Here is a 72,089-nt window from a genome sequence, read left to right as displayed (position 1 = left end):
ACAGATCTCACTGACCCTGCTTCACAACTTTCCCACAGGGGTCACCAAGGATCAGGTACCCTCCCCACAGCCAGCACCAACTTATTCTGCTTCCTAATTTGCTGGGAAAATAATTTCATTGTCCGGGTTTAATTTTCCAAAGAGGTTTTCACTTACGGAAGCAATGGTGCTGATCTACTCTCAAGAGGACTTCAAGATCTCAGTTAACATGTCCTAGGTCATGATCCCCTGGGGGCCGGGTGGTGGCACATCCAGTTGAGAGCACACTTTGCCAGGTGCAAGGACCTGGCTGGATTAGAGCCCCAGCTCCCCACCTACATGGGGAAAAGCTTCATGAGCTGTGAAGCAGGTCTCTAGGTGTGGATCTTTCTCCCTATTTCGTCCTTCCCTCACAATTTCTCTCTGTCCTATCTAATTAAAAATTAGAAAGAAAAAAATAAAGAGGTCAAATAGCCACTGGGAGCAGTGGGCTCATAGTGCTGGCACCAAGCCCCAGTGATAACCCTGGTGGCAGAAAGGAAAAATAATAGTAATAGTAAATAAACAAGACAAAAACAAAACAAAAAATGTCATATGCTGGAACATTTATTTGTGTTACTTTTTCATTGTGCCTACTGAGGTCATATGAATCCAAGATCTGAATGATGAGTGTGTGTGTATGTATATCCATTTATTATATGAGACAAAGAAAAATGGTTATACAACTGAAAAAATCATTTACTATTGTATCTCTCTTATTTCAATTTTCTATATATTTGTTTACTTATCATCTCTCTTAAAGATTCCCCTTGTATGAGGGATCAGGGACTTAAACCCATGACCCTTACAAATGGTCATGTGTACTCTACCAAGTGTGCCACCAACTGGCCCTTCAAGCTTCCTCCTTCCTTTTTTTCTCCCCTCACCTCCCTCCTTTCTGTCCTTTTTTCCTTCCATCTCTTGTCACCAGTGTAATCACTGGGTCCTGATAATCAGTTTTTCCCTTTCAGATAGAGGCTAAGGCACATAGAGAGATGAGGAGAGAGGTAAAAAGAGAGGAGAAACAATAGAGCAACACCCCATCACTTGTGTAGCTTTCCCTCCGCAGATGATCCCATTTAATGGTGATGGCCGGGGTCTTAAACCCAGGTCCTTGTGCATAGGGGCATGTACATTGTACTGGGTGAATCATTTCCCTATTCCCCACCTCATTTCAATGTTAACAGATTATTTCTTATATGTGTTGCATATTTTACCAATATATTCACACTTACTATTGAGTGATCACATAACCTATCTTGTAAAATTAGACTAGTTTTTCTCTTTATTATGACTTACACAATATGGGTAAATCACTGTAATAATTGTTTTACTTTTTCTATTTTATTTAATAATTATTTATTATTGGGTAGGAACAGAGAGAAATATAGAGGAGAGGGGGAGATAAATAAGGAGAGAGACAGAGAGATACCTGTAGCCCTGCTTCACCACTCCTGAAGTTTACCCCTGCAGGTGAGGACCAGGGGCTTGAACCTGTGTCCTTGCACATTGTAATGTGTGCACTTAAACAGGTGCACCATTGCCAGGTCCCACTATAATAATTTTTGCATACTGATCTGGATGCTTGTCTAGGATTGATATCACACTGTCCAATGAACATGCTCTATGTTATTATAAAATGATTACACACTTCAGGTTGTATTTCATAAGTATTTTGTGCTTTGTATATTTTGGTTTTAAAGTTAAAATTCTATAAATTTATTGTTAAAACAATATCATTTCTGGTATTATTGTTTTTCTATTAAAATTATAGATGGCATTAAAGAAAGTATAGTGATATTGCAAAGTACCAGAAATGTGTAACTTCAGTCCTCAGCAATGCAGTACTTTAAAACTCCTTGTAAAACCTTGAATAAAGTATAATTTATTCAATTTTAATGTCTTTATTTTTTAAAATATATGTCATTGGGGATTAATGGTTTACATTAAATACAGTTATTGGTACATGTGTACAACTTCTCAGTTTTCTGCAAAACACTCTCACCCCCAGCCTAGGTCCTCCTCCACCATCAGGCAACAGGACTTGTAAGCCTTCCACCCCCAGAGTCCTTTACTTTGGTGCAATACACTCAATCCAGTCCCAGCTCTATTTTGTGTTTCCCCTTCTGTTCTTATTTCTTAATTTCTTTCCATGAGTGAAATTAACCCATATTCATCTAATGCCTTTCTATATAATATTAGACTGTTCATACTTTCAGTAATCCTATAAAGCAAACCTTATTATATCAGTGTGTCACAAAAGTCATTGAAAGTGAAAAGCTGGACTAAACAGTTATTAATTTCATAATTAATATATGAGAGAATTAAGAATTTTGGAAGGCTAGTGGTTTTTCCATGGCAGTGTGCACAGCCCTGTGTAGCCCAATTTCACAGGACTCCTCAGTCATCCATGCTCTGAGTAGGGCTACAGAGATTGCATCCTTCAATCAGTAGCTACTTATTATAGACTTTTTCCTTCTAGAACTTCTCGTGCCACTATTTTTTTGTTTGCTTGGTTTTTGTGTGTGTGTGTGTGTGTGTTTGTCTTTGCTTTTTTTTTTTTTCTTCATTCCAAAGAATTACATTGAGGAAATGGGTGGTGGCACATCTGGTTAAGCACATATGTTAAAATGTACTAGGACCTGGGTTTGAGCCCCTGGTCCCCACAGTGGGAAAACTTTGTGAGTGGTAAACCAGTGCTGCAGTTGTCTCTCTGTCTCTTTACCCTCTCTCTGTGTCGTCTCAATTTCTGGCTGTCTCTATCCAGTAAATAACGACAGAACAAAAAAGAACTATATTGACTGAATTCTTAGAAAATCTGCTTACAGAATAACAGATCTATAGTCTCATAGGAAAAAGAAAAAAAACAGATATAGATACACACATGTACACTTCTAATCTCTTAAGTCTGCATTACATAAGAAAATTCAACTCCACCTAGAGCTTCGAAGCTAAGGCAAAGGTTGAAAGAGCTTCATGTTTCTTTGAGGCTAGCCATGACCTATGCTCCCACACTCTTCTATTACCAGGATAATACCAGCTACAGATGTGGATACAGCAAAGATGAGGTTATGATGTTAATTGGAATGCAGATGTTCAGAGGACAGAAAGTCTGCTGCGATGCAGAAAGTATAGGTATAAAGAAACTTCTGGCAAATTAGCTTTTCAAAAGACCATTGACAGTAACATGGGGAAGTTTATTCAGTTATTGCCCATGGTGGTTAATGAGAAGTTTACTTAAAAGGTTAATAAAATGATAGGTAGAAAGATTTATAGAGGTCTCTCAACTTCAAGCCATAACAAATCCTATAACGTTATTTCTTTCTGAAGAAATCTTTCTTAGGTACATTTATATATAGCAGGTGCAATATCACAATTTAATAGCAGTTTTTTTTAGAAACTTACACTAAGTTCTCACTTTATATGTGGCTATTCTAACTGTCATGCCATTAAATATTTAAATGCCATTGAAATTATGAATTTCTTTCTTTTTAAAATGTAGCTTTTTAATTGAAAGAAAAATGTACAAAGACACAGATATTTTATTAATGGCTATCCAATTGCATTGGAAGTTTAGAGCTTTATTTCTTATTTCTAACTTTACTCAGCTCAGGAAGATGTAGATTTTCTTGGCAATAGTTGCTGTGTAAAATATTCTGAGATAGAATTTTTTATCATAATTAATAATAGATGAAAATTTCAGTTTTTGATGTTCTAAACTCTATGCTGTTTGATTTACAGTGTCTTTATAGTTGTTTTTCTGGTAATCTCAGCCTGTTCCTGTTGGTATGAGGACTAGACATTTCCTTTTTCCTGAATGGGCTTGGTATAGTTCCCCATAACTTCATGCTTTACTTACACACATATTTAATAAAAATAGATCAATTTTATCATAATGAGATGGGATTACAGTTTTTTTTAAGTTCCATGTGATAACTTTATCACTTCAGTACCTATATAGCTACCGAAGCACTTTTTTTTTTTGCTCTGTGTATGTTGTTAAAGACTAAACACCCTTAAAGCACAAGTTTTTTTTTTCTTTACTTAATCTTTATAACTAGAGACAGAAAGAAATTGAGAGGGAAAGGGATGATAGAGAAAGAGAGAGACACTGCAGTACTGTTTTCACCACTCATGAAGCTTCCCCCCTGCAGGTGAGAACCAGTGGTTTGAACCTGGGCCCGCATTTTTTTTTTTTTTTTTTTTTTTGCCTTCAGGGTTACCACTGGGGCTCAGTGCCTACACTATGAGTCCACTGTTCCTGGAGGCTGTTTTTCTCATTTTGTTGCCCTTGTTGTGGTTGTTATTATTATTGTTATAGCTGTTGTTGTTGGATAGAATAAAGAGAAATCGAGAGAGGAAGGCAAGACAGAGAGGGGGATAGAAAGATAGACACCTGCAGACCTGCTTCACCTCTTGCAAAACAACCTCCCCTGCAGGTGGGGAGCTGTGGGGTTCAAACCGGGATCCTTAAGCTAATCCTTGAGCTTTGCACCATGTGCGCTTAACCTGCTGCTCTACCACCCAGCCCCCAAGGGTCCACACATTTTAAAACTTAGTTCCAAAGCAGGGACCTAGTTCAGTGGTAAAGAAAGTATGTGTACAGATCTATTGTTTTAAAACTTAATTTCAAAAGCTTCAAAATATTAAATCTTCATTATGAAGGGTTTAGGGCAAGTATTTGCACAATTTCATCACTGCATTATCCTTTTTAAATTTTTGCAGTGACTTGGTGCCATTTAAAATGGGATGCTGACTCTATAATTTTGTTTTTCAAGTACTCAGTACTTTGTCATTTGTGATAAAATGGATGGGACTGGAGGTGATTATGTTAAGTGAAATAGGTGACAGACATTAATGGATGGTTTCACTCATATATGAGATATAATTAATCTCAAAAGATTTATAAAAAAATAGTGACCAAAAAGTCTCTTACACTTTTATGCTTTATGAAAACCTTAGTGGCTGTGGGATAGGAGAGGCACACAGGAACTTTTGTGATTAGTACAATAAGTCATACACACACACACACACACACACACACACACACACGTAACTATACCTCTAAAATCTTAAATTGCGTAAGCCAATGTTAAATCACTATATTATTAATAAAATTACAATTATATATAAACTATAACATAGAATTAAATATGTGTGAATAAAATGGGAAGTAGTCCCTGGGTAGACAACCTCACCAGTGTATCCTGGAACCTCCCCTCTACAGAGCCCTAAGGAAAGACAGAAACAGACTGGGGGTATGGGTCTACCTGCTAACACCCATGTCTAGCAGAGAAGCAATTACAGAAGTCAGATCTCCCACCTTCTGCACCCCATAAAGAATTTTGGTCCATAACCCCAGAGAGGGAGAAATGATAGAGGAAGGATGACTAGAGGACTGTGAATTCCAACTCCATCAGGATCTAGAGAGAGAAGAGGAAAAAATGAGGGACATTCAGATGGAGTAATAAATGTAGGTGTGACTTAGAAATACAGAGAAGATGGCACCATGGGAAAAAAATGGGCAAATACATATAGATATAGACAGAGTTATAGAAATAATAGTCAACCCGTATCTGTGACCTTGGGAGAACTATGGTAGCTTACAATGGAGGGAATGAGGATACGAAACTCTGGTCGTGGGAACAGTGTGGAATTAATTATACCCCTGTGGGGCCAGGTGGTGGTGTGCCTGGGTAAGTGCAGGTATTATCATGCACAAGGACCCAAGTTCAGGGCCCTGGTCCCTACCTGCAGGGGGAAAGCTTCACAAGTGTGAAGTGTTGCTGCAGGTCTCTCTCTCTCTCTCTCTCTCTCTCTTTCTCTCCCTCTTTCCCTACCTCTCCTCCCACTCAATTTCTCTCTATTTTATCAAATAAAATAAAGTTAAATTTAAAAAGGAATTACACTCCTTTTTTTAAATAATTTTCTGGATGAATATTAAGTCACTAATACAATTTTAAAAACTAATAAAATGGGAAGTTGATGTATAGTTTGCATTCTTTTAGAAAAATCTTTCTATCAAAAGCAGTCTCACAGAACGCAATTCCTTCCATGCCTTTTTTCCCCCCTTTTGAAATAGAGACTCTTAAACAGACAGCAACAATAAAGATTTCTATCACATGCTTCCTTCCACTTTTCTTCATTGCTGGCTTCCGAAAGTCTGACTGTTAATTTGCACCTCTGCAATGGGATAACTTCGTTATTTTGATGTCTGATTATCAATTTACACCTCTAAAGACATGCAATGTGTGACACATTTGTAGTGTTGGGCTTGTGTGCATTTTGGTGGGAAGGGATAGTTTCTCTGCCTCTAGTCTGTGGCACTGCAGTGAAAGTGGAACTTGTTTTCGGCACACTGCATCTTAATTTACAACACTGCAAATGTTGTTAAATATTTTGGTTAAAAGCATCACGAATCTTAGCTAAGCATAGTTATTAGAATGAAATCCAACTTGACTGACCACATTTATTTTTCATCATTGTAACTCAATAAAATGGCACGTTTTTCTTTTGATAACCTCAGGCAAGAGCATTCTTTTGCAAATCTGGCCTTGTACAATCTACGCTTGGGTGGTCCATGATTACTGCCATAGAGCCCAGCAATTCAAAGTTTGTGATTCTTTCTGAAGAATTAGAAAAATGTTTAGTGAGAAAATAGCTTCTTTGCAAACTGCTGCATATCTGAGTGTTTTACTAGAAAATACAAAAAATAAAGTATGCTCACTGTAAATGGAGGCTTTTCCATTCTCAAAATGTGATGATTGTTTTCCTCCAAGCCTGAATTGGCAAAGTACTAACTGTACTTCCTGATATATGACTGTACTTCTTTGTGATTGTTGCCTGTCCTAAGAACAGTCATTTTCACATCAGTATTTTTTTCTAACTGAGCAAGTCAAAGGGAATGCTGTCAATCTTGAAAAGCAAAGCTGCATAGTTAGAGGCTATAAAGAAGTAAAATGCAATGTTCCCAATTCTTCCTAGACTAAAAAAGAAAAAAATAAGAATAAAAATAATGGAACTTTGAGAAGTAGCTTAGGGCAGGAAATATGATTAAAAAACTAAAACTAACTTTAAAGAAAGGAAGTGCCCAATACTGAGTAATAGCATTGGTTTTTCACACTGTATGTGTCTCAAGCTACCTTTCAAAAAGTACATGGTGGCCTGGGTTTATATGTGCTTAATTTGGAGGAAAAGAAACTCAGCTTATATGCCATATGAAGTCTAGTAACTTTGACAGCTTGAAGAACCCAACATTTCACTTAGGATTTACTACTAAGACATTATGAATCATTATATAGTGAGAAATATAGGCATGCAAATTATTGTATTTAAGTTTTATTTTCTATTTATTTCACTAAGTGTATTAATTTGTTTTTATACTTATCCTGTCCCTATATCCTGCCTCTTGACAACATAAGAGTTTATGAAGGAAAAAAAAAGGAGAAGAATATGTAAAAAGGATACAAACATTTTTCTTTCTTTTTCTTTTTTTATTTCTATTTATTTGACAGGACAAAGAGAAATTGAGAGGAGAAGGGAGCTAGAGAGGGACAGAAAAAGATAGACATCCTGCAGATCTGCTTCACCATTTGTGAACTGTCTCCCCCACCCCACCTGGCAGGTAGGGAGTGGGGGCTTGAACCTAGGTACTTCTGCATGCTGACGTGCACTTAACCAGGTGCTCTACCACCTGGCCCCTAAGAACATTTTTTTCCAACACAAAGCAATCCAATCCTTGTAAATGTTTGTTGTGAAGTCTCTCTAGCTGTGACAGGAAATCTGGAACAATATAATGAAAATGTGAGTTTAAGAAAATATTTAAGAGTGGTCCGGGAGGTGGCGCAGTGGCTAATGCACTAGACTCTCAGGCATGAGGTCCTGAGTTCAATCCCTGGCAGCACATGTACCAGAGTGTTGTCTGGTTCTTTCTCTCTCTTCTACTATATTTTGTATCAATAAATAAATAACATATTTTAAAAAAGAAAATTTTTAAGAGGTTATAGAAATAGCTGGGACTTCATCAAAAAGGGACAAAGCACTAGATGGTGTACGGACGTGTCCGAGCCAAGTCTGTAGCAAACAGCGGTATTGTCATCACACTTGTTTCTCTTCCGATGATATATATATTATTGGATAGAGACAAATTGAGAGGGGAGAGATAGAGAGACACAGAGACACCTGCAACCCTGCTTCAACACTAGTGAAGCTTTCCCCCTGCAGGAGGGGACAGAGGCATGAACCCAGGTCCTTGTGCAGTATAATGTGTGTGCTCAAGCCTGGCCCCTCCACCAGACTTGTTTCCACTCTGTAAGTTGGTCCTAAATTTGAATACTAACATATATTTCCAGGTTAAATTTTGTCACCTTGTTGAGTCATGAAATAGAGAGAAAAAAAGTGATCTGGTTGAGGATCAAAACTACACATAACATCCACAAGCCTTTTCAGCAGGTGAATTTCCCTCTTGTGCAGGGGAGCCCTCCTGTCATCCCTCAGACCTCATGTCTCAGGAGTTCCCATTGCCTCAGTTAAGACCAGGAGAGGTCTGTCCACCCTAAACTCCTCTGCCTCTGTGTCTGCCATGTGCCATCCCTGTACATGGTCTTTCCTTCTTAATGAAACAGCCATAGCTTCACTAACCCAGGGAAAAAGAAGGGAGGATACATGATGGAGCTGGCCACTGTTAAATGTAATATTTTTAATATTAAGTGTAATATTAAGGTTGTATAAACTGCACCTGTGGACGATCTGTTCGAAGGAGAAGAAAGAAACATTAAGTAATAGGGAAAAATTATCTGTCTTCTCTCAGTGAGTTCTGCCAGATGGAGGCTATATGGCAGGAAACCAGAATAAAGTCTGGAAAGGGACTCTCTCCAGAAGTGTCTCCTGATTACATGACAGATTCTGGCCTGAAAGAGTCCTAGAAAGGTCAGGAATCAGAAGGAAGCACCACAAACCAAGATCGGAGGAGAGAGACATCAGAGCATGACTGAGAGCTGGAGGGATTAACCCAGCTCATGGCTATTCACCATAGAGTCATCAGATCACAATGCCAGTAATTCAGTGAGACCCCTCTTTTCTTTTCTTTCTTCAAACTCTGAGTGGAGTCATGGAACAACTTGCAATTTGGTAAGGGAGAGAGTGATGAAAAACTAAGGGAAGAAACCTGCCAGATTCTTCTGCTTCTCAAGTTTTTTTTCTTGCTTGTCTTAGGCTGACAATACACAGTCACAGCGATTCTGCTTCTGGCCTCTGCATGCCATGCTCATTCTCCCACTAAGCTAGAAGACACACCTTTTATAAGCTCTTGCGTCTTCCTTCCCACAGCATCTTCCCAAATGACTGGGCATCCAGACATCAGTGTCTGCAGGGATGGAGGAACAGTACTTAGGCAGCCCACCACAGCTATACAGCTGTTCTTTATTCTAGACCTCACCACTTTTTGCCCATGAGTAAGCCCTGGTGAGTCTCTGGAAACTGAACAGTATCAAAGAGACTACACTGATGAATTTTCTACTTTAACACAGTCAACATTACAAACAGCATTTTTATAATAAAGAGTAAGGAAATATTAATGTTAACAGATAAAGTTTACTGAGTACTTGTGATTCTAGTAATCATATTGATACTGTACATATATGATCTCATTTAATCCTGATAGTCAGACAGCGCAGGTGGTATAATGTTACCACATTTCATTAATGACATCCCAATAAGTTTTGGAGACATTGTAACAGGTGCACAACCACCCGGCCCCTAGACTGGTTAGATTTTAAGTGGAATGCACATAGCAGTTCACATTGTTCAATGTTAAGAAGTGGTTGCTTTTCTGAGTTCCTTTGCAAAAAGGAACTCAGAAAAAAAAAAGATAGTCATTATTCTGAAGACTTTTACCTGAGGTTATCTTAATTGAAGGAAAAAAGACTGGGGCCAGGTGGTAACACACCTGGTTGAGCACACATGTTATAATGCTCAATGATCCAGGTTCGAGCCCCCAGTCCTCACTTGCAAGGGGAAAGCTGTGTGAGTGGTGAAGCAGATCTGCAGGTGCCTGTCTCTCTCATCCTCTCTATCACCTTCTTCCCTCTCAATTTCTGGCTGTTTATTCAATAAAAATAAAGATAGTACAAAACATTAAAAAGAAAACTTATTTCATAACAGTGAGTATTTATTGTTACTGCTAACGTCTTGAAATATATATTCTGGAGAAATAAAGTATGTCAGGAGCATGGGAAGGGACAGGAGACTTGGCAGAGAAAGGACACACAGCTCACTGGAACAGCTTTGAGGAACATGTGGGCTGGAGAGAGGGAGGTAAGTTATGGTTGTTGCTTCGTATATAAAGACAGCATGAGAGGAAGGTGACAGGAGTTGAGGTGAGACACAGCAAGTTTCAAGGAAAAAAAAACACTCAGTGCTTTATTCTGACTAAAACAGGGGCCCTCAAAGTCATGAATTCTTCATTTTCATTGTGATTAGGAAATGAGCTACAAATAGAGAGCTCAATAGAATTTGGAAATAAAAGATAGCAAATGCCATGCATTGAAACTGAGGTAAACAGGAATCAACATAAAATGGATTACTTTTGGCAGATGCAGAAGCAACTCATTTTGAATATACCGCTGATCAGAACAGGGGACTCCCGGCCCTGTCATTAAGGTCCCAGGGTATCATCCTTAACTCATCAAGGTGACATGAATAAAATGTTAAAGAATACCTCTGTCTGTCTAACAATCCAATACATTTTGGCATCAATGAGCACTGCTTTAGATGGGAAAAAATGGGTCATCTGATTAACTTTTGACACTGACAGATCCTCAGTCTTTTTTTTTTTTTTTTTTCACCAGGATTATTGCTGGGGCTTGGTGCAGGTACTACAAATCCATAACTCCTGGTCATGCCCCCCTAAATTTCTTTTAATTAGATAGTGCAGAGAGAAACAGATCGATAGAGAGAGGGAGAGAAAGATAGACACCTACACACCTGCCTCATCACTTGTGATGCAGACCCTATGTAGGTGGGGAGCAGCGGCTCGAACCCAGGTCCTTGCTCTTGGTAATATGTGTGCTTTATTGGGAGTGCCACCACCCAGGCTCCAGCCCTCATTCTTTAAGCAGAAACACTTTATTTTATTTTAATTTAATTTTATTAGTAATATAATATTGATTTACAAAATTACAAGATAACAGGGATACAACTCCATACTCTTCCCAGCACCAGAGTATGTATCTCCAATCCCTCCACTGGAAGCTACAGTTGTTCTGCTAAGGTTGCAAATATGGGTTAACTATTATTTGTATAGCTATCTGTGTATATTTGTATATGGCTGCTCATTTTTTCCATGGTCCCATCTTCTCTTCCTTTCCAAATCATACTTATACCTATGACTACTTCTGAATGTCCTCCTTTTTTCTCTTCTCTCTCTGGGCCTTGATAGAGTTGAAGTTCAGAGCCCTCTGGTTATATTCTCCCTATCATTTCTCCCCCGCTAAGAGTATGGACCAAAATTTATTTTGGGGGTACAGAAAGTGGGAGTTCTGGCTTCTGTAATTGCTTTTCCATTGGACATGGGCCTTGGAAGGTTCATTCATATCCCCAGCCAAGCAGAAAATGAGAGACTAATTCCAAAGAGGCTCCTCTTCTCTCTCCTCTAGTGACAGTTTTCTTGGTCCAGTCTTCTCTGAGCTCAGTCTTGACAGATCAGTTTCCTTTCCTAATCTGACTTGGGCTAACCTAGCCGAATTCACCTCCAAGAGTCTTTTTGTGTGTTGACAATGGGTCACATCCCTTTCCAGGGTTCATTCCATCACACCGCTTGTTTCACTTGCTTTTCTTTTTATGTTCTGATTTCTTTACTGCTCAGTCTCTAAACATAAGGATTCTCTGAGACTAGACACTTAATTTCTTTCTTCTGTATCAACTGCATCCTTTTCAGGAGCTCTTATTCAGACCCAAAGTGTCAGATACCATCTATATTCAGATAACGCTCAATATTGCAGCTTCAGTTCTAAATTAAAGATTTGTATATTAAAACAGGCTGGGGGTATTCATTGACCTGCCGATGCCCATGTCCAGTGAAGAAACAATTACAGAAACCAGAACTCCCACCTTCTGAATATGGACCATAAAGAATTTTGGTCCATACTTCCAGGGTGGAAGAAATGATAGGGGGAAGATGACCAGAGAGCTCTGAGTTCCAACCCCATCAGGACCCAGAAAGAGAAGAGGAAAAAAGAAGGAACATCTGGATGCAGTAATAGGTGTAGGTGTGACTTGGAAAGGAAGACAAGACAGGACCATGGGGGGAGGGGGGAGAGGGAAAATATATAAAAATATAGACAGACATTTGTAGAAACAATAATTAACTCATGTCAACAACCTAAAGGGAACTACTTTAACTTAATGGAGGGATTGGGGATTCAGAACTCTGGTGATGGGAATGATATGGAGTTGTACCCTTGTTATCTTGTAATTTTGTAAATCACTATTAAATTTGTAATAAAAAATTTAAAAGATTTGCATATCAAACTATTTGTCATTACACTTAGATGAGTTATATGTATTTCAATATGAACATAGGTGAAAACAAACTTTTCGCCCTAATGTGTTCTATCTCAGCAAGTAGAATCCATATATATCCAGGTCAGAAACTCAAGAATCTTGAGACTTGACTTTCATCCCTGTATCACCAGCATCATCTAATAATATTTACTTACCTGCTTACTTAGTTATTTATTATCAACAGATTTTTCAATGCAGGTTGCAGTGGCCATTTTTTAAATAAAGTGTGAATGATAGATGCAGAAAAGAAAGAGTTGAGGTGACAGAGAGGGAGAGAGAGAGAGAGAGAGAGAGAAGGATAGAGATACTTGCAGCACTTAATCTGCTCATGGGGACTCTCCCCTGCAGGTGGAGACTGGAGTTTGAACCAGGTCCTCACACAGGACAATGTATGTGTTCTACCTGGTGACGACCCCCAGACCCAGTATCCCAAAGAATCTCAACCCATCCACTTATCTCAACTCAAACAATATTACATATTGCCTAGACCAAGTTAGCTGGGTTACTGAACTGGCCTCATAATTGATCTTTACATGCATTCTTCATTTCTCTGATTTCTTTCCTGGGTTCTTTAACAGATGCCTGCTTAACTCTTGACTACCTTTCTATTGCAGTCAGAATGAAAGCCTGGGAATCAGATGATGGGTCCTCCAAAATTCCAGGACTGTCTATATGGCTTCCCACACACACGCTGGACTCCAGTCATATTTGCCTTTCCTGCTTTCAAACACACCTAGATAATAATGTTGGTGTCTGGATTTTGTATTTGCTGGCCTTCCTCCCAGAAGCAGTCTGTCCTCAGATGCTCATTTGTCCAGATACTTATGTTATTTAGATTTAATTTCCAGTGTCACTTCCTCCAATAGGTCTTCCCTGACCATCTGGATGGAAGTGTTTTTCTCCCACCTGAATCTCTCTTATCACATATTCAGGTTTTGTTGTCAGTGCAATATTTATCACAATCTAAAATAATCTTATCCATTTATCTCATTACTCATATACATATATCCCATCTTATTTCCTATATCCTATGCTCCAATAGAGTAGGCTATTTTTCTTTCTTATACATGGTTATATTTCTAACATATAGAATAGTAACTGATATATATATATAGTAAACATTCTAAACTAAGTAATTAACGATTTGGAATTTTATTTTTATTTATATTTATTTTTTTGTCTCAAGGATAGTTATTGCTAGACTTAGTGTCAACACTACAAATCCACTGTTCCTGGTGGCCATTTTTTTTTTTTTTACCATTTTATTGGCTAGAATAGAGAAATTGAGAGGGGCGGGGGAGAGAGAGAGAGACATCTGCAGACCTACTTCACTGCTGGCGAAGCTTTCCCCAGCAGGTAGGGAGCGGGGGCTTGAACCTGGATCCTTGCATGGATCCTAGGGTTTAGTACTATGTGTGCTTAACAGGGTGTGTCACTGCCTGGCCCCCACCATTTGGAAGTTTATGTTTGATATCATATGTATTAAAATATTATTGTAGTACAGTTGTATGTGATTATTACTATAATCAATATAGTGAAATACACACATAATGTCTACTATATTTATATAAGCCTAAAGAGAAGACAATTATATATATATATATATATATATATATAGTTTTTTTAAAGAGGAGGATACTAAAATCAAAGTGGCTAGGCCTTTAAAGTTTACTTGTGGTGGTCCTGGAGGTGGTGCAATGGATAAAACATTGGATTCTCAAGCATGAAGTCATGAGTTCAGTTCCCAGCAGCACATGTACCAGAGTGATAGCTGGTTCTTTCTCTCTCTCCTCCTATCTTTCTCATTAATAAATAAATAAATAAATAAATAAAATCTTTAAAAAATAAAGTTTAATTGTGCATGCATGATAAAATTTAAACTCCTGTATTTAAAAAGGTTATTATTCTATGATGTCCTCCTAGAAGGTTAAATCAACTTAAAATATTTTTACGTTAGCATAGTTTTTACTTTGTGAAAGCTTATTTATATGACTCTGCCTTTCAGAGACTGGTACTTTGGATGGCCAAAGAATTGTGCATTTCCTGGATCTGCAGAGTGGAATCTAGAGTCCAGATGCACTATCACCCCTTAGAAGACTAGCATTTTGGGAGGCCTGATTTCCACAGTTAGTTTTAACACTTCACAGATGATTCTGGTAGTCTCCTGACTTTAAAACTGAAAACGACAGGATCAGGGGTATGAGCTAATTGGGACATGGTAAAGGCTCAAATTGGACTTGCCCTAGTAAAAATAATGTAAAATACACTTATTCCCCATGGTAAACACAATGTAAAATACACTTATAGGTTCTTAAAATGATACAGCTATGAAAGTTAGATAGTACTATATACAGTGTTACTTCATCCAAAAAGTTGAAACAGAGAATAGCTATTGCTGCCATGTAAGTGGTTCTTCAAAAAATGGTGAAGCTTCAGAGGAAATATATATATCTTCCTTCCCATGTAGTTTTATTCTTCAGAAACTGTCTAACTTAGGTCAGGTCAGAAAGGAGAAAAAGGTAAGTCTAGTGCAGATTAGATTTGAGATCTTCATGTTGGAAGAAGTTAGAACGTCTATTTTAGATAGATTCCAAGGGGCCCATGACTTTACTAATTTTGCCTGAGCCTGACAGCTAACATGCAGGTGGGCTAAAAGCATTGTCTGGGAAGATGGTGTCAGAGCTGGAAATAGGACTAGAAAGCTGAATCAGGGCAGAGAGTAACTCCCTAATATGGGAAAAGTATATAAATATTGTTAACTGTAAACCCCACTGATCTGATCTAGAGGTCTAGTCATATTTATTACCTTTTGGTTCCTGATTATTAAACAATTTTCTCTGCTTTGTATCTTAATGATTTTCAGCCACCAAGCTGCAGATGCTACCATGATGCCAATCTGACTTTCATAGGCAGATAACCTCACCAATGTGTCTGAGAACCTCACCTCTCCAGAGCCCTGCCCCACTAGGGAAAAATACAGACAGGCTGAGGGTATGGATCAACAGCAGAAAAGCAATTAGAGAAGCCAGAACTCCCACCTTCTGGACCCCATAATAATCCTGGATCCATTCTTCCAGAGGGATAAAGAATAACAAGGTTTCCAATGAAGGGGAAGGGATATGGAACTCTGGTGGTGGGAATTGTATGGAATTGAACCCCTCTTATCCCACAGTTTTGTTGATGATTATTAAATCACTAATAAAAAAAAGAAAGAAAGGAGAAAAAGGAATCAGTCAGGACTCTTGTAACATAGTTCTCTGTTTATGAAGAAATATATTTGGCTGTCAGGTTGTCATGATTAACATATTATCTCACTTTTTACTTCAAGAACTGGACCAGACAAAATTATCACTGGCTCAAATGAAAGGTTGAAGGGGTGAGGAAAAGCAGTAGGAGTGAAAATTCCACAGTCAACATTATTGAATGTGAGGCTCATAAAGAGTGATGGGAATCTCCGAAATAAGGGACAAGAACAAATGGTGGCTTTTAAAGAAAAACTGTTATTACAGAGACCCAAAACCTTTAAAATGTATTAATAAACTGAAAACCGTGATTCTCAGAAACAAACTATGTGCAAACCATAGCCAAACCATACATTATTTTCAAATTGTCAAAATGACCTTGGGGCACAAATAAAGCTTTCACTGTTTTGTTGGATTTGAAAGCACTCTGTTATTGGCCTCAAAAAGCACATTTCTTCGTAAAAATAATAACAAAATTATGTAAGGTGGAAACAACCTTCTACTTAGAGTGAAGTCAATTTTCGTAATATAGCAGTGAATCCCAAAAATAATATGTACTAGAACAAACATATTCACAGATGTAAATTATATTATTAAACTATGTTATAAATGCATAAAACACAAGCAAGTACTTTAAAAGTAAAACCTTAGTATATAAGCAATGGTGTTCACACGGTATATTAATCTTCTTTACCAAGTCCAATTCAATGAGATCAACACAGATATAGAAGCACAGTAAGCACTGCTTCTTTACTTTACTGCCCACTTATTCCAGTGACTAAACTATAACACGTGTTCTTATTTCAAGCACTAAATTAGCTCTTTCAAGTCACAAAATGATGACACAGTAAAGGGGTAGGGTTGTTATGTATTTTTTTAATAACGTAAGATGGGTGAGGAGATTACAAAATGTTTCCAACAGTTGTCACCAAAAACAGACCCCCCCCCCCATATCACTAGAAAAAATCAGACTGGTTTACACTTCAGGAAAGCATAATCTGGTCATATCTCCAGTTTCAAGGAAACTGATGCATAGCCCTATCTTTCTGTAGCATTAATGTACAACTCTAGAGCTCTGAGATTAACTTAGATTGTTAATGTTATGGCCACCTGGTCAAGACCCCCTTGGCAAATGAATTACTTCCTCTTTGATTTTAAAGATTCATAGCAAGAATATAAGATCCAGGTCAGCATCTTTTGCTACTTGACAGTCTTTTGATTTCTAGTAGAATTTCCTAACACCATGACACCAGCCTGACTTCCCTGGTCCAAGGACCTAACCAATGTGTCCTAGGACCCCACCTCTCCAGAGTCCTACCTTACTAGGGAAAGATAGAAACAGGTTGGGGGTATGGATGGACCTCTCCATAAAAGAAGCAATTACAGAAGCCAGACCTCCCACTTTTGCACCTTATGGTCCTTGCTCCCATAGGGATAAACAATAGGGAACTTTCCAATGGAGGGGATGGGACACAGAACTCTGGTGGAAGGAACTGTACTGTTCTTATCTCACAATCCTGCCGATCATTATTAAATCACTAATAATTAAAAAGAAACAATACCCATGAGTTAATGGTCTGGGGAGGGTAAAGGCGCAGTGTGTGTGTGTGTGTGTGTGTGTGTGTGTGTGTAACCAAGCCCTGTTCCTCTTCAAATTCCAATGACTGGAAGAACAGATTTGGGTGAGTGAGTGTGTGTGTGTGTGTGTGTGTGTGTGTGTGTGTGTGTGTGTGTGTTTGTGTGTGTGTGTGTGTGTGTGTGTATGTGTGATGTGTGTGTGCAATCAAGTCCCTTTCCTCTTCAATATCCAGTGACAAGAACAGTAGAAGAACAGATTTAGGAAGAGAGCAGCTAATCATTCAGATGATAGGACTTGTGCAGTACCCTTCATGGGAATGATCACAGGGCAGTTAACTTTAAGGCAACTCACTTTCCTGGCTACAACAGAAGGGAGGCAGAATAAAACAAATTAGTCTAAGACTCAAAAGTGCCAAGGGCCCTATTAAATATAAAAAGCTAATAGGGTATGTGCTTATACCCACAAGTGTGTGCATGTGTCTCTAGAGAAAGAGAGAAAAAAAAGTGTGTATAAAAGGAAATTAGCAGCACACGCTGCTTTCGGCAAGACCATACAGTGTTTCCTTGATTCATAAAATCTGACTGATGAGCAAGGCTGCTGCAAAACTAAGTGGCTTTAAAAGAGAAGCTTAGATGGAAAGACAACAGGGTTACTTAAATTCAACCATTGCTTTCTCCTCTTCTTTTTCTTCTTCTTCTTCTTTTTAAATATCATTAATGCAATGAAAAGATGGTATATTTTTGGGATACAGAAAAAGCAGCCACAGAAGAAAACAAGCACTTCCTATGCATGGATATTTTAGATATGTCAGGGACAAACTTGTGGACAAGTTTATTATAGAGCGATATCAAGTGAAACTTGGTGACTATATGCAATTTTACATGCTCTACTGTTTTATTATTTTTTTATTTGAATTTTCTGTTTTGATTTTAATGATCTTTATTTATTGGATAAACACAGCCAGAAATCAAGAGTGACGGGGAGATAGAGGAGAGAGACAGAGAGATAACTGCAGCCCTGCTTCAGTACTGACAAAGCTTTCTCCCTGTAGGTAGGGACCTGGGGCTCCAACCTGGGTCCTTGTGCACTGTAACATTTGCACTCAACCAGGTGTGTCACCACTTGTCTGGCTTCTATTCTCCCTGTCACAATTTCATGAAGGCATCCACTTAATTCCATGGATACATAGCTGAAATCACTAATGGTGGCAGTTGCTGAAACTGTATTCAAAAGACAGGTTGTAAAAGGCACTGTGATATATGTACTGCAACTGTAGTAAAAGACCACAAGCCTCTGAAAGTCCCCATGTGTAAAAGGGCTAGGCCCTTGTACATATGTGTTTTATTTCTACTAAGGGATAAAATGTAAAAAGAAAAAAACTAAAATAAAAACCGATTACATATTTTCTCAGAAATAATGTTTCAACATTTTTATGAAATGAGAGATTTGGGGGATCTGTTTTAGTTAGTAGAAGAACCAGATGGCTGTAACCTAGAGAGTCCAAGATAATAGGCCAGTGTTACAAATAAAAGGTCAGTAAGAATTGATCCATGCTTTCCATGCCTTCACTATTATGAAATCATCACTCTTTCACACCCAAGCCTCAAGCCAAGACTTACTCCATGGGGACATCTACAGTGAGAATGATGTTGGTATGGGAGTTTCCTCAGAACTCCCAGGCAATTTTTCTACAGAGGAAGTCTTCTCCAATACTACAAATTGTGACTTTTCAGAGTGCTAATCTGAAACATGTTTTGGTAAAACGTATTACCAAAACATATTCCAAACTAACCATGTAAAGAACTAACTTACTTCCTTCCTTCTTTCTTTCCTTCCTTCCTTCCTTCCTTCCTTCCTTCCTTCCTTCCTTCCTTCCTTCCTTTTTGTTCTTGCTTTCCCACCCCCTCTTTTATTGACACTAGGGCTAGCGCTGGGGCTCAGTGCCAGCACTAGAAATCCACCTCTCCCTATGGCCATTTTTTTCCTTTCTTTTTTCCCCACCTTTCTATTTTATTTGACAGAACAGAGAAAAATTGGGAGAGGAGAGGTGTTGGAGAGGGAGAAAGACAAATGCCTGCAGAGCTGCTTCGCCACTTGATCTCAGGTCCTCATCTTCTCATAAGTATTTCAGTAATTTATATAAACTGTTATCCCTCACATAGACTCACCATTGCTCTATCATAAGAAATGCAGACATATCCAACATATCTCTATATTAATAATTAAAATCAAGACTCATAAAGTATTTAAAATTAAGCAGGCATCATTACATTCTTTGAGGAACCAAAAGCTGAAAGGTCAAATAACTAAGGTCACATTGTTATAATTGATACACTGATATTTGAACCCACATATATATTATTCTCTAGTACACAGTTTAAATGATGACATGAGATGAGTGATACAGTTATTAATGTGATTATAAATCATGCACATGACAACTAGAGCAAAGACATACGTATGAGGAAAAGATGGAATCAAAAAGAATCCTCTCACTAAAGGATCTATTTATCTTACTGATTCAATGCAATTGAATCTTAACTTCCTGTCAGAAACCTCGGCCCTCAACTGTCAAAAGCAGATGTCTCTTTAGCATTCATCTGATCCCTGAAAGCTTCTGAATGGATCAAGGAGAAAATGTTTGCTTACCTGTCTGGGTTTTTCTCTGCTAACAATAGCTGTGAATTTCCTTCAGTTTCTCTATAGGTGAACTCAGCTCATCTTAAGAAAACAGAAGAAAAGGAAAAGTCAGTGCTTTAGCAAGAACAACAACCACAAAAACTCAATAAACTCTGCAATGTGACACTACATAAATTTCAGATGGGTGTCATTAAAAAATCAATAATTGTGTACACTACATCAAGTCCTCCACAAAAAGGCCAGTTCTAGCCCTTTGCTCCCTCAGTCACCAAGGCTTCATTTCAATGTTCCTTCCTCGCTGTTACTCTCCTTCTGTTCTCTCTTTCAATTTGGGACATTTAGTCCCCTTTGCTCCAGGACTGGGAGGATCTCCTCTCTGCAATTATGCAATTACCAACATGATCACCTCAGGATTTAGTTTTACAGGAGCCTTAAAGACATTTTTTTAAAGAAATATGATTAAAACCTTGAGCTGAAATTCAACATTTTGATCTTGTTTCATACTGCAAGAGGTACACTTTTCTTCCAACACCATTTTTTAAAAACCTTAAAAAGCACACTGTGTACACACTTTCCATAGTTTCAACATTTAGTTGTGGTACGAGTCATTAGTTCCTCTCAAAACCATTACCACAGAACTTTCCAATCTGTGAAATTTGCTTTTAGGTATTGGTCATTGGTATATAACAGCAGAACATAGGAAGAACAATATAGCTCTTCTGGAGCATAACTTTCCACAGCCATTTCACCAAAAGCAAATCTTCTAAATGTAGAAGGTCCTTGCATGTAGACATTTACCATCCCTGACTCTGAGTATCCACAAGTATTCCCAAAGGTCTTCTAATATGTCATTATTTGTGCTTTCTGTTGAGTCATGTGTTTCAATCACAGATTTGCTTAACTCAGAACAGTCTTGCCAACCTCCTTGCATCAGCATTTCGTCATGTTTGTCCTTTTCTTCTGATTATCCCAGGGGACTATTAGCATTATTAAAGGAAAACCCAAACCTCTTAAATGGCCTTCAAGTTCCTGTATGACCCATCCCATTCCACCCCACCTAACTTTCTTACTTCACTTCAAAATAACATTTTCTCCTTTTCTGAGACCACACTGTTCTCCTCACTGAACACAGAAAGTACATCCCAGGGGGGCAGTCTGTAGCTCAGCAGTCTAAGCACACATGGTGCAAGGACACAAAGACCTGCATCAGGATCCCAGTTCAAGCTCCTGCTCCCCACCTGCAGGGGGGTCACTTCATAAGTGGTAGAGCAGGTCTTCAGGTGTCTGTCTTTCTCTCCCCCTGTCTTCCCCTCCAATCTCAATTTTTCTCTGTCCTATCCAACAACAGTGGTAGCAATAACAATAATATAACAACAATGATAAACAACAAGGACAACAAAAGGGGAAAAATAGCCTCCAAGAGCAGAGGATTCATAGTGCAGGCACAGAGCCCCAGCGATAGCCCTGGTGTCAAAAGTAATAATAATAATAATAATAATAACAACTCTCATTCTGTGAAGGGTCTTAAAAAAAAAAAGAGAAGAAAGTGCATCCCGGACTAAGGTCCTTCCCCTTAGCAGTTCCTTTGCTAGGAGTCCTCTTTGTCTCCTGAGGGAGGTTTTGTACTGTTCAGTGTATACTCTCAGTTCAAACAAGTGTCTGATCTTAACATTTCATCTCAGAGGCCTTTTTTGATCCATTGTATCAAAGAAGATGGCAGTGCCAAAGTTCCTTGCACTCCTTACTTTGCTTTATTGTTCTTCATGGTCCTAACTATTCTCTAAATTTTATATCTACTTAAATAGATTGGGCTTATTGTCTTTTTTTAATCCTTTTTAAATACATCTTTATTGATTGGATAGAGACAGCCAGAAATTAAGAGGGAAGGGGATGACAGAGAAACAGAGACACCTGTAGCCCTGCTTTACCACCCACAAAGCTTTCCCCCTGCAGGTGGGTACTGGAGGCTCAAACCCAAGTCCTTGTGCATTGTAACATGTGTGCTCAACCAGGTACGCCACCACCCAGCCACTAGGCTGATTGTCTTTATAGTTTCTCTCTCTTTCTCTTTCTCTCTCATACACACACACACACACACACACACACACACACACTCCCTTCTCACAGTGTTCTTCATGTTTCCTTCTTCTTAGCTATGAAAAGCATCCTACTTCTGACTCTCACCAAGATTCACTACATTGGTGGCCCCAAGACTCTGGAAGCCCCACAATATTCTTATAGAAAATTCCTTTCTGTATACTTTTCTTGGGTTTAGGAGCCACTTTCTTCCCTAATCCAGCTTTCTAGCCCTATTCTCAACTCTGACACCATCTTCCCAGACAATACTTTTAGTCTATCTGCATGCTTGCTATCAGTTTCAGGCAAAAATTAGTAAAGTCATGGGCCCCTTGCAACATGCCTACATTCCCACATGAAGACCACTAATTTCATCTGCTCTGTTTTTTGTCTTTGGATTCCTGCTTATTAAACAATTTGTTCTGCTTTATATCTTACTGCCTTTCAACCACCACGTTACAGACAATACCATGATGCCATCCTGACTTCCCTGGGCAGACAACCTCACCTCCCCAGAGCCCTGCCCCACTAAGGAAAGATGGAAGCAGGCTGGGGGTATAGATTCACCTATCAACTTCCATGTTCAGTGGAGAAGCAATTACAGAAGCCAGAACTCCCACCTTCTGCACCCCATAAAGAATTATGGTCATACTTCCAGAGGGATAAAAAATAGAGAAGCTTCCAGTGGAGAAGATGGGACAGAGAACCCTGGTGGTGGGAACTGTTTGGAATTGTGCCCCTGTTATCTTACAATTTTCTTAATCATTACTAAATAATTAATGCAAATTTTATAAAATAAGAATAAAACCCCTTTTTTCTTCAGTTAGTTTTAATCTAGCCACAATAGGCTTATGCTGAGAACTTTTGTTCTCTCATCCTTCAAATAGTTGAGCACCATTTACCTCCTGCAAGTCCTTATGCTCTAAGAGAGTCATTTTCATATTGGGCTTTATGGTTTTGAGAGAAAACTGCAATTTCTTTGGATGGTGAATTTAAATCATGTTCTCCATGATAAAAAAAAGTAATATTGGTTACCCCACCAAACTACAAATGACACAGTTATAGTCCTACTCAGAAGGCTTTAATTCTAAAAATTAAAGCTCCACAGATAAAGGAAGCATTGGTGGTCCCCTGGAAATCGGTGCTATAGCACCCCCCATGCCAGAGAAAGTAATTGAGTGGGACATGTGAAGTTGCGTGAGATGGTGCTGCACCCACTGCTCCCACCCAGCCAGGCCCAGTTAAAGCTATGTTTGATAATCCTCACTTCTCCTCAAGGCAGAAACATCAAAAGAGCACATCAAAGCTCCCAGTCACAGAGGAGGGGAGCCCTGCAAACCAGGGGACGCTTTTCTCCTTCAGGCTGCACAACAAAAACAAGTTTCTGGGCCTTCCCCCAAGGAGGAGAGAGTAATTTTTAAAAATTCTGGGCTGCCTTCCCTGAGGGAGGAGAGAAACACCCATCATTGTAGGCAGAGGAGAGAGCTACTTCTCTTCTACAATTCTCAGTGTACACACACACACACACACACACACACACACACACACACGTCTGACCCGTGCTTTGCTGGTGTGTGTATTTTAAAATGCAAATAACAAAAGCTGAAAATGATGAAGTGAGCATGTGCTGTCTCACTGACATGTGAGACAGGCAATTAATGAAACTCTGGGCCACAGTATCAGCTGCTTGCTGACTCCTGCAATTGAATTAAAACTATCGTAAGAATAATACAAGGACTTGCCCTTGTCCTTCTTGTCTATGTGTTTATTTAATTTTCTGTCCAACTGACTCTCAAATAAATTGGAAACAGCTGCCATCTTTTTGATTCAGTAGCTCCATTACCCCCTTGTGACATCATTCTGGGCATGAACACTAACAATAGGTCATTATGTAGCAACTACTTTATTGATTTATGGAAGTTTTTAAGCTCCATCAGGAATATGCACATTCAAAGGGAGAGAAAAAAAGATCATTTCTGTGCTCTTGTTGAGAAAACTTGAACTGCAGTGGGTGGAACAGTGTGGCTCAGATGGGACCTTCTTTACAAAGGGAAACTATGGGAACAATTCCTGTTTTGTTGGTTTTCTTTAAGTCAGAGAGAAATGAGAGAAGACTATAAAGTCTGAAGTTATAGTCCCCATAATTGAATGAAGTAACTAAGTAAATAGATGACTCAAATACTGATGTTATGTAATAGGAGGGCTTGGGTGACATAATAGAAATTGCCTAAAACAAATTAACAGTGTTCAAACTCCCATGATGAATGAGCTCTCTGAGCTTACGTATAATATTCCAAAAAAGACCACTGCATAAAACATGCCTTCTTTCTCGATTCAGTGGATATTACAAGAATTCTCATTTACACTGAATGTGTACCCTCACACCATTCAGCAGATGATAATTTTGACTGCCTATCAGTTATTAATTAGGATGTTTACTTGTGCCCACTGATATAAACAAGAATGAGTTTTCTTTCTGGTAAACAGCTGGCTTTGTTTCACACCCTTCTACTTAGGATATTCTAATTGAGACGTGGGGAGGAAATGCATAGTATGCACTCTGGATGGTAACTGAAGGGTAAGTTTTGAGACTCATGAGCTAAGCATAGACTTGCATAGACTTGTTGGATTACCAACACTGCCTCTCTCTCTCTCTCTCTCTCTCTCATAAAAACAGTCAACCTAGGGTTAATGAAGTCATACATGATTATGGAGCTGGAAAACAAAGAAAAAAGGTGGGCAGGGACTGGGCAGTGGTGCACTGGGATAAGTCCACAAAGTACAAAGCGGAAGGGTCCTGGTCTGAGTCTCTGGCACCCCAACTGTAGGGGGTTTGCAGGTGTTTCACTTTCTCCTTCACTGTATCCCCTCCTTTATCAATTTATCTCTGTCATATCCAATAACAAAAATGGCCACCAGGAGCAGTAGATTTATAGTGCAGGCACCAAGCCCCAGCAATAACCCTGGAGGAGGGAGTCGGGCAGTAGCACAGCAGGTTAAGCGCACGTGGCGCAAAGCACAAGTACCAGCCTAAGGATCCCGGTTTGAGCCCCCAGCTCCCCACCTGCAGGGGAGTAGCTTCACAGGCAGTGAAGCAGGTCTGCAGGTGTCTGTCTTTCTCTCCCCCTCTCTGTCTTCCCCTCTTCTCTCTATTTCTCTGTCCTATCCAACAATGACAACATCAACAACAATAATAACTACAACAACAATGGAGACAACAAGGACAAGAAAAAGGAAATAAATAAATAAATAAATAAATAAAACCATAGAGGCAGAGAGAGAGAGAGAGAAGAAGACGAAGAAGGAGAAGGAGGAGGAGGAGGAGGAGGAGGAGGAGGAGGAGGAGGAGGGGGAGGGGGAGGAGGAGGAGGGGGAGGGGGAGGAGGAGAAGAGGAGAGGAGAAGAGGAGAGGAGAAGAGGAGAGGAGAGGAGAGGAGAGGAGAGGAGAGAAGAAGAGAGAAGGAAGAGAGAAGGAAGAGGAGGGGAGGAAGAAGGAAAGGGAGGGAAAAAGAGGGCAAGGCAAAGGCAAGGCAAGTGAAGGGAGGATGAGGAGGGGAAATGGGAGGAAATAAGTTCACAAGTCTTCATTCACAAGTCTTGGACCTTGTGCTTTTCAATGCCAAAATGGTTTAGTAGACAGTCTTCTCTCTGTATATTCATATTCTGCATAAGTTATTGAGGGCTTTAGCTATATTGAAGCAAGATTAAGGAGAGAAGGATGTCTAGTAAATGATGACATTGATTGGTACTCGGGGTGGGGGTTCCCAGTTTCTTTTATTAAAAGAAAAAAAAGCAGATTTCCAGCCTCTGGAAGCTCCCAATGCAGCTGGACCCCTAGGTGGCAGTTTAAAAACAACATGGTTGAGCCTAGGTGAAATGAAAGAGGAAGACTTACTGGATTTTTGCATCAGGAAATTTAGGTTATGATTACAATTATTGTATTGTCATTATGAGATTGTGAATACAAGCTTACAACTTTCCTAGGACTCTATTTCTTTTAGTTGTGAGTGAAAGAATAGTGTATTAGGTGATGCATAGGTCTTTTAAGCCCTCAGGATGTCATTATAAGCCTGGCAAGTCATATCTGATCCATTTACTCCCTGACTTCATATGCCATGGTTTATGACTGCATTTCATCAAATCCCTCTAAACAATAAACAAGTCTTTAGTTTATAATCTAAAGGACAATCATATCTTACTTGGGAGAAGAGAACTTTTTTTTTAAGGTAGTGGTTTTTGTTTTTCTTGGATTTAAAAAATATTTATTTATTATTGGACAGAGACAGAAATTGAGAGAGGAGTAGAAGATAAAGAGGGAGACAGACAGAGAGGCACCTGCAGCCCTCCTTCAACACTTGTCAAGCTTTCTCCCCTCTTGCAGGTAGGGACCCTCGGCTTGGGCCTGAGTCCTTGCACACTATAGTGTGAGTACTCAACCAGATGCACCACCACCTGGCCTCTACAACAGAACTTTCAACTATCTAAATGCCACAGTTCTTGCATTCCTCAGAAAAATATCCCAAATTCATTCATATTCTTCAGGAAATTTTCACAATCATAACAAATAAATAAATAAATGTTAACATAAAACCTTGCGTGCTGATAAAACCATTTCTATTCCAAAAAGTTGTGTTTTCTTGATATTTGGTCACAAAAGTAATATTTATAGACTAAAATGTTTAGGAAGGTATATAAAATAACAAGACTATTTTATTTCGGATGAAACAATTCACTGAAATCATCCTGAAAGAAGTAAACCTGAAGGTAACTAGGCCTTAGAGAAAGTTGCAGACATGACACAGCAGAGATGAGGATGATATTGCATGGGATTATAAAAGCAATGGCAAAAGATATAGGGATAATAAGACTGTATTTCATGAAGTCCAGTGACTGTATCAGAGATACATGGGCTTTCTAATCTCATCTTCTCTGTTCCTACTATTTGGTTCTTGTTCACTAACCATTTTGTCTCACTTTATGTCTTGCCACCTTCCACACACCAAGCTGCAGACTTGACCATGATTCCACCCTGACTTCTCTGGGCAAATGACCTCACCAATGTGTCCCGGAACCTCACCTCTCCAGAGCAGTACCCCACTAGGAAAAGATACAAACAGGCTTGGGGTATGGATCCACCTGCCAACATTCTATTTCAGTGGAGAAGTAATTACAGAAGCCAGAACTCCTACCTACTGCATCCCATAAACAACTTTGATATATGTTCCCAGTGGGGGAAAAGTAATAGAGGGAAGAGGATAAGAGGACTCTGAACTCCAGCACTACCAGGTCCCAGAGAGAGGGGATGAAAAAGAGAAATATTTAGATGTAGTAACAGGGCTATGTATGACTTGGAGAGGTAGAGAAGACTAAATCTGGAAGATAAAAGGGCAAAGATGTACAAAAGTACACAGTTGTAGAGATGACAGTTACTCCATATCTGCAACCTTGGGAGAAACGTGGTGGTTTGCAATGGAGGGAACTGGGATTCAGAACTCTGGTGGTGGGAACGGTGTGGAATTATACCCCTACTGACATGTAATTTTTAAAATCAATATCAAATCACTAATAAAAAATAAAAAAATAAAAAAGAGATACATGGACTTTGTGTATACATGGGGTGCAATTAAATTGGTTTGCTTTTAACATAAACAAAAAGAACTCACTTTACACTTTGGGAGAAATGCATGAATAAAAGATGCCTCAGAAAGACTGAGTAGGTGTGTGGGGAGGGAACAGTCTTCTCTCTATTCAGATTCTGCAAAAGTTACTGAAGGCATTTATTGTAGTGAAGAAAAACTAAGAAGGATCTTTAATGAGTGCTGATGCTGACTGAGTTCTGCTCTAAAGAGTTCCCAAGGAAAGTAAAAGCTAGAGGATAGAGGAATTAAGTACATATCATACAAGCAATATATAGTTAATGCAGCCAAGAAATGAAGTTATAAAATGATTGAATACTGTAATGACTATGGAAATGGAAAAAGAAGCTCAAATCTAACACACTCAGCAAAAATAATTAATAGGATGTGAGAACTGACTTGATATGTGAAGCCAAGTAAGATTTAAAAAAGCAAATCCCCTACAGGTGGGGAGCTGGGGGCTCGAACCCAGGATACTTAAGCAATTTGTTTGGCTTTGTATGTGAACTCTCTTTTCAGCCACCAGGTTCTAGATGTTAGCAAGATGCTGACCAAACTTCCCTGGACAGACAACCCCACCAATGTGTCCTGGAGCTCCACTTCCCCAGAGACCCACCCTACTAAGGAAAGAGAGAGGCAGGCTGGGAGTATGGATCAACCTGTCAATGCCCATGTTCAGAGGAGAAGCAATTACAGAAGCCAGACCTTCCACCTTCTGCATCCCATAATGACCTTGGGTCCATACTCCAAGAGGGTTAAGGAATAGAAAAGCTATCAAGGAAGGGGATAGGATAGGGAGATTTGGTGGTGGGAATTGTGTGGAGTTGTACCCTTCTTATCCTATGCTTTTGTCAATGTTCCCTTTTTATAAATAAATAAAAAAGATTTAAAAAAAAGAAGTTGCGAAAATTAACTATCAGATGAATGTCACAGAGACTCAATCTTACACTTGGGTCATTGTGGGAGGAACACAGGATAAGAATGTTTATTTCATTGAATCCTTGGTATACATCTCCCACTAGATGTACTGTCAACTGGAAACACCTAGCTAACAGACACATAAGACTGGGAAGAGGGCAGGGTTGAAGTGTCATTCTTTCATTTCACAAAGATTTATTAAATATTCATCAAACTTCTCTTATGAGTCAGGCAACTGTTCTTGATATCAAGAAAAAATTGAGAACAAAGTGAAAAAAATACATGTTCCTTGCATTTTAGAAATTGATTCTGGTGTGGACAACAGAGCATTACTTATAGCAGCCTGTAATCAGAACTATAGAGTATATAGTTAACAACATTCACTCTTAGCTAAAAGGGAATGCCCATAGTTCAGATGACTACGTGAGTTGGGGTTGGGGTGGTTAAATCTGCAATACTGCCTAAAGCAAAGAATTTCTATTTAAGGGGTTAGTCAGGATGGAGAATAATCTAGACGTTATTACTTAAGGAAGACTGATAGTGGCATCCCAGTTTAAGCAGGGGAAAGAATACAAGAGAAGTCTACAAGCATCGCTTCCAGCAACATTATGTAAACTCCTATACTGTGCAAGTAAAATATAGAAAAGACAAAGTCTGAGCAGAAAAGCACTGTCATTATATACAGGTAATTCTGCATACCAAAAGACTTTATAGACAGGCATAAAAATTAGTAAGTGATTTTAGCAAGGTTACTATATTAACAGTACTCAGAATTAATGTGCACTTGTGCTGTAGCAATAATTGGAAAATAAAATAAAAAACATCATTTGCTATTACAATAAAATGCATCAAATACCTAGAAGTAACTGTAATAAAATATATGCAAGGCATTTGTATGGAATCTACCAACAGTGTTGAGAAAAATAAAAGACTTAAGAACTAGGGAAGGATAATATACTTTGGGTTGAAGGAGTCAACATTTTCAAAATGAAAATTCTTCCCAAATCTACTCGCACCTTGTGTATAATCAGAATCAAATCCCAGTGGGATTTGGCAGGATTTTTGTACACCTGCACACAAATTTAAAGAACAGAAAACACCACAGTAGTATTAAAGAAAAAAACCCAAATCTTAATGTAGGGTAATTGGGATAAAGTACACAATTAGAACAGCAGAACAAACTAGAAAGTCCAAGAAATAGAACCATCCATATACAAGCAATTGATACATGGCAAAGGAATCACTGCAATTAATAGGAAAAGATGAACATTTTTTGGTCATTTCAGTAAGTGGTGGTGCCTCAACTGCATAGTTATGTCTAAAAGAATGATCACTGAGAGTCAGGTGGTAGTGCAGTGGGTTAAGTGCACATGGCACAAAGTATAAGGACCAGTGTAAGGATCCCTTTTGGAGCCTCAGGCTCTCCACCTGCAGGGGAGTCACTTCACAAGCGGTGAAGCAGATCTGCAGGTGTCTTATCTTTCTCTCCCCCTCTCTGTCTTCCCCTCCTCTCTCCATTTCTCTCTGTCCTATCTAACAACAATGACATCAATAACAACAAAAATAATAGCTACAACAATAAAACAAGGGCAACAAAAGGGAATAAATATTTAAAATAAAGAATGATCATTGAAATGTCTTTATCATATACCAAAAATATTAAAATAGATCACAGATCTACATTTCAAAGGAAAAGCAAAAAGGAATTCTAAAATAAAACTTAAGGGAGGTAAAAGTCTTTTTATTTAACTAAATATTGCATTTAATTAAAATTAATAGTGATTTAATAGTGGCTTACCAGATTATAAAATTGAAAGGTTACAGTATGACACTGCTCCAGTCACCAAAGTTCTGTCTCTGCCCCATCTCTGATAACTACCAGAGTTCTCACAAAATCTTTTCTTTTCTTTTTTTAACCAGAGCACACTGCTCTTCTCATATTTACGGTGGTACAGGGGATTGAAACTGGGACTTTTAGTAACTCAGGTATGGGAGTCTTCTTGTACAATCATTATGCTATCTCCTCTGCACCTGACAAAGTCTTATAGGCAATGTGGATACTATGTCCTTTGCAAGTCCATGCATTTAAATTATCTGTGTTGTTCACATAGGATGGAAATGAAATATTTATGACATGGATTTTTTAAAGATCATTTATATGGAGCGTTAGAATAAAGGTGAAAAGTGAAAAAAAAAGGCATTCTAAAATTAACAACTTCTATATATCCCACAAAGAATTCTCTTCCAAAACATACAAAGAATGTCTGAAAATTACCAAAAAATGCAGAAAAGCAAACATGTTTAAGCAGGAAAACCCTGAATACACACCTCAGAAAGAGGCTATCTAGGGCCAGCAAGATAGCTCACTTGAGAGGGTGTCTACATTGCCATGCACACAACCAGATTGCTAGCTGGCATCACTTCACTAGGGGAGATTTCATTGTTGTGGTCTCTCTCTCCCCTTCCCTCTATTTGAAAAAAAAAAAATCAGCTCAGAGTAGTGAAGTCCAGTGGTGACAATGAATGCAAGTTAAAAACAAAATCGGATGGGGGTTGGGGTGGGTGGTTGCACATTCAGTTAAGCACACACATTATCATGCATGAGGCCCTCAATTCAAGCCTCAGCTCCCCAGTTGCAGGGGAGAAGCTTCAGGAGTAGTGAAACAGAGCAGGTCTGCAGATGCCTCTCTTTAACCCTTTCTATCTCCCTTTCCCTCTCAATTTCTTTTTTTTTAATTTTTTATTTAAGAAAGGATTAATGAACAAAATCATAAGGTAGGAGGGGTACAACTCCACACAATTCCCACCACCCAATCTCCATAACCCACCCCCTCCCCGGATAGCTTTCCCATTCTCTAGCCCTCTGGGAGCATGGACCCAGGGTCGTTGAGGATTGCAGAAGGTAGAAGGTCTGGCTTCTGTAATTGCTTCCCCACTGAACATGGGCGTTGACTGGTCAGTCCATACTCCCAGTCTGCCTCTCTCTTTCCCTAGTAAGGTGTGTCTCTGGGGAAGCTGAGTCCCAGAACACATTGGTGGGGTCTTCAATCCAGGGAAGCCTGGCCAGCATCCTGGTGGCATCTGGAACCTGGTGATTGAAAAGAGAGTTAACATACGAAGCCAAACAATTTGTTGAGCAATCATGACCCCAAAGCTTGGAATAGTGGAGAGGAAGTGTTAGGGAGGACTCACTGCAAACTCTAGTGTACTTCTGCTTTCAGGTATATATTTTGTAGTAGTTTATGGGTACGTGTGAACATAAGCTCTCTCTCACAGAAACTGGTGTATATCTAGGTTATGGGACTTTGTTAGAAAGTGAACTACCTGAGATGAAATTAGAGTGTACTATAAAAGGAAAAGTCTCACCAGAGTAATGAAGCTGAAGAGTTGTCATTCCACAAGCGAAGTCTCTGGACACAGTCTGAGGTGAAGCATGTTGAGGTGGCAATCATTGTGTTGGTTAGGTTGTGATCGGCGAATGCAATATTATTTGGTTTGGATTGGGAGATGCATACGGGAAAGTGGGCCCTATCCAAGGGTTCCCAAAATAATTCACAAATTCAGAAGGGCAAAGAATAAGGAAGAAGTGTATGACAAGATTAAAAAAAAAAGAGAGAGATAGAGACAAGAGAGAGAAAAGGGAGAAGATAAGAAAAAGAGTTGTAATTAAAGAGCAGTGCAAGGAACTTCCCAAATGTGTATCAGTGAATTAAAAAAAGCACCCTGTTTGGTGGTGTGGGGTATCCTGCTAGGAGCTGGTTCCCAGGGACTGCTTATGGGGGGGGAGGAGGTATGCTTGAAAATTAAAAGGAAGAAAAAAGAATTTTTTTCCCCTACTCTAATTCTTAACCCAAATCAAGTGATAGTCACCTTCTTGGTGTCACCGCTATGACCCCTTATTGGCTGGCCTGCTAAAGGCAGAAAATCCTACTGTTTCCAGGAGATGTGTTCGGAGCTCAGTGGCTAGCAGCTTCTCAGTCCACCATCTTCTGGGAAACCCCCCCTTTCCAGACTTTTTTAAAGGATTTCTTGAAAATGAAAACTAGCTCCAAGTCCTTTGATCCAATGAGAGCTATACTTAAGAAGTCTTTGGATCCGCCCTCAGGGTAGCAGTGGTCCCTGGAGACTCCCAAGAGAAAGCCCCCGAGCTATAGTGCTCCCTCCGTGTCCTCTGCCGGCCGCCCAGCAGTGCTCTGCAACCGGCGGAGGAGCCGCCTTCCCGGGCAGAGGACAATGCCCGGCGCACCTACCTTGCCCGCCGCCGCCTGGGAAGTCTGGTGCAGCCCACCTGCTAGTCGTGCCACCTTTACTCTAATTCTTAACCCAGATTAAATTATAGTCACCTCTTTGGTGTCACCACTAGGACCCCTTATTGACTGGCCTGCTAAAGGCAGAAAATCATATCGTTTCCAGAAGATGTGATCAGAGCACACGCTGCTAGCAGCTTCTCAGTCCGCCATCTTCCTGGAACCCCCTCCCTCTCAATTTCTAACTGCCCTATTAAATTAAAGAGGAAGGAGGAGGAGGAGAAGGGGGAGGAAGAGGAAAGAAGGACTTAAAAAAAGGAAAAATGACCACCAGGAACCATGGATTAATCATGCAGGCACCTACCCACATTAACAATACTGGAGGCAATAATAAAAAAAATCAGATGAAACTACATAACCTCTAGAGTCACTAACATAAATATTAAGACTGTGGAAAATAACTATACCCAACTTAAAAACATTTTGCACTATCTACTAACACTAAACATTTTCATGCTCTATGGTCCAGATATTTTACTCTTAGAGTGATAGTATTTATCCAGCTACCAGTATTGTTTAGATCACAGGGAAAAGAATGTCCACAGAAGCTCTATTCATATGAATAAGAAATTGAAAACAAATAAAGATACTCATCAACAACAGAATAGAGACAATCATGAACAGAATGCATGGTTGTATACTCAGGCACTAAAACTCTATAGAAATCAATGGGAAAAAATAAGGAGCTGGGGAGGTGACTCAGTAGGAAGGTACATTCTTTGTCTTCAAGAGGGCCTGAGATTGATTCTTGGCTCTGCATAAAATGGTAAAGTGGTACTCTGATATCTCTCACTCTCTCCCTCTCTCTCTCTTTCTTTCTCTCTTCTCCTCTGTCTCCCAATAGCAAAAAGTGATCTTTTTAAAGGGGGGAATAGAATAAACTGTTGGTAAATATCAAAGACATACTTTTGACCAAAGAAAATCAAATTCAATACAAAACAGGTAATATTTCACTTTTATGAAATTTTAAATTAACAAAACTTGTGTTCAAAAAATGTGCAAGCTTCAGAATCAGGGGAACAAAAAAAACCAGTATAGCCACAAGACCTTTGGAATATAAGTAAAATATGCCTACTAGCTATCTACAAAATGGAGGACCTCCCAACTCATTATCTTCACTATTCCAGCCTTTAGGTTCATGACTGTTTAACAATTTGATTGGCTTTGTATGTGAACTCTCTTTTCAGCCACCAGGTTCCAGATGCTAGCAAGATGCGACCAGACTTCCCTGGACAGACAACCCCACCAATATGTCCTGGAGTTCTGCTTCCCCAGAGCCCCACCCCACTAGGGAAAGAGAGAGGCAGGCTGGGAGTATGGATCAACCTGTCAATGCCCATGTTCAGCGGGGAAGCAATTACAGAAGCCAGACCTTCCACCTTCTGCAACCCATAATGACCCAGGGTACATACTCCCAAAGCAATAAAGAATAGGAAAGCTATCAAGGGAGGGGATGGGATACAGAGTTCTGGTTGTGGGAATTGTGTGGGGCTGTACCCCTCTTATCCCCTTCAGGTGGGGAGCCGGGGCTCGAACCAGGATCCTTACGCCGGTCCCTGCACTCTGCACCACATGCGCTTAACCCGCTGCGCCACCGCCCGACTCCCATGATTTTATTTTTAAATGCCTTATTTTGGCAGAACGAATAACCAAAAAGATTTCTTAATTTCTTAATGTGATAATGAGCTCGACGGGCATTACAAGGTAAACACATCACCCCAGACCTTAGTCGTGTTAAAAAAAAGGGGGGGGGGGTTCATCAAACTTTTCTTCAAAAGCCAACAAGTAAACATCTTCATGTTGGTGGATTAGGTAGTCTCTGGCCATTGGGGTGTAACAGAAGTCATAGACAGCACCTACACAAATGGGCATGGCTGTGCTAGTGTAAAAGAAACTAGCAGCTGGCTCATGGTCATAGTTTGTCAGCTCATTCTTAAAAATAATAATAATAATAAGCATCGACTATTGTTCACAGGTCCAGTGGTAAGAGGGTGGATCTACTGAACTGAGCCAGGGTTAGCTGATCTCAGCTTGGCTCATTCATGCACCTTTCAGCAGCTGGCACAGGAGCCAAGGGGCTGGCTGGTCCATGATGGATGGTCCAGTTGGCATTTTGCTGGCTGCCAGTTGGAGAGATAGGGGTGATGGGGCCACATGTCTCTTATCATCTGTCAGGGAAGTTGAGGCTTATTCACATGGTGGTGAGAAGAGTTCCAAGAAAATAAGGGAAAAAAAAAAAACTACACAGGCCTTTCAAGAACTAGACTCAGAGTTGACTCCTTCCCCCCTCCCTCCCTCCCTTCTTTCCTTCCTTCCTTCCTTCCTTCCTTCCTTCCTTCCTTCCTTCCTTCCTTCCTTCCTTCCTTCCTCCCTTCCCTCCGTGTTACTTTACTGGTTAAAGTAAATTGCAAGGTCAACCACACTGAAGGGAGGGGAGAACAGATTTAACCTTTTGACCAGAAGAGCTACAAAGCCACAATGCAAATGTCAGGAGTGCACTAGGTGTGCAGCCCTTTTTGCAAATCATAAGAATATGAATATATGACTCTAACAACTAAGATTCTAAATGGAATTTGTTCCAATTTAATTAATTAATTAATTAATTAATTAATTAATTTTAGAAGGGCTATGTGGAGGCCAGGTGGTGAAGCACCTGGTTTAATTCACATGTTACAGAGCACAAAGATTTGGGCTCAAACCCCAGACCTAACATCTTCACAAGCAGTTTAACAGTACTGCAGGTGTCTCTTTTCCTATTTCAGCTGAATCTCTCTCCGTATCTATCCAAATCAATAAAAACAGATTTTAATAAAAGGAGTAAATAAATCTTAGGGAAAGACATTGACTTGTTTTACTGGTAGGATAAATCTGGAGTTAGAACAAGTTCTGAATTTCTTACATAACTTACTTATTATTATTTTTTTTTTCAGACTATAGAATAGACAGACAAGGTCTTCAGTGATTCCTCACACAACCATGAAAGTTTCTCATCTGTACATGGCCTCAGTCAGGTGAGCTCCACCTCACTGTCTCCAATTACAGTAAAGGTTCACCTAAGATAGGGAAACATGTTTTATCTAAGAAGATCCTGTAATCCCTTTCCCTACAAACAGAAACCCCTGCTTTACTCTGATCTTAGTATTTTAATTCCTAATTGAGTTTTTCTTCAACCTCAAGTGTCTCCAAGCATCTGTATCCCTTGGTCAGATGCCATTGCGTATGGAGTGGCATGGTAATAACAGGCCCAGGGAGAATGACTCCTACACAAACAGTGGAGCCAAAGACTTGCTGTAAACCCACTTAGAATGAGGTGGCTACAGGCTACAAATTACTCACCAGCTGCCACAGTTATAGACAACATCCCTACTGATCTGTTCATAATCTATTGGGACTTAAGAGAACGTTCCAGCTAAAGCCTCCCCTTTCACTTTCAATTGCTATACTGTTGAAGAGAAAAAAAAAACAGTAGAATTATCTTTCCCACCCTGATTTTATGGCTTTTGGTAGGGAAACAGCCCTATATTAAGTTCAATCTCCTGCTCACAGTTTCATAGCTTGTTAAAAACAATCCTGCCTTGTTTTACAGTATGGGCCAGGATGATTTAAGCCAGAACAGATATAAGAAGAATCCAAGCCCCTGAATCCAGGAACTTCTATCACAGCTTGTGCTAGAATCTGGACAACATCCAAGTTGGCTCCATTATATTAGGCTAATAAATTGTTTGGATGCTTTGTTTATGTTTTCATGGTTCAAAAGAATAACTTTGAAATTCCTTTGTGGCTTATTTGTGAAATAGTCTCATAATTATTTTTATCTCCATATTGTCTGTGTACTTTCTTTTATTTTTCCTTTATAAATTTCAGATAAAGGAAGACAGGGAATGAGATAGAGGGAGAGAGAGGAGAGACATCACAGAACTGCCTCAACTGTTCATGGAACTTGCACCTGGTACTATGAATGGTGCCACAAGGGGGATCCCGGGGGGTTTGAAACCCAGGTCCTCATGTATGGCAAAGCATGTGTTCTACTAGATGAGCTATCTCCTTGCCTCTGTATTTAAAAAAAAAAAAAAAAACAGAGACAACACAAGTGTTAGTCATGGGACTTTTGTGCATGAGAACTGTGATTTAACCCCTGGCACTGCATATGCAGGAGTGATGCTGACACACATTCTCTCTAACACATTCTCTCTCTCTCTCCTCTCTCTCTCTCTCTTTCTCTCATAAAAAATTGGAAAAGATAATATAAAATTAATTTTCATGCCATAGCAATAAACTGAAGTATAGGGCACATGTTTTTCTGAACTTGGACTTCACTAATTCATCCTTATTCATCTTCAGTTTTTTTTTTTTTTTTTTTTTTTTACCAGAGCACTGCTCAGCTCTGGCTTATGGTGGTACAGGGGATTGAACCTGGGACTTTGGAATCTCAGGCATGAAAGTCTCTTTGCATAACCATTATGTTATCTACCCCTGCCCCATCTTAACTTTTTATGCACATACAAACTGCCAACACTTACAGGTTCTGTCTTCACAGAAGCATCTTTGAAGCTGGTTTCTTTTTATTCTTTAATTTTATTTGTTTGTTTACTTTTGTCACATCTGGGGCTTCACTGATTCAGTTCAGTGCTTTCTAATGAAAGAGAGAAAAACGGGCGGAAAACCAACATATACTGTAACCTCACCTCTCCAGGGCCCTACCCCACAAAGAAAAGATAGATGGGACTTGGGTGGTAGCGCAGCCAGTTAAGCGCAGGTGGCGCAAAGCACAAGGACCTGCATTAGGATTCCGGTTTGAGCCCCTGGCTCCCCACCTGCAAGGAAGTCGTTTCACAGGTAGTGAAGCAGGTCTGCAGGTGTCTATTTTTCTCTCCTCCTCTCTGCCTTCCCCTCCTCTCTCCATTTCTCTCTGTCCTATCCAACAACAATGACATCAACAACAATAAAACAACAAGGGCAACAAAAGGGAAGAAATATTTAAAAAATTGAAAAAAAGAAAAGAAAAAATAGAGACAGGTTGGGGGTATGCATCCACCTGCCAATGCCCTGCCCAGTGGAGAAGCAATTTAAGAAGACCTTCCACCTTCTGCTTCCCAAAAATATTTTTGGTCCATACTCTTGGAGGAGAAGTGTTAAGGGAAAATGACCAGAGGGCTTTGAAATCCAACTCCATCAGGACCCTGAGAGAAAAGAGGAACAAAGGAAAGGCATGCAGAAGTAGCAATAGTTGTAGGGGTGACTTAGAAAGGAAGAGAAAGCAGGACCATAGGGGGAAAATGGGGAAAAAGATGATAGATAGATAGACAGACAGACAGACAGATAGATAGATATGACATTATAGAAGTAATAGTCGGGGATTCAACTTCCGGAGGCGGAGCTACGAGCAGCAGATCGCTTACTCTCCTCTCCTCTCCTCTCCCGGATCAACTAGGAATACCAAAGGAGACCATCCGGACCGAAACAAGACAGGACTAGAATGACCACAGAAACCCAGTAAATCACCCGTGAGTACAAACATGCGTGGCTGATGACAGAGAGGAGAGAGGGGCCTAAGGAGAGATTAAGTGACTGCTAACAGTTCGACAGTTTGTCAGTGGAGATACCACCTCCAGTCTGCTCCACCAACAAGGGGACAGCTGAAGGGAGGAAAGGACTCCCCAGAGACTCACCAAGTGCAACTCTGAGTCTCCATTACTACTACCCTCAGAATCTGGAGCAGCAACAGGGAGGGACACCAGGGTACAGAGATCTAACCGGGAAACTCAGGAGAAGACCTATACCTCGGTGGCATAGCTGAGGGGGCTGTGAAAGTCTCTTTGCATAACCACTGGATTATCTCTGCCACACCCTGCTTTATCTCTTGGTCAGGAGTCATTGATTAAGCCAAGAAGCCTATTGATAGTTTAAAAGCTCTCAGGCTACCATAGCCTACAGGGAAAAAAAAAAGGCTTTTACACCACTGAACTCCAACTCAGGGATTGAAAAAACTGTTAACTTATATAAAATGGTTAAAACAACAAGAAAAAATATTGGAGACTCGAACCAGGACAAGAGTCCAGCTAAAAGTCCTCCAGAGGGTGAAGCACAAAACAACGAGTTCAACATCCAAACATTAGCTAAGGAAATAATAACAGGAGTGAGTAAAGAATTTGAAAAAATTGTAATCAGAACTGCAGGAACAACAAATGAGAATATGGAAAAAAATTCTAATAATCTCATGGTTATTAGAGAGCTGAAAGCTGAAATCACTGAGCTAAGAAGGCAACTAGCTGAACAAGCTAAAACAGTATCAGAGTAGGGCAACAAAATCGATGAACTCCAGAAAACAGTAGAGGGCAGAGAGAATAGAATCAATGAGGCTGAAGACAGAATTATCAAGATTGAGGATGAATTAGAGACAACTAAAAAAGAAGTAAGAGATCTCAAAAAGAGATTAAGAGATGCTGAAAACAACAACAGAGTCCTATGGGATGACTTCAAAAGAAACAATATACGCATTATTGGCTTACCAGAGGAAGAAAGAGAAGGGGAGGAAGAAAGCGTTCTCCAGGCCATAATAGCTGAAAATTTCTCTAGTCTAGACAACACCAAAGACATAAAGATTCAAGAAGCCCAGAGGGTCCCAAACAGAATTAACCCAGACCTAAAGACACCAAGACATGTCATACTTAGATTGGAAAGGAATAAGGATAAAGAAAGGATCCTCAAGGCTGCAAAGGAAAAACAAAGAGTCACCTACAAAGGAAAACCCATAAGATTAGCAGCAGACTTCTCCATACAAACACTACAGGCCAGAAGAGAATGGCAAGATATCTATCGAGTGCTCAATGAGAAAGGCTTTCAGCCAAGAATACTATATCCTGCTAGATTGTCATTCAGACTAGATGGAAACATCAAAACCTTCTCAGACAAGCAACAGTTGAAGGAAGCAACCATCACCAAGCCTGCCCTGAAAGAAGTTCTGAAAGGTCTCCTATAAACAACCAGACCACCACAAATAGGATATATATCAAAACACTCTAAAACTCTACAAGAATGGCGTTAAAATATCTAAAACTCTACAAGAATGGCGTTAAAATACATGCCATACATCAGATAAGAGTTTAATAACCAACATATATAAAGAACTTGCCAGACTCAACAAGACAACAAATAACCCCATCCAAAAATGGGGGGAGGACTTGGCCAGAATATTCACCACAGAAGAGATCCAAAAGGCCGAGAAACACATGAAAAATGCTCCAAGTCTCCGATTGTCAGAGAAATGCAAATCAAGACAATAATAAGATATCACTTCACTCCTGTGAGAATGTCATACATCAGAAAAGGTAACAGCAGCAAATGCTGGAAACGGTGTGGGGTCAAAGGAACCCTCCTGCACTGCTGGTGGGAATGTCAATTGGTCCAACCGCTGTGGAGAATAGTCTGGAGAACTCTCAGAAGGCTAGAAATGGACCTACCCTATGACCCTGCAATTCCCCTCCTGGGGATATATCCTAAGGAACCCAACACATCCATCCAAAAAGATCTGTGTACACATATGTTCTTGGCAGCACAATTTGTAATAGCCAAAACCTGGAAGCAACCCAGGTGTCCAACAACAGATGAGTGGCTGAGCAAGTTGTGGTCTATATACACAATGGAATACTACTCAGCTGTAAAAAATGGTGACTTCACCGTTTTCAGCCGATCTTGGATGGACCTTGAAAAAATTATGTTGCGTGAGATAAGTCAGAAACAGAAGGATGAATATGGGATGATCTCACTCTCAGGCCGAAGTTGAAAAACAAGATTAGAAAAGAAAACACAAGTTGAACCTGAAATGGAATTGGAGTATTACACCAAAGTAAAAGACTCTGGGGTGGGTGGGGAGAATACAGGTCCATGAAAAATGATGAATGACATAGTGGGGGTTGTATTGTTAAATGGGAATCTGGGGAATGTTATGCATGTACAAGCTATTGTATTTACTGTTGAATGTAAAACATTAATTCCCCAATAAAGGAAAAAAAAAAAAAAAAGAAGTAATAGTCAATGCATATCTGAGACCTTGTTAGAACTACTGCAGTTTCCTATATAGGGAATAGCCTGGTAATGGGAATGGTGTGGAATTGTACCCCTGCTATCTTATAATTTTGTAAACCAACATAAAATCACTAAGAAAAAGTGAAATAAAAAGTGTAATGCTGGTAATATAAAAAAATAAATAAATAAAAGAGAGAAACATGTTAACTCTATTTTTAGTCACCAGGTTCCAGTTGCTAGCATGATGCCAACCAGACTTCCACCAATGTGTCCTGGAGCTTCAATTTCCCCAGAATCCCACCCCACTAGGGAAAGAGAGAGGCAGACTGAGAGTATGGATCGATCTGTCAATGCCCATGTTCAGTGGGGAAGCAATTACAGAAGCTGGACCTTCCACTTTCTGCATCCAACAATGACCTTGGATCCATACTCCCAGAGGGATAAAGAATAGGAAAGCTACCAAGGGAGGGGATGGGATACAGAGTTCTAGTGTGGAGCTGTACCCCTCTTATCCTATGGTTTTTGTCAGTGTATTCTTTTCATAAATAAAATAAAAAGAAGGGAAAACAACTCGGCACTGCAGCTTCCTCAAATGCAGTGGGGTCTGGGCTTGAACCTGGCCACACACATGGAAGAGCAAGTGCACTCCTCAAGTGAATTCTTCTATTGGCTCTTCCTGCCCCATACTTTTATGAACCTCTTATCTAGGCAAATTCTTGATGCTTTTGCTATTCTTTGTGGGAAAACAAAAACAAAAAAAAAACGTCTGTTTCTTCCTCCTAAAGTTTTGCTTGCAACACTTATATAAGTTGCAGTAATTATAAAGTTACAATAACATGTGATTTTTCCCTGGCCAAATCTGATCACTTCTATTTATAAAATCTCTATCTTGGGTCAGTGAGAAAACATATCCCACTAGAGCACCAACTTATATATCTGAGACCCCTGAGGTTCAATTCCTGGTATCACCTTCATTCTGGGGCTGATTACAGATTTGTTTTTTCATGTTCCCTTCTCTCGATCTCATAATAATGTATCTCATGAATAGATACATTTGAAAAAGATACAACTGTCTTAAATATAAAGAAAATAAAACTTACAATGTTTTAATGTCTTTATAATCAATGAAATCTATTGTCAGTTTTTGTAGAACTGTCATTTATTTATCCAGAATACCATGCCACTTTCCCTACAGGAAATGAATTCTTTTTTAATTTAATGTAGCTAATACAGACATTTCACTTTCTAAAGCAAGATGTGCAAAAGTGCCCCCTCCCCACTGAATAATCCTTTCTGTATGATATTGCAACAGTTGTACTAACCCCAGCAATAAGAGTCTCACGAGGAAGTAGAACACACATCTTTACAATCACATAGGAAGTGTAAAGGCAAAATTGTTAATAACCTCCCCAGGGCTTTTGCTCTTACTACGATGTCTTCCATGATTTCACCATGGTTTAAGAGTAATGACATATCTCTATTCAGGTTTTAAAATAAAAATAGTAAGCCTGCTTTAGTCATTTTTTCCAAGGCTTGGTTCAGTTATTAAGGCCTACAAGTTTATTGCATATGCAACCTAATTATAGGACAGCATCAAAATTCATTTCTAAGCTAGGTAGGGTCCCCATGCATCCCTTTTATAGAGTAACTCTTCACATAGAAATACCAAATGCTATATGCACATTGTTTTATACAATTTCAAAAGATTTTTTAAACAAGTTTTTTTCTTTGCACAAAGAAGTTTTGTTTTATATACATAGTTTATTTCATAAAGACAAACAGATATCGAGAGGGAAGGGGGAAGGGCCAGGCAGTGAGGCACCTGGTTAAGCACACACAGTTCTAAGCACACATGCACACACAGTACTAAGCACAAAGACCTGCACAAGAATCCACATTCCAGCCCTTGGCTCCCCACATTCAGGGGAAATGCTTCGCAAGTGGTAAAGCAGGTATGCAGGTGTCTATCTTTCTCTCTCCCTCTCTATTTATCTCTACTCTCTCAATTTCTCTCTCTCCTATCCAATAATAAATAAATAAATAAATAAATAAATAAATAAACAAATGGCTGCCAGGGACAGTGGATTCGCAGTGCCAGTACTGAGCCCCAGTGGTAATTCTGGAGGAGAGAGACAGAGAAAGGGAGAAAGAAAAAGAGAAGGAGAATACAGAAAGGGAGAGAGAGAGATATATAAAGAGACCCCTACAGCTCTACTTCACCACTTGTGAAGCTTTCCCTCTGTGAGTGGGGACTGAGGGCTTGAAGCTGGATCCTTGTCCACTGTAACATATGCATCCAAGCAGGTGCACCAACGCATGTTCATATATATAAAGTTTGTTTATTTATTATAAAAAGAAAGAATGAAAGATGAAGGAGAAAAAAGGCACCAGAGTACTGCTCAGTTCAGGCATCAGGTGGTGCTGAGAATTGAATCTGCAGTTCCTGGTGCTGATGGGGGTGCCTCTTCCTGGGTGCGTACTCTCTGGGTTGAAGAGAACGTGACCGGAGCCAGCCTAGGCTGCTACTCACTCAGCGATGTGAGGGAGATGGCTCATGAACAGAGCTTGTGGTGGTGAGGCAATTCAATTCTTTACTGATCAGGGAGCCCAGGCTTTTAAAGGTCGGACCCAGAAGTGGCAAGTCAGAAATGAAAATGGCTTGACATGGTTTGGAAAGGGGTGGAGAAAGGCAAAAGGTGCTGAGAAAGGTAGGAACTTCCTTAGCAACTGTTGTGAGGGTTTTAACAAGTAGGATTAATAATACCTTGCAGGCAGGGAGGGTCTTGAGGGTAGAAAGATGATAGATCAAAGGAATGGGTGGGGACCTTTAAGGCAAAACAATGATTATGTAGATAATAAGGAAGCAGGCCATAGTATCAGGAATGCAGGGTGCTTTGTGAGGCAGCGAGTCTGATAAGACAAGGCAAATCTTGAGGAGTCGTGTCCCACCTTGCTCAACCTCTCAGGAGAGAGAGAGAGAGAGAGACTGACAGGGTGAACTTGGCCCTCAGATTAAGCCCTGCCAAGCTCAACCACATCCTCACAATTTCCCTACATCCTGGCAAGAAGGTAGTGGCCCACCTCCCTATTTTTTTTCTTAATATGATATTAGTCTCTTTCTTTTTTGAACAACCCATTATCTTCTATAGTAAGGATGCTTTATATTTTCATCCAAATTATTACATGTGTTTTTAATGTTCAGATTCTGAACTTTCATATGTGCAAACACATGAGAATGGAGACATTAAGTAGCCACACATGTTCCTGAAGCAGATACATTAGAGTGTGTGTAATTAACTTCTATTTCTAGAATAGTAATATGTGCAAACAATTGTGCACATATCAGAACAATGACTGAAATCACACTTGTAAGTTTGCCCATGAAAATTAGCTTTGTTCAATTCCAATATTGCTCCCATGCTGTGGATTCTTATTCTGGACTAGTCACTAGGATATACTCTTTCTCTGTTTCTCTTAGAAACTAGCAGATCTGCTCTCTGTTCTGTAATTCCTCTTCCTGTGAAAGTACGAACACCATCCAACTAGCAAGTAAGAAACATACTTGTTACCAATTTCCTCTCAACCCTCATTTCCAGTTCACACACATTCTACGAATTATACCTTCTCAGTATAACTGGAATTAGTCTCTTTTGTTCACTACCACTCTCCCACTACAAACCAAAATATTCTCTAACTCAAACTACTGAGTCTGCTGATTGGTATTCTTACATATCTCCCTGTATCTCCTCTCATTTACTCTCATCCTGAGGTATGTCCAATTCTTTGCCTATTTTTAAATAGAGCAGTGTGTTAATTTCTGGGTTTTTAGGAGTTCTCTGTATGTTCTGGATATAAATGTCCTTTACAATATGCACAGCCAGTTCTTGGCAAAGAGTAAGAACTCAATGTTCCTTGTGGAATTGATGAATGAATAAACCTTTTGGAGCACAAATTACCCAAGTTTATGACTAAAGAAAGATTCTTACAGAGTAAGTTACTTGCACAAGGTGACTCAAAGAATAAATTGCAAAAAGGGAATGGGAAACCAGGCCTATCTGATTTTAAAGACTGAGCTCTTTAGAGTATCCTGAATTCTTTCTCATGTCACTGTCACAAAAACACACATTTAAAATCTTCTAAGCATGTATTTTTATTAACTGCTGGCTAGGTAAAAAGAAAAAAATGCTAAGAGAATGCAAATGAAAGGAGGTAAAGGTGCCATCAGTAACAGAAAACCTTATGAAGCTTATATTCTATTGTGATTGGGTCACTGACTATCTAGAAACAATAGCTTCTCTATAGTATATTCTAACACTTTTTTTTTTATTAAGAGGGTTAATGTTTTACAGTGCTATCACTGACATATGCATACAGTTTCATTATTTAATAGACCCCCCAAGTTTTCTTCCTATCTTCCCTCATTCTCATCCCCAGAATCCTTTGATTTGGTGTAATATACTACATCCAGTTCATGTTTCACTTTGTCTAACACATTTTTTATCTTGATAAAGTAAACTAATAATATCAAGAGTATATATCAGGAAGTTCTTTTTTTATAGTTCACTTTGGGGCAATATTTACCTTAAAAGTAATAGTACTGAAGCATTCAAATGTCAGCAAGATAGCTCACAGGGTAACATGAGTACTTTGCTAGGTTTGAATCCAGCCCAACATATTTTGGGGAAAGTTTTGGTCTATGGTATCTTTCCCTTTCTTACTCTGTCTCTTTCTGTGAAAAAGTTGCCCAGAAGACAACAACAGCAAAACATGTAGGTATTTAAGAAGATAATCTTGATGAATGAGGCTGTGTGAGGCCACACTCTTAACAAGATCCAGATGTTAAATTTTTTATCACCTAGAATATTGTTGAACACCTTTCCAAACCAGAGGTTTTCTTATTTTTCATCAAAAATTAATTTTACCCATTCTAGAACCTTGGATAAATAGAGTCATAGTATGTACTCTTTGGGGACTGACTTCTTTTTCCTAGCACTATGTCTTTGGAGTACATCACAGTTCTAAATTTCTCAGTCATGTATCCCTTTTTTTGGTAGATGAGTATTTTTCCATTACATATGCCAAGATATTTTTGCCCATCTTTCTTTTGCTGATATGGAGTTATTTCTAATTTGGAAATATTTGGATAAAACTGTTGTGAATTAGTGTGAACAAATGTTTATTGCACTTTTCATTGAATTTAGCTTAATACCTAGCAGTACAATTCTGAGTTAAAGGGTAGGTGTATGTTTAACTTTTTACGAAATTGATAGAATCTCTTCCAAAGCACCCAAATTGTTTTGTAAGCAGTGTAAGAAAATTCTGAAGACTCCATCTTATAAAAACATTTCATGTCAGTTTTTTTTTAGAATTTTACTCATTTTAGGACTGTTGAAGGCTATCTTATTTTCAGTGTGGATTTATTTCCTTGATGGTTATTGTTTCTCAAAGTCTTTTCATGTCATTATTGGCTGTTTGTATACATACCTTTGTGAAATTGCTTCCCAGGATTTTAAAAATCATTTAAATAGATTAGTTTAGGCCCAGGAGGTGGTATAATGCAATAACTGTTGGGCCCTCGAGCATGAGGTCCCTAGCTGGATCTTTGTGATTACATGTGTGAGGATGATGTTCTAGCTCTCTATCTTGTCTCCTCTTCTTTCGTAAATAAATAGACTACTTTACTTTTTACTGATCAATTAGAAGAGTTCTCCTGTCAGATGTATATTTCATGGCTTCCCTAATCTTATTTTAATGGTGACTACTAAGTAGATTTTCATTTTAAGTCAAATTTTCAACTTTTTCTTTATGATGATTACATTGTGTGTCTTACTTAAGAAATGTTTACTCATTACCAAGTCTAAAAATACTCTCAGGAGAGAAGTGAACAGGTGGAGAATAGGACCTCCAGAGGAGCTCAAATTATCTATATGATAGCATAATGTTATAAGCATGTCATTACTAAACAAATGGAGTTCAATGTTAACAAAAGAGGAAAGTAAAAATTAGAGGATAAATCAATTTGATAACAAACAACTAAATTCTCCCAATGAAGAAAATGTCATGGTGAGATGGCTTCACTGACCATTTTTACCGAATATGTAAAGAAGCACTAACACATGCCTTTCTCAAACACTTCCAACAAACATAAAAAGCACTCTAGATTCATATGGTCACTATTACCCAGGCACCAAGGTCATCAAAGTGTACTATAAAAAATAAGATGATAGGATGGGTCAAACGGTAGTGCAACGGGTTAGGCACACATGGCGTGAAGCTCAAGGACAGGCATAAGGATCCTGGTTCGAGCCCCCAGTTCCCTACCTGCAGGGTGTTGCTTCACAAGTATTGAAGCAGGTCTGCAGGTGTCTATCTCTATCTCCCCATCTCTGTATTACCCCTCCTCTCTCCATTTCTCTCTGTCCTATCCAATAACAACCATATCAATAAAAACAACAATAATAACCAAAACAACATTAAAACAATAAGGGTAAACACACACAAAATAAAATGATAGACAAACATCCTTAATAAACACAAAGGCAGAAATTCTCAAGGAAATATTCAAAGACTGAATTCAGCAGTGCACTGAAAGGATAATTTACTATGGTAAAGTGGGATCTGTCTCTAGGACAGAAGGACAGTTTAACATATGCAAATCAGTTAGTTGGTACATCTAATTCATAGAATAAAGAGACAAATCATATATAAGTAAATAAATACAGAAAAATAGGACAAAATTCAGCAGCCATTCCTAGCAATCATTAGGAAGTGTAAATCAACACAGTTAAGGTCCTAAATAATAAGCCCAAGCAAACAGCATAGCTGTGTTGATAGCTTTCCTCTATTAACAGCAATGAGGGTGCCTGTTCACATTTCTCAAACTTTGAATAGTAGAAGTAAATTTATCAACCCAGGTCTGCAGGTATCTCTTTTTCTCTCTGCTTCTCTGTCTTCCCCTCCTCTCTCAATTTTAACTGTCCTATTCAGTAAAATGTAAAAAAAAAAAAAAAAGGCCACCAGGAGCAGCGGATTCTTAGTGCTAGCACCAAGCCTCAGGGGGCCAAAAAGAAGAGAGGAAATTTAACACTATTTTTTAATGGTATAACTTTATATAGAAGGAGAAAAAAAAAACTGAACAGATGTGTTTCTATCCTCTCCTATCACAGATCAACTAGGAATACCAACTAGGAGACCACCTGGGACCAAAACAAGACAGGACTAGAATGAATTCAGGAACCCACAAAATCACTGTGTGCAAACACGTGTGGCTGGTGGACAGAGAGGAGCCTAGGGAGAAATTAAGTGGCTGGTAACAGTCCGGCAGTTTATCAGTTGAGACACCACCTCCAGTCTGTTTCACCAAGAAGGGGACAGCTGAAGGGAGGAGAGGACTCCCCTGAGACTCATCAAGTACAACTCTGAGTCTCCACTGCTACTGCCCTCAGAATCTGGAGCAGCAGCAGGGAGGCCCTGGGATGACACCAGGGGACAGGGAACTAACCAGGAAACTCAGGAGAAGACCTATACCTTGGTGGCATAGCAGTGGGGCTATGAAAGTCTCTTTGCATAACCACTGGATTATCTCTGCCCCACCCTCCTTTATCTCTTGGTCAGGAGTCAGTGATTAAGCTAAGAAGCCTACTTACAGTTTAACAGCCCTCAGGCTCCCATAGCTTATAGGGAAGAAAAAGCACCAAAGAGGCTTTTAAACCACTGAGCTCCAACTCAGGGATTAAAATACTATTGAAACAACTGTTAATTTCCACATGTGAACCCTTTAATTATCTTCCTTAGACAAAAGTCAATACAGGCAAGAGTGATCAGTAAATTGAAAAGTACTGAGAGAGGAACCTCATAACATAATATATAAAATGGTTAAACCAACAAGAAGAAAGACTGGAGAAATGAACCAGGGAAATAATCCAGCTAAAAGCCCCCCAAAGGGTGAAGCACAAAATAATGAGGTCAACATCCAAACACTAGTTAAGAAAATAATCACAGGAGTGAGTAAAGAGTTTGAAAGAATTGTCATCAGAAATACAGGAACAACAAATGAGACCCTGGAAACACTTATTGTCTCAAGGTTATTAAGAGAGCTGAAAACTGAAATAGCTGAGCTAAGAACACAACTAGACGAACAAGCTAAAACAGCATCAGAACAGGGTAACAAAACAGATGAACTCCAGAAAACAGTAGAGGGGAGAGAGAATACAATGAATGAGGTTGAAGACATAATTAGCAAGATTGAGGATGAATTAGAGACAACTTAAAAAGAAGTAAGAGATCTCAAAAAGAAACTAAGAGATACTGAATACAACAAAAGAGACATATGGGATGACACCAAAGGAAACAATATACAGATTATTGACTTACCAGAGGAAGAAAGAGAGGGAGAGGAAGAAAGCATTCTGCAGGCCATAATAGCTAAAAACTTCTCTAGTCTAGACAACATCAAAGACATAAAGGTTCAAGAAGGCCAGAGAGTCCCAAACAGAATTAACCCAGACTTAAAGACACCAAGGCACATCATATTTAAAATGGAAAGGAATAAGGATAAAGAAAGGATCCTGAAGGCTGCAAAGGAAAAACAAAGATTCACCTACAGAGGAAATCCCATAAGATTAGCAGCAGACTTTTCTACACAAACACTAAAGGCCAGAAGAGAGTGGCAAGATATCTATCGAGTACTCAATGACAAAGGGTTTCAACCAAGAATACTATATCCTTCTAGACTGTCATTCAGACTAGATGGAAGCATCAAAACCTTCTCAGACAAGCAACAGTTGAAGGAATCAACTATCACCAAGCCTGCCCTGAAAGAAGTTCTGAAAGGTCTTCTATAAATAGTCAGACCACCATAAATAGGCCATATATCAGAACACTCTAAAACTCTACAAGAATGGCATTAAAATATCTTCAATCTTTGATATCAATAAATGTCAATGGCCTGAATTCACCTATTAAAAGACACAAAGTAGGAAGATGGATCAGAAAACAAAACCCAACAATATGCTGTCTATAGGAAACCCACCTAACTCAACAAGACAAACACAGACTCAAAGTGAAAGGATGGAAAATTATCATACAGGCCAATGGCCCACAATAAAGGGCAGGAACAGCTATTCTCATATCTAACATAATAGACATTAAAATAGATAAAATTTAAAAAGATAGGAATGTACACTACTTAATGCTCAGGGGATAAGTCAACCAAGAGGACTTAACAATTATTAACATCTATGCACCATTTAAATACATCAAACATATACTGAAAGAGCTACAGCAATATATTAACATAACACAGTCATAGTAGGGGACCTCAACACTCCACTCTCTCAACTTGACAGATCATCCAGGCAGAAAATCAATAAAGACCTGAGGGAGCTAAATGAGGAGACAGATAAACTAGAACTATTGGACATTTTCAGAGTCATTCATCCCAAGAAACAGGAATACACATTCTACTCAAGTCCGCATGGGTCATTCACAAGGATAGACCATATGTTAGGTGACAAAGACAGCATCAGCAAATTCAAGAGCACTGAAATCATCCCAGGTGTCTTCTCAGACCACAGTGGAATTAAACTAACACTTAACAATCAACAGAAGATTAGTAATAGCTCCAACATGTGGAAGCTCAACAGTACACTTCTTAACAACTACTGGGTCAAAGAGGAAATAAAGGAAGAAATCAAAATGTTTTGAGAGTTCAATGAAAATGAAGACACAAGCTATCAAAATATTTGGGACACAGCTAAGGCAGTACTGAGAAGGAAGTTCATAGCCATACAAGCACACATTAGGAAACAAGAAAAAGCACAAATAAACAGCCTAATGGCACATCTTAAAGACCAGGAGAAGAAGAACAAAGGAACCCTAAAGCAACCAGAAGGACAGAAATCACTAAAGTTAGGGCAGAAATCATTAACATTAAAAATAAGAAAACCATACAAATGATTAATGACAATAAACGATGGTTCTTCTAAAGAGTGAACAAAATCGACAAACCTTTAGCCAGACTCACAAAACAAAAAGGGGAGAAGATCCAAATAAATCGGATACTAAATGAAAGAGGAGATATCTCAACGGACACCACAGAAATTCAACATATCTAGTGCAGCAGGTTAAGCACATGTGGCTGCAAAGTGCCAGGACTGGCAGAAGGATCCCGGTTCGAGCCCCCAGCTCCCCACCTTCACATGAGTCGCTTCACAGGCAGTGAAGTAGTTCTGCAGGTATCTATCTTTCTCTCCTCCTCTTTGTCTTCCCCTCCTTTTTCCATTTCTCTCTGTCTAATCCAACAATAACTACAACAATAAATCAACAAGGGCAACAAAAATGAATAAATAAATAATAATAACAATTCAGTGGGACTACATCACACTGAAAAACTTCTGCACAGTAAAAGGAACCATCACCTAAACAAAGAGACTCCTTACAGAATGGGAGAGGATCTTTACATGCCAAGCATCAGACAAAAGGCTAATGAAAATATATAAAGCACTCATCAAACTAAAAGACAACAAAAAAACAAAAACACAATAACCCCTCTGTAAGTGAGGAGAGGATATGAACCAAATATTCACCAAAGAAAAGACTCAAAAGGCCAACAGACATAAGCAAAAATGCTCCAAGACACTGTCAGAAAAATGCAAATAAAGACAACAGTGAGAGACCTGGTAAAGCACTTCACAAATAAAGACAACAGTGAGAGACCTGGTAAAGCACTTCACTATGCTCAAGGAGTCTGATTCAAGCCCCTGCTCCCCACCTACAAAGGGGAGCTTCACAAGTGGTGAAGCATGTCTGCTAGTGTCTCTCTTTTTCTCTCCCTCTCTATCTCCATCTCCCCTCTGTCCTGTTTTATCACTGTCCTGTCAAATAAAATAGAAAAAAAAATAAGCATGGGGGAGTGAAAGGGAAGAGGAGGTGGAGTTTGATAAAAAGGGGGAGAGAGAAGCAGTGGTAGAAAAGTAGAAGCAACAACAGGGTTTCAACAATCCCAAATTTCCATCTGATAACTGGTGTGACCTCTTTCATTCTTTCCTTTTTACAAAAACTCTTTTATTGAACAGATGTTGACTTACAGGTGTTGTAACAGAAGTACATGCTCATATTGCACCATGGTAATTGCCAGCACCCCTCACCCACCTCACTGCCTTCCCAGCCCCTCCACATTAGTTATATCCTTGAATCTGTTAAAAATAGACCACAGTTTATTAATATTTTTCCTCTATCTTCCTTGGCTTTGTCTCTTAATTTCTTACTATAAATGAGTTTCTCTATTTGTGTTCTTATTTTCTCCACATTTGTCCTTCTCCCCCTAGTTTATTACATTTAACATGACACCCTCCACATCCATTCAACTTGTGAAGAAAGAGGTCATATCATTTCTTACAGCTGAGCAGTATTCCATTCCATTTACAGACCACAAGTTTCTTGGCCACTTGTATCTGTCACTGGATATTTGACACTTGAGTTATGCCCAAATTTAACTATTTAAGAATACTGCTACAATAAGTATAGTTGTTTACAGGTCTCCTTGGATGGTGTGTGTGTGTGTGTATGTGTGCATGTGTGTGTGTGTGTGTGTGTGTGTGTGTGTGTGTGTGTGTGTGTGTTTGCAGTGTGTGTTTACTGTGTGTGTATTAAGATAAAACTTTCAGGGGGCTGGGCAGTAGTGCACTGGGTTAAATGCACATAGTGCAAAGTGCAAGGTCCAACTCAAGGAACCCAGTTCAAACCCCCAGCTCCCCACCTGGGGGGTGGGATTGCTTCACAAGTGGTGAAGCAGGTCTGCAGCTGTCTATCTTTCTCTCCCCCTCTCTGTATTCCCCTCCTCTCTCAATTTCTCTCTGTCCTATCCAACAACAACAACAGCAACAACAACAATGAAAAAAAGATGGCCTCCAAGAGCAGTGGATTCATAGTGCAGGTATGATAACCCTGGAGGCAAAAAATAAAAAAAAATATATCAAACTGTCTACATGAAATCATTTAGCCTTCATTCCAACCCTACAAATTCAGCTTTGGAAAACAGACTAACTGATAATTTCTTTCAGTAACTGCAACCAGACTACATTTTCCTGCTTACTGCTAGTTAAGAAATGGGTATGTAACTAGTCTTCACCAATAAGGTAGAAGACCATTTGCAGGCTTGTGCTAGTAGGCATCAGGTCATCCTTCTCTGAAGTGCCTTTTCCCTTCCTCTGCAAATCTAGAAGTGACATGGGAAGATAGTGAATTCTCAATAGGAAAGCAACCTGAATCCTTGAACCATTCTACCCAGGAATGATTATACTGGACAAGTTCATAAGGTTGTAGACATCAGCATTATCTTAATGAACAGGGTGATCAGTTAACAGATCAACTGTGTAATCTCTACTATAAAGACATGAAGACTAAGACAAAAAGAAAATATAATAGGCAGAATAAGATTAATTTCTTTTTTAAAAAAGATTTTATTTATTTATTCATGAGAAAGATAGGTGGAGAGAGAGAAAGAACCAGACATCACTCTGGTACATGTGCTGCCAGGGATTGAACTCAGGACCTCATGCTTGAGAGTCCAATGCTTTATCCACTGCATCACCTCCTGGACCAAAAGATTAATTTCTTTTTCATGCAATTAGTTTGCAATTTTCACAAGCATGTGCTTGTAATAAGAAAAATGAAAACTCTTACTCTATAATCTGACTTTCAAATAGATACAGAAGTTAATAAAATATATTGTCTTTTTCATAAATGTTTACACTTGTACCATTGAACAACCACATCTACATTTAATTGGTATGATTACTAGATCAACAATGGTGGGTATTACCTTAGGACTGATATTGAAAAATTTATTTTTACTAACTGTGAGTTCAGATGTGTGGGATAGGTCAATTCTGTTTAAATAATATCTGTGCTGGAAGCAGAATGGAGCCTAACTTCTAAGTTCTAAGCAAATAAACAAAATCCAGGTACTGATCTTCAGTTCATCGAGATAATTTTGTCCCAGAGCCAACCACTATGACTGGAACCTGTGCATGAAATCTCTTTTCTACATGTTACCTGTAGATTTTTTTCTCATTTGTTAAATAGTAAAGCTTGCAAAATCTACAATGTTAATGTTAAGGAGAAAGCAGTAAAGGACAAGCTCTAGTTTTACAATGATGCCAGGTTTTCCTGCTACAAAACGTATTTCACTTACAAATGTTAAATGGGCTAATATTGAAAAGAGGGACTTTCACTGAAAAAAAAAATAATGCAATCCAAGCCATTCTATGGCACTGTATCCATTGTGCTTTCGTTTGATTACCTGCTAGATAGATTTTCATGCATTTTAACTCTTTGCCATCCTAAAGTGTTTAATTTTTTAAAGACAGATTTTTACACACCTAAAAGCCTCACTAGTTCACTAACTCTGCCTTTCCCACTGTAGGTTCTATTTGTGCTTATTCCTATCTTAAAATAGATCAGTGTTTGCAGATGTGTTCTCACTGAGTATACTGATAGAATTTACTGGGCTCTTGATCATTTAGGATTCTTATCCCACTTTTCCTTATATGGTACTTAATATCTTTTAAGATAATGGGTGGGCAGAAAAGTCTGGAAAAGTTTGAGTGTTTCTCTGAACATTACTATTCTTTCATCATTCTTTTTTCCAGCTATTAGTATACTAACATAGTCATAAGTTTACAATCCCCACCAAGATTTCTTCAAAGTCATGTTAATCTTATTTTATTTTATTTTTTTTCTTCTCCCAAGCTTCACTGCTCCATACTGATTTTTTTTCAGGTAGAAAGAGAGAGACAGTAAGAAAAATACTACAAGGCCAAAACTTCCTCCTATGTGGCAGGCTGAAAACTATTAAAGGACACATGACAGAAGAACAACACAGGTACATAATATTGAAGTAATTCCCAGCCATGACTTCTAAGAGTTCCACAAAAAACAAAGCCACTGATATCTTAAAAAGTTAAGGAACTATGGAATCTGTACTGGTAGAGAGGCAACAGTTTCAGAAGAAAAGAAAAATTACATTTTGGGGCTGGGTGGTGGCACACCTGTTTGAGCATACATGTTATAAAGTACAAGGACCTGGGTTCAAGCCCCCTGTCCCCACCTGCAGGGGAATAGCTTTGCAAGTGGTGAAGCAATGCTGCAGGTCTCTCTCTCTGTCTCTCTGTCTCTCTCTTCCTCTCAAAAATTTATTGCCACCAGGGTTATCGCTAGGGCTCAGTACCAGCACTCCGAATCCATCATTCCTGGCATTAATTTTGTACATTTTTCCTTGTAATTTTTTATTTAGATAGGACAGAGAGAAATTGAGAGATGACAGAGAGATAGAAAGAGGGAGAGAAAGACAGACAGGCAGACCAACTTCACAGTGTTTTTTTAAAGCAATGCTACAGATAGCTCTCTGTCTCCCTCCTCTTCTTCTGGATTTCTGGCTGTCTCTATCCAATAAACAAATAAAGATAATACAAAACTTAGCAGTGGAAAAAAAGAAATAAAATTTCATTTTAATTATCTATTCAAAGAATATGGTTTTGAGTTCTTAAATGTCAAGATCTGTTCCAAGATCTGGGAAACTAGACTTGAGATTATTCCTGGTCATAAGAGATGAAAAGGCACTTTTTCTAGTTCTCACACAGAATTCTAGGTGCTAGAAGAGACATATATATATATATTCTTTCCTGAAACAGCTTATAACAGAGAGCATGAGCATTTAAACAAATAGGTAAAGTAATAAAGCTACACACTGTGATAAGTGCTATGAGGGAAATAATCTAGGTGCAAAGAGAGTTTGACAGGAACAAATGATGGCTGCTTAATCAAGGTGTCTTGTCAATTTCTGATGGAGTGATGCTCAGGCTGAGACTCAAGGATGAAATACAGTATGGAAAGAACAGAAGGGCAGGCTATGGTGGACAATCCACATAGAAGGAATAGTCTACAAATAGATCCTGAAACAAAAAAATAATAAATGCAAAGATAAAGTTGGGAAAGAAAAAAGCTTTAGGTTCTACTGGGTTAGTCCAGAAATGACACTAAAATGTGTTTTTAGCTGAGCCATAGTACAGCGTATTGACATGTCCTTATTTTATTTCTTCTACTTCGGCTCCTGTAAATTCATAGACAATTTGTCAACTCTTTACTTGGAAGCATCTGGAAGAGAACCAGTACATAGGTCCACTAATTCTGTCTTGTCTCAGGGTAGAAAGCCTGTCAACTTCTCCCAGAGGAAAAAAAAAATCAAATTCAAGCATAGAAGGGGCCACAGCTTGACAACATTGGGGAAACTCACTGCCTGGGTTAAATTGTGGGTCCAGTATTAGGAATATACTCTGCATGAGATACTGACACACAGGAAAATGATATTATCCACTAATGATATAAAGAATTGAGGAGTCTGTTGCATAGAGGCCATACGGAGGAGAATGTTGTCCTCTACCTCTAACCTATGCTCATTGGGCACTGTGATAAGGAGAGATCTAGGAGGGGAGATAGCTGAAATAAAATATCTGGAGCACAAAACTTATTTCAGGTATGAATGAGACTCACAGAAAGGTGAAAGTTCCCAGCTCTTTGCCTTTGAAGGTCACTGGAGCAAAAAAAAAATGTGTCCTGGAAACTCACCTTCCCAGACCCCTATCCCACTGGGGATAGATAGAAACAGGTTGGGGGTATGTATCCACCTCTCTAATGCCCATGTCCAATGTAGAAGCAATCATAGAAGCTGGAACTTCCACCTTCTGCACCCCATAAAGAATTTTGGTCCACAACCAGTCAACACCCATGTTCAGCGGGGAAGCAATTACAGAAGCCAGACCTTCCACCTTCTACAACCCACAATGACCTTGGGTCCATGCTCCCAGAGGGATAGAGAGTGGGGAAGCTATCAGGGGAGGGGGTGGGATATGGAGATTGGGTGGTGGGAACTGTGTGGAGTTGTACCCCTCCTACCCTATGGTTTTGTTAATTTATCCTTTCTGAAAGAAAGAAAGAAAGAAAGAAAGAAAGAAAGAAAGAAAGAAAGAAAGAAAGAAAGAGAGAAAGAAAAAAAGAATGAATGAAAGAAAGAAAGAAAGAAAGAAAGAAAGAAAGAAAGAAAGAAAGAAAGAAAGAAAGAAAGAATTTTTGTCCGTACTCCCAGAAGGATAAAGAATAGGGAAGCTTCCAATGGAGGGGATGAGACAAGGAACTCTGGTGGTGAGAATTGTATAGAATTGTACCCTTCTTATCCCACAAACTTGTCTATTATTATTAATCCACTAATCAAATAAAAACTTTAAAAAGGTATATCTCATCACAGCCACTTGGATTAAAAGCAGCTACAAATTAATGATAATGACTGAAAATTAATAAACACCCATAATATGGGAGACAGTGACCCAGTCTTTGGGTGTGAAACTAACCCAGTCCCCATATTCACAAATCAGAAGACAGCTACTGATCTGCAATTATGCCCAGGCATTAAAGCAAACTATGATAATGTCTGAGAGAATTATATGAGGTGTTAGACAGTGCTGTTAGTATGTGCTATTGGGTATACTAATAATATATTAGCATTACTTAATATCTGTGAGTCACAATTTTCTTATTGATTGAAGAAAGAAGGTACTGAAGCCAGCTGGCACGTACTTGGTCTTTGATGAGCTCAACCAATGGCACCTATAAGTGATATTTAGGAAAAATACAAGAAGTCTGAAATTATTCAGGCTGTGATTGATGCAGAGGTAATGCTCTTTGCTTCACTGTTAACTACAATCCTATTTTCACTACTAGTTGCTTTTACTAGTGGGCATACAGATTCTATAGATATTAAGAACAATGAAACTGTCTCAAATTTCCATTTATGCACCCTCACTGACTGCTGAGGGCAGAGCTGTGGGAAAGGAGTGCATGACCCCCCCCCCCAAGACTTCTGGATGACTCCTGGTTTTCCATAGTTTGCCAACGAAGCCAACTAAAATTTGACAGTGACACTAGGCTGTGTTTAGTGTCTCCATCAAATGACCTCTTGGCAAATCACATACTCACTTCCTGAAACCGCTTGTAATTACAAAACTAAGTTTACTGGAACAAGGCATTTAAACGTGTATTTAAGTCACATATTAAAGAGCTTTTAAAGAAACACAGTATGGGGTTTTTAGCACAGGCATTCCATGGGGAATGGGAAATTGTCAACACCTTTTACTCTGCCTTATGGGAGCTCCCTCAGTACCATACCATGCCCTTCACTTTCCACTAAACAAAGACCTTTATAAAAGTGCATCACTACTTTCAACAGATTCAGATTTTACTCATCTTACATTTTGCTCCAGGATTATCGATGGAGCTTGGTTCCAGCACTACATATCCACCACTCCTGGTGGCAGTTTTTCCTTTTTAATTTTATTTTACTTGATAAGACAGAGAGAATTTGAGATGGGAGAGGGAAACAGAGAAGGAGAAAGATAGATACCTGCAGATCTGGTTCACTTCTCATGAAGCATATCTATTGCACGTGGGGAGTAAAAGCTCAGACCCTTGTCCTTGAGGGGGTCCTTATACATAGTATTTGACTGGGTGTGCCACTACCTGGTTGCCCTGACCTAGCCTTAATCTTATTTTAAAATACACATTACAAGGGGGTGGATGGTAGTGTACCTGGTTGCGTGCACAATATAGTAGAACATAGTGCACAAGAACACTGGTTCAAGCCCCCAGTCCCACCTGTGGTGGGGGGGTCATGAGCAGAGAAATGGTGTTGCAGCTCTCTCTCTCTCTATTCCTTCCCTCTTAATTTATTTCTCTCCAATATAAATACACAGTTATTATATGTAACACATACTTTTTTATTCCACTGAGAGAGGGTGCTTGCTCACCTGGGAGGCTGTCTGCTTTGCAATGCATAAGAGCCAGCTTCAATCCAGAATCCTGGAGCTCAAGTGTCTCTCTCTCTCCCCGCCCCTTTCTGAAAATAAAAAAGCAGCCTGGAGTGGTAAAGTCCCAGTACACACACACACACACACACACACACACACACACACACACACACACACTATATATATATATATATATATTTCACAAAAAGTGGAACATGAGTGTAATATAGTAATCACAACACACTGAATGTGAGAACACTCTCCATTCTTAAAAATCAAATCAAAGCACAAATATTTCCACAAAACTATATACTGTGAGAATCAAGCAAGCTGACTGGCTAGTGGAGAAGAGTGTGGCCTTAACCATGAATATTCCCATACAGTGTCTAACACAGTGCCTGGCACCTGGAGGTGACCTTTATAGGGAGTTCCATTTTTTAGATATTTGTACGAATCAGTCAAACATCCACACTGACTATGCATGTGTAGATAGTGATACTGAAGTATCTGCCTGTTTACATCCTTGAATTTTCCAATGAAAACACTCTTTTTGAAATAAATATTTTTAAAGAACAAAATTTAAGGTGGTAACATACCCTGATTTTCTTAAATAGTATATAACTTGTGGCTTTCATGAACCTGCATCATTTCTATGAGTGGCATGCCATTAACTGTATAGAATTTCTTAGGAGCCACTAGAATGCTTCTTATATATGCTCTACCCAAGAATTCTAGAAATCTTCTTAGTACAAAATGCTTATTTCCTACTATATCTACTCTATTTTTATATGTAAACATGACAGTTTTGTCTTCACAACTACAGTTTTTTTTCATGTCTTTCACTTGTAAGACAACATTCATACCTATTCATATACCAAATACGGCTAAAATAAAATTGATGAAGTTTTAGGCTGTGGTGAGATGTCACATCACTAACCTCTGTTTATAACACTCAGAGGAAGGCTCTCTTCCCTTTAGTATAAGTATAAGGTACAGTATCTTCTTTCTTCCTACTTTTATTTGGTCATCACTAGTTTTATCTACTTGTGAATTTCCAATGTTACATCATCTAAAGATATTTCTTAGATAATATATCAGGCTAGGTGGTGGTTCACCTAGTTTAGAGCATGTTACCCATGCACAGGGACTTAGGTGCAAGTTCCTAGTCTCCAGCTACAAGGAGGAAACTTCATGAATAGTGTAGCTATGCTGAAAATGTCTCACCTTCTTTATCTCTCTCTGTTTCTTGTCTTCTAGTAAAAATAAAACAAAGCAGTAGTTTCCAGGAATGTTTTTGGGGTTATGAAAGGCACAGACCCCAGTGACAGCCTTGATGGAGAAAGGAAGAAAGAAGGAAGAAAGGGAAGCAAGAAGGGAAAAGGGGGGGAAAGAATGAAAAAAGAAAGTAAGAAAAAAAAGAGAAAACAGAAGGGAGAAAAGAAGAGAGGGAGGAAGGAAGGAAAGAAGGAAGAAAGGAAGGAAGAAAGGAAAACAGAAAAAGAAAGGTCCAAATTCAAGTTAACTTGAAACTGGGTGCCATGTTTGAGCCAATTAGTAAAATAAAGAGGCCAGCAAGTACCAAACTATCAGTCTACAGAATTGTTTTTACTAACTTCCTAACCTCTGAAGCCACAGACAATTTTTAGTGACATAAAAGAAAGACAGAAAAGAGGGGAACCAATGAAAAACAAAGCAAATCAAAATTTTTGCTCTCCAACAAACTGGCCTCAGGCACGTGAGTAATCTGCAGAACTACTCAGGTTTTTGTTTTCATTTGTTTTGTATTTATATCTTTAATAAATGACCCTGCGTAAATTGTGAAGGCTTTTCCTACTTCAGAAGTCTTGGGTTACCAAGGACGTCTTTCTGCACAAAACACCTGAGGGGATTTAGTCTTCACTCAACCTGAGTGACAGCAGAACTTTTTTTATAAAAGCTAAACTTTGCTGAGCATTGGCAGAAAATAATTACCAGGTTAAGCAGACCCTTTATCCTAGGTAATCAACACAAAGACCCACAGAAAGATCTTAAAATCTTTAATTTTTTCTCTACGAAGTTCTCTTGGATGCAAACTTTCTTAAAATGCTATGAGGCTCAATTTTGAAAGCCCTTCCAGATATGACACAAATGAGGCAAATTATGATACTTCAGCTTATATTTCTCTCTTAGATATTATCTCGTATCCTTGCATAAAGTCTGATTTATACAAATTGGCTCTTTTTCTGAGGATTTGCTTTCATTTTAAATACAGCTTTTCAGTCAAACTTCACTTTCAGTGGAAATGCATTTTTGATAGCTAGAGCTGAACATAAAATTCCATTATTTAAGTGGCAAAGATTTGGTAAGTTAAGTCCTCAAGGCCTATGGCAGTAACTTACTCTGTTTGTGGTTTCTACTTTGTTAGACTCTGTGGAGCCATGAATCTATCTTGTCCTTAAAAACTGAAAGAGGGGGCTTTTAAAATAAATGTAATGCTAAATTTATGTGTCCCAGGAGCAGCATATCAAGGCCTCTGGACTGATTAGACCCAGATGTCTATAACAATGTTAGTGTTATGGACCAACTGCAGGTGTGGGAATAGATCCCTTTCCCTGGGACCCTCGGCAATCAGACCAGTGGTTTCTCCTGGCTCTCAGTTTGGAGTTTTCAATTAACACTACAATGGTATTGTTGTTCTCCAGTATTAGATCACATGTCATGTAAATGAAGTTGAATATACAGTTAAACTTGACAAGGTGATTTAGGCCAAGGATACATGTGTTCAGTATTATAAACTTGATTGAGGTTAAATAATAATAATAATAAAGCCCTGACATGCTATAAAGTTTTTATTATTTGGCTTATCAGTAGATTTTCACATTATGCTTTCATAAGACAGAATGTCATTTATAGCAGGGCAAGACACTTATGAAAAGGGAGACACAAACCTACTTCTAGATGCTTGAAATGATTCATTCCAGATTGGATGCTTTTCTGTAGTCGGAGAAGCAACTGGAAGTTCTCAACATGACTTTTTGTTTGCTTGTTTCCAGTTTCCAAAGACCTGTCTCAATTCTTATATCTTCTCCTTTCATCCAAGTCATTGGTGGCCAGATACTTCTGTCCCCTGTTGGTGAGAGCAGAAGCAATATTGGGGCTGGGATCCTTCTGAAAGGTTATTGGACTTAAAGGAGAGAACTGGCTTCCTGTAGTGACCAGGATTATATTCTCTCATATGGGTGTCCTTTTGCGCTGCTTCAGAGAAGAGCCCAGGTGACTCAAGCTTATTCTGAGCTGTCATCGCTTTGCGTTAGACTGCAAGCTTCTCAAGGCTGGAATCTTATCTCTTATGTATTTAGAGGTGCCACCAACACTGATTATCCCATAAATAAATCTTGATAGGAACACCTTTGCAGGTCCATCTCATACCCCCATAACATTTACAACATTCACACCCCCATAACATTTACAACTCTCATTAATGTTGATGGAGCACGGTACAGAACTCGTCTGTTTTACTTATGCCTTTGTGTGCTACAGCAGTCTTACAGATGTAAGTCAGCTCAGTAAAATGTGATGCAGTGAGCTAGCACCTAGGTCCTGCAGATGTGTGCATTACAGATGCAAAGAAGACAAGGCTCTTATTTTTCCCCCTTTTGAGAGTACTAATAAGCTCAAAGACTAGCATCTTCAAATCTGATACTATCTCAACTCAGAAGAGATTATTCTGAAATACAAAAAGTAACTGTGAAAATGAGGTTAGTCCTGACATTCATGTGTAATCTCTCGGTTAAAAATCAGGATGTACTGATGACATTCAACTTTTTCCATTTCATAGTATTTCCTGTCTAAATATGTATAGCTTGGTTTTTTTTTTTTGCTATAGCCAGAAACAGTAATTGCTGACATAAACACAAATATTTTGCAAATTGTTTGTGAGTTTCCACTAACCTCTTTGCCAAACAATCATACATATGAGATGGAATGAATGAGGCAATCTCTGAGGAACAAGTCAGGAATTTCTAGAGGAATTGTTTTAGAATACCTCATTGTAATTTGCATACTCATTTGTTTGAAGCATTTATTCAGCAGATGTTGAGCATCTGTAATAAGCAAAATACATTGCAAGGAACTTGTATACAAAGGTGAGTAAAGGCACTCTCCTCTCTTGAACAGAACAATGTATAAGCTGATGTGCCATGAAACAATTCCATAAGTGGAATAAAAATATGTCAACAGCAAAATTAAGAAAATCAAATGCCCATGACTACACAATAAGACTTTCCTTTTTGCTTTAATACACAGTGGGCCATAAGCACTAACATTATAGAAAAATGTAATTTGAGTAACGTTGTCGGTGCAAATTACAATGAACAAATTGAAATGTACAATGTGGAAAGTGAAGGGGGTTGAGTGGTGGTGCACTGGGTTAAGCACTCATATTACCAAGCCCCGATTCCCTACCTCCAGGGGGACAACTCATGAGCTTCAGGTGAAATGGGTCTAAAGATGTCTCTCTGTATCTCTCCCTATCTCCTTCTTCCTTCTCAATTTCTCTCTTCCCTATTAAATAAAAGGAGAAGAAAATAAGAAAAAGAAAAAGGAAGAAATGGCTGCTGTGAGTAGTGGATTCGTAGAGGGGCGCCAAGCCCTAGTGAATCCTGGTGGCAATTATATATGTTACAACACTCCCCCAAAGCAAATACTTTTTATTTTTAATTTTATTATTATTTATTTATTTAGGGTAGATACAGATAAAATTTGAGAGGGGAGGGAAATTTAGAGAGTGAGAGAGAGTGGTAGAGCACCCAATTAAGCACACATAGTACGCAGCACAAGGACCTAGGTTCGAGCTCCCACTCGCCCACCTACAGCAGGGATGCTTCACAAGCAGTGAAGTAGGTCTGCAGGTGTCTATTTCTCTCTCTCTCTCTCTCTCTTTCTCTCTCTCTCTCTCTCCTTCTCTCTCTCTCTCCCCTTACAAATTTCCTCTTTATAAAGAACTAAAAGGGAAAAAAAAGACCGTCAATTGAAGGCAAGAGAGGGAGAGGGGGAGGGGGAGGGGGGAGAGAGAGAGAATCTGCAGGCCTATTTCACCACTGAAGCTTTCTCCCTGCAGGTGGAAAGCTGGGGTTTGAATTCGGGTTCTTGCATATGGTAATGTACACTCAACTGAGTGCACCATTGCCTGGTCCCTGCAAATACCCTTTACTCTTCCAGGATATCCTCTGTATATTTGTCATTAATTTCATAGTCTAATATTTTTATCTATAAGTTCTTCTTTGTCTGGGTTATCCTAGCACCTTATCAAATGTTTATAATCTTTGGAACACTGCATAGCTGTCCCCAGGTGCAATAATAAAATGCAGCCCATTGATTTTTTTCTGCCAAGTAGGTAGAAGAGTTATGAGTATGATTTTTTCTATGTTGTATGGCACCCACACCACAGTAATGCACTCTTCCCTCTCCCCAGTGGTGTCCAAAAGCACAAGGAAAATGAGAAGTAATGATGTTAGTGACTGAAATCACCAATCCAAAAATAATTCATGTGTCACTTAAATTTCCAAGGCAGTTTCTGGATGCTAATACATTTACAATATTGTGTAGAGAGGACCACAGCAAGGAAAGCTTTCAGTTGCAAAAAAAAAAAAATCAAAGGTAAACTGATTTTAAGATCCTTAGTTACAGGAGCTGGGTGATGGTGTACTTGACTGAGTGCACATGTTACAGGTCATTAGGACCCAGGTTTAAGCCCCTGGTCCCCACCTGCAGGGGGAAAGCTTTGCAGGTGCTGAAGCAGTGCTGCAGGTGTCTATCTGTCTCTCTCCCTCTCTATCTCTCCCTGTTCTGCTGATTTCTATCTCTATCCAATAAAGATAATAAAATTTTAAAAAGACCCTCAGCTACTATTTTTAAATCACTTTTTAAAACAAGCAATAGCCCATTACTTTCTCTGTAAGAAAGAGCAACATGAAACAGAATTTATTATTTGGATTTCTTGAGCAACATGGCAAACAAGCTTCCAGTAACACTCATGGTTCTGTAAGGAGAAGTGCTATCCATTCTATACTACTGACGAGAAAACAGAGATGAGAACACAGTGCAACTCACCTACCGGTGGGTGCGTCTTAAAAATAACCCAAAACAACAACAACAACAACAATAAAACACAGCACATTCAATTTTTGTAGCCCTCAGTTGCAAACTGAGAGACTCTCTGGACAAATTTCATCATGTTATGTATGCAGCAGGGCACAAAAGGTAAGATTACACCTGTATAAAACAGTTTACAAAGAAATTTCCCTGGATATTACCATATGAACAAAATTTGGGGGACTCTGGTAAGACATGGAAAGAAGAGATTTTTTTTTGTTTCCCTTAGACTTTCTGTTCTTCCTAATAAAGTTTTAGCAGATGTTATGCCCAGGAACTTAGCACATATAACCGGTACTGCCTCAAACATCTTTCTAAATGTAAGACTCTGCAGATAGGAATGGTGCTGGCCCTGAGTTGATGCTGCCCACCCATGGATAGGAGGAGATATAAGTGTCTGTTTTAGTAGTGCCAAATACTGTCTAACATTTGGGTTTATTATAATCAAGAACAGAAAATGGAGTCCATGATAGACTTCAAATACAAAATCATCTGTCGGTCCCTATATCTGAATGAAAAGGCAAGAGTGATGAAATCACATGGACAGAAGGCCTTGGCTCTTCAACCAACCAACCAAACAAAAACCAACTAGAAAACCACAAGAGTTGATATGGGTAACTGTGTACCTTAACACCAAAAAACTGAGATAAATAGTTCATGGATGTTTTTAATACCTTTCAGTCTTGAAACTAGCTGACTGGGCTCTTGGAAGATTAAGTGAGTTCATTTACATAATGAGGAAACATCTCTTAAAATAAGAAAATGGGGTCATAAAGGTAGTTTGCTTGGGTGGAATGCTTGCTTTGTCATGCACAAGAGCCAAGTTCAAACCTTGACCCCATCATTCTGAAGGCAATTTTAATGCCATGCTGTCTTTCTGTTTCCTAAACTCTCAGTCTTCATATCTGAAAAAAAAAAAATTGACCTGGAACACTGAAGCTTCATTGATTAAACAATGAATAAACAAACAAATAAAAATGTCGGTTTTAGGGATTATAATTTGGTGAGGATATGGAGAAAGAATACTGATGTACTGTTGTTGGTAATGTAATCTAGTATAGCACCTATGTGAAGACATATGAAGAATCCTTAAACAAACAAACAAATAAACAAACAAAGGGAATACTTTATGATCTTGCAATACCACTCCTAGGTATATAGCTGAAGGACATGAAAACACTCATTCAAAAATGCTCCCCCCCATGTTCATAGCTGTGCTATTATAATGGTCAAAATATGGAAGCAACTTAAATATCCAAAGTAAAATGACTGGATAAAGAAGTTATGGAATAGGGGCCATGTGGTGGTGCATTGGGTTAAGTGCACATAGTATGAAGTGCAAGGACCTGCACAAGGATCCTGGTTTGAGCCCCTGACTCTCCACCTGCAGGTGGGTCACTTCACAAGCAGTGAAGCAGGTCTGCAGATGTCTATCTTTCTCTCTCCCTCAGTATTTCCCCCTCCCCTCTCAACTTCTCTCTGTACTATCAAAAAAGAATCACATCAAATCGATGGGGTTTATAGTCAACAATATTTATACCTTTTCCCATATTAGTGAGCTACTCTCTTCCCTAATCCAGCTTTCTGGTCGTGACATCATCTTCCCAGACAATAACTTGGATCCACCAGCATATCAGATTTCAGGCTCAGAGGAAAAAAGAAAAAGGAAGAAAAAATAGTATAGCCACAGGCCCTTTGGAATATAACTAAAATATGCCTACTAGCTATCTACAAAATGGAGACCCCCTTAACTCTTCATCTGCATTATTCCAGCCCTTAGGTCCATGATTGGTCAACAATTTGTTTGGCTTTTTATGTTAATTCTTTTTAGCCACCAGGTTCTAGATGCTAGCAGGATGCCGACCAGACTTCCCTGGACAGACAACCCTACCAGTGTGTCCTGGAGCTCCACTTCCCCAGAGCCCTTCCCCACTAGGGAAAGAAAGAGACAGGCTGGGAATATGGATCGACCTATCAATGCCCATGTTCAGCAGGGAGCAATTACAGAAACCAGACCTTCATCCTTCTACATCCCACAATGACCTAGGGCCCATACTCCCAGAGGGTTAAAGAATAGGAATGCTATCAGGGGATGGGATGGGGTACAGTGTTCTGGTGGTGGGGACTGTGTGGAGTTTTATCTCTCTTATCCTATGGTTTAGTCAATGTTTCATTTTTATAAATAAAAAATTAAAAAATACTAATTATAAATGAAAAAAAGAACAAAGAAATAAAAGGCTGCAGGAGTAGTGAATTCATAGTGCAAGTACCAAGCCCCAGTGATAATTCTGGAGGCAAAAAAAGAAAAAAAAGGAAAAGAAGTTATGGAATATATATTCAATAGAATACTCTCCAAAACAGATAGAACTAGAAGTGATTCTGCTAAGTGGAATAAGTAAGGTGGTGAAGAATAACTACCGAATTGTTTTACTTATTTGTGGACTATGTCAATAGATTACTAAAGCAAATGAACTTTCTAAAAAAGAAGGTAAACAAACTCTTAGATTTTGTAAGAAAGAAGGTGACTAAGGAAGGGTAGACCATAGGACTCTGAGTGAAGGTGTGGAGACTTATACATACCATGTATGACTGTGAAATTATACCCCTGAAATAGAGTAATTTTGTTAAATTCTTGTAAATGACTAATAAAAAAAAGCCTAAAAGATTGCTTTTTCACTCTTTTGTTTTAAACTTGACTTCCATCCTCAGATTTTCTTTTTTTCTTTAATTGATTTTATTTTTTACATAAAAAGATCAGTAAAAATTGGATAAAGTAAAGTGATTTTAAGCAGTAAATCAGTCTTATCAACATGGCACAAGGCTGGCCAAAACCACAAGTCAGCCTGCTCTGGAATATTTATGATTAGAAATCAAACCTTGTAGAAGAACTTAAACCATCATTACCAAGTCTTCCTGTGACTTTAGCATGGTAGAGGCTAAAAGCAAAACAACAAACAACCAGAAAAAAAAAACAAAAAATATTTTCAATATATTCACGTATACATTAAAATATAATACAGATCGTCAGCGGAGGGGTCTTTTTCTTTCTTTTTTTTTTTTGAGAGCATAAGAAAGAGACAGAGAGAGGCAAAGCACATCACCAAAGCTTCCTTCAGTGAGGTAAAGGCCAGGTTTGAACCTAGATCTTGAGCATGATACAAAGCAACTCACTATCCCAGTGAGCTATTTCAATAGCCCCAACTTTCATTCCGTGGACATGCAAGAAAGCACTAACATCAAGAAAGCACTAACATCAAACATGCATGTGCCCCAAGCTCCAGAAAAGATAAAAAGTAAGCAAATGAAAGAAATCATCTTCAAACAGGTTTCGGTGTAAGTTATAATAAATCAAAGATATGTTGAAAATGACCTTTCAGGCCTCCAGGGTTATTGCTGGGGCTCTGTGCCTGCACTGAGAATCCACTGCTCCTGGGGCCATTTCCCCCCATTTTTTGTTGCCCTTGTTGTTACTCCTGTTGTTGTCATTATTGTTATTGTTGTCATGCCTTTGTTGTTGGATAGGACAGAGAGAAATCGAGAGAGGAGGGGAGATAGAGAGGAGGAGAGAAAGACAGACACCTGCAGGCATGTTTCACCGATTGGGAATAGATCCCCCCCCAACCCCCCGCCCGCAGGTGAGGAGCCAGGGGCTCGAACCAGGATCCTTATGCTGGTCCTTGCGCCAGTCTTTGCATTTTGCACCATGTGTGCTTAACCCACTGTGCAACCCCTGGGGAACTATCTTTAAAATCTTATTCTGCCAGGTTCCAGTGACTTTTCTCCCTTTCCCCTTGCTGATCGGCCCATAAGGTGTTTGCTCCACCCTCGCCATGCTGATTTTCCTCAGCAGACATTACCTCTCCGGGCTACCTGGCTCACATAATGGCTCCAGCAACCTTCAGCCAGAGAACTAGGAAGGCTGAGTGACTTCAGAGCTGAGTCTTTCCTAAGTTTTAACACATCTAAAGCCGAACCCACCTTGTACCCAAAGATGTTCCTTTTCTGATCTCGACCAGCAACATTAAGCATGTATTCAAGCTCTGAACTCACTCCGCCTCCCTTGTTCTCATCTTCTACGTTCAGTTTTGTCCCACAAGAAAAAACAAACCAATAAACAGTTTTAATAACTATTCTAGTCCTGTCTCATCTACTCTATAGCAACATGACAAAAAAAAAAAAAAAAACTATTCTCCTAACTTTAAAGTTCTTTTAACTTTTCTTCCTCACTGACACTACATACTAAAATGGACTTCATTTTCTGCACCCCCTAATGACCCTGGGTCCATACTCTCAGAGGGATAAAGAATAGGAAAGCTCTCCATTGTTACCGGTCATCTATATCAGAAATAAACAAAACAGAACCCTTTATGGACACTCATAGGACCTTGCCCTCAACTTGGATCTTGAATCAACAATGATAGAGAATGTTTCATCCTCTGAAGGGAGGCTGGACAACATACTCTATGATAGACCTGAGGAAGATGGGTCCTGATATTGGAGCAACTTGGAATGTTCCTACTGATGACCACAGAATGTGAGGTCAGATCTACAGGGATGCAGAGGTTACATAGGCTCCTAAGCTGAATATGCGCACCAGATCAGATCAAATCCATGAAGTTTACAGTCAACAATATTTATACCCCTTTCCCATATTTGGGAGCTACTTTCTTCCCTGACCCAGCTTTGTTTTCCTTTTTCCAGGATGACATCATCTCTCCAGACAATAACTAGGATCCACCTGCATATCAGATTTCAGGCTCAGAAAAAAAAAAAAAAAAAACTAGTATAGCCACAGGCCCTTTGGAATGTAACTATGCCTACTAGCTATCTACAAAACAGAGACACGCCCAACTCTTCATTTGCCTTTAGGTTCATGATTAGTCAACAACTTGTTTGGCTTTATATGTTAATTATTTTTTCACCCACCAGATTCCAGATGCTAGCATGATGCTGACCAGACTTCCCTGGACAGATGACCCCACCAGTATGTCCTGGAGCTCCAATTCCCCAGACCCCTGCCCCACTAGGGAAAGAGAGAGGCAGCCTGGGAGTATGACTCAACCAGTCAATGCCCATGTTCAGCCGGGAAGCAAGTAAAGAAGCCAGACCTTCCAACTTCTGCATCCCACAATGACCTTGGGTCCATACTCCCAGAGGGTTAAAGAATAGGAAAGGAGGGGATGGGATACGGAGTTCTGGTGGTGGGAATTGTGTGGAGTTGTACCCCTCTTATCCTATGGTTTTGTCAGTGTTTCCTTTTTATAAATAATAATAAGAAAATAAAAATAAATTAATGTCAGCAAACCAAAATATAAAAAAAAAATAGAACTCAGATCTTAAAAAGTAAAAAAAAAAAGAATATGAAAGCTATCAGGGGAAGGGATGAGATATGGAGCTCAGGTGGTGGGAATTGTTTGGAGTTGTACCCCTTTTATCCTATTGTTTTTGTCAGTGTTTCCTTTTTATAAATAAAATTAAAAAGAAAAAAGTGATAAAAATAAAAGCTTGTGCTAAAAAAAAAAAATCTTCGGGGGGGGGTAGTTCAGGTGGCAGCTCACCAGGTTAAATGCACATAGTACAAAGCACAAAGACCCATGCAAGGATCTGGTTCGAGCCCCTGGCTACCCACCAGTAAGGGGGTTGCTTCACAAGCAGTGAAGCAGGTCTGCAGGTTTCTATCTCTCTCTCCCCCTCCTCTCTCAATTTCTCTCTGTCCTATCCAATAACAACAACAATGGGAAAAAAGTGGCCTCCAAGAGCAGTTAATTCGTAGTGCCTATACTGAGCCCCAGCAATAACCTTAGAGGCAAAAAAGAAAGAAAGAAAGAAAGAAAGAAAGAAAGAAAGAAAGAAAGAAAGAAAGAAAATAAAGGAAAGCAAAAGAAAATAAAAGAAGAGAATGCATCTACTTCTTAGAGGATTAGGATAAACCAGATCTGTCTAGCATGGATCTTTATCTCCATCACTGTGTCTTTCAGCCAAAGAGAATTGCTTGTTTTTCCCCTGGACTGTGGCATGCATTTTCATGCCTTTGCATCTTCCATATTCGGTTTCTTTAGCCAGAAATATGACAGGGTTCTGTGGGGTCTCATAAGGTGGTATCTTTTGCTCCACTTCACCTCCAGTCCCCCATCTGGTGACAGTGTTGTTGGGAAGGGAAGGGAGGGGAAGGGAGGGGAGGGGTAGGGAGGGGAGGGGAAGGGAAAGGAAGGGAAGGGAAAAGGGGAGAGTGGAGAGGTAAAAGGGGAAAGAGGAGAAGGGAGAGGGGAGAGGGGAGAGGGAAGAGGGAAAAGGGAAGGGAAGGGAAGGGAAGAGGGGAGAGGGGAGAGGGAAGAGGGAAGAGGGAAGAGGGAAGAGGGAAAAGGGAAGGGAGGGGAGGGGAGGGGAAGGGAAGGGAAGGGAAGGGAAGGGAAGGGAAGGGAAGGGAAGGGAAGGGAAGGGAAGGGAAGGGAAGGGAAGGGAAGGGAAGGGAAGGGAAGGGAAGGGAAGGGAAGGGAAGGGAAGGGAAGGGAAGGGGATCCAAGGGTGTGGGGGAAAGACTTCTTGCCAACTCATTGCCAGGAACTGTGCTCAAACAATGCCTGAAAAGTCACAAATACTATGGCCCTGATAGGCAAAGGAGTTAAAACTGTGAGGTGCTGCTGAGAGTTTTCCAGTGTAAGGGCAGGGGGTGAGTTGGAAAATAAATGCTTGTCTGTGTTTGTGTACCTGTGAAATGATCAGTATGGTCTCTGCTGATTTGGAATTGCCATTCTGGCCATTCTGTACATCTTACTTAGGAAGAGATAATCAAATGCATTTGTCTGATGACATGAGAAAGGTTTTCTTTGTAGTCAGTGTATTCTTATGAGTGTGAAGGAGGGGAGGAGGAAAGCACTAACCAACTGTTAAAGTAAGTGTTCAGATGTAAATAAAAATAGAGAGTGACACAAATGAACTGAGTTTAAACAGAGGGGATTAAATAAACATAGTATACCCATTGTGAACTGACTCTGGAGAATATGGCTAAACCAAGACAATCTGAATCCATTTATCCTCAGAGTCATGTGGGATAAGTGTGTACCACTCAACAATAATACTTCAAGATGCTTAGCAAA

This window comes from Erinaceus europaeus, chromosome 7 (genome assembly GCF_950295315.1).
Source record: "Erinaceus europaeus chromosome 7, mEriEur2.1, whole genome shotgun sequence".
Lineage (NCBI taxonomy): Eukaryota > Metazoa > Chordata > Mammalia > Eulipotyphla > Erinaceidae > Erinaceus > Erinaceus europaeus.
The sequence above is the reverse complement of the archived record's forward strand: the minus strand, read 5'-3'. Positions refer to the sequence as shown.